At 46.2% G+C, this 72089-nt stretch overlaps 1 protein-coding gene and 1 pseudogene across 1 annotated transcript; both read left to right on the forward strand.

The window, feature by feature from the left end:
* The first annotated feature begins 648 nt into the window (after nucleotides 1-648).
* On the forward strand, nucleotides 649-43067 carry LOC8038546 (stAR-related lipid transfer protein 7, mitochondrial). The gene is made up of 6 exons (XM_040205973.2): nucleotides 649-1305; nucleotides 2431-2744; nucleotides 3790-3839; nucleotides 19401-19511; nucleotides 22732-22914; nucleotides 38625-43067. The coding sequence occupies exons 1-6, from the start codon at nucleotides 842-844 to the stop codon at nucleotides 38826-38828; spliced, it is 1326 nt and encodes a 441-aa protein (XP_040061907.1). The 5' UTR covers nucleotides 649-841; the 3' UTR covers nucleotides 38829-43067.
* Nucleotides 43068-52978: 9911 nt separating this feature from the next.
* On the forward strand, nucleotides 52979-53717 carry LOC115316505 (annotated as a pseudogene).
* The last annotated feature ends 18372 nt before the right edge of the window (nucleotides 53718-72089 follow it).

A 72089-nucleotide genomic window follows, 5' to 3' on the forward strand; every position in this document is an offset into this window, starting at 1 on the left:
GGGGCTCATTTAATACATGTAAACAGAAACGCGAATATAGAAGACGCACTTGCACAGCGGTGGATCCGGCAGTTGACTCTCACCAAAATATTAAGTGTAATGGAAAGTGCTACTTCAGAGAACAAATCTCAACGGTAAGGTGATCGCCAGTAATCTCCTCTGTGTAAAATGCGAAAAAACGAGCAACGTCTTGTTATCGCGTCTCGCAGTGATTTATTTAGCGCTGCCCAATAATAATAAAAAAAAAACACCCATACACTTCTTGACGTGTTTAATTAACCTTATGTGCGCACAAATCGCACGATCAGTGTCACAAATATCCACGTGTGCCAGCGTAGGCGCGCGACAGGCACCGAAGGACGGAGCGCGACAAAACGAAACAAACGTTCTCTGCTGTTCCAGCTTTTGCTCCAAACACGCAGCCTCTCGAGCCCCTGCACTTCCGCTCACTTCCGGAAAAGCACGGGCTTTTTTTTTCTTTTTTTTTTTTAACTGATAATAAGCAGCATTTTATAATATATTTTACAAGAGTAATGAATATACTCAGAAGTTAGTAGACTGATATACTATTTTGAAATAAATAAAACAAAAACGTGTGTTTTTCACAGCGTTGGTTTTTTTCATTAGCTGCTCAAACGCTTCCTTTTCGTAACTTCCGGTCTCCTTCGGACTTGGAGCAGTGTGTTCGCAGTGTGCGCGGTGTGCGACTCTTGTGTGCGACGTTGCGGGTACAAAACGGCGTGGAAAGACTGGAGTTCGTCCGAATATGTGACGAGTTGCATGCACATTTCCAGCTTTCGCTTCGGTCCGATTCAACCGTCGACACCGCTTCTTCAGAGTCATGTTCCTGGGCCAGGTCATATCGGTTCTACGCCGGCCCCTGAGGCCGAACACGCACACGCGCTCCGACGCGATCACGGCGAGATCGGTCGCCGCAAACATCGTCACTCGCGAACTCTTTAAGCATAGCAACCTCTGCGCTCGCGATTTCGCGGCCAGTCGATTTGAGTGCAGACTGTCAAAGGAGCTGTGGCAGCGCATAACGGCCGAGGTGAACGAGCGACTCGTGATCCTAGGCGAGATCCTGGCGAAGCAGTGCAACTTCTATCTGGCCCATCGCATGCGGAGAGCCAACCAGATATGGAACCTCTACAGTCGTCTGTACACGGAGAAGACGCTCAAGACACTGGCTTTCAGGTTCCTCGACAGGCTCAGGAATCGGCCTCAGAAGCCTCTCGCGTTCCTCCTGGGCGCCGCGCTCTTCAAGTGGGAGCAAGAACGGATCACGGACAGCGAGATGAAGCGGTGAGGAGCCTCATGGCGCCGGCTATCTGCAGCGAAGCACCCCTCCTCTTTGCCCTCCACTTGCGGCTGTTTACGGGGCACCGTGCCCTCGGTTTGTCGCCTGTAGAGAAGCGTCGTGAAAGCTGCTCATGTCTCTTGTCAGTTACGGACGACTTCGCAACGTATTTGGTGCTTTCTCTCGAGAAAGGAAAAAAAAAAACAATACAAAGTGGAGCGAGCAGAAGTTTAAGTTAGGCTGTAACTTGAGCTCACCGGGCGAAACGCAATGCGATGTAATACATATGTTGAGTCACAGAAAACGGGAACGTTTGTAACAGGTATGTGCACGCTTGAGCTAGTCGAGAGGCCGCGGCTCGCGCAGTGCCCTACAAGCCGCCTCTGCGCGCACTGCGTTCATGGCGGTGCATGTCTAGGCGTTAAAACATTTCTCGACGAATGCTGGGTGGCGCTAAAAGCTCCGAAAAGCGGTTGACCAGAGAAATTACGTGGTATCGCAAAAATGAAGCTGCGATCTCGCACCCAACACCAACGTGTATGCTGCGTTTGTAGGTGCGCGTACCCGCCCTGTCTGTATGAAAGATTTGAAGTGAATGACTAAAAGGGGGGAGGAGGAGGAGGTGATGACGAGGGCATGTGTAAAGTGCCTTCTGTTTGAAACTCCAGCCTCCAGCATGTGCTGGTTGCCTTCCTCTGTGTTTCGGCTGTGTGTGTACCTACAAACTGAGCATTCCCTTTGGTGTTTCAACCATTTAGTGAAATGTGTGTTCATCTGAACCTGTATTCCCTATTCCACGCGTTTGTGAGAGAAAAAATAGCATTGTGAGTTTGTACTTTTTCATGCATTCATATGCATGCACACTGAGACAGCAGCGGTCAAAGGCCTCCCCTTGTTTTCGAAACGGGTATTTTGGCTTTTGGCCATCTCGAGTGTCATGGTGCCTGGCATTCAACTTGCTTACTTGCGCCAAGAGTTGCAACTTAGACTTGACAATTTGGAAACGTCTGTTGGAATTGTCCGTTGTCGACTTCCAGTCAAAGCAGTTCTCCCGACATTATTCAAACAGTGTGGCACCTATGGGTAATGCTTCAGAGTAATTTCCACTTCCTCACTTTTTGGTCCTGTAGGTGCATAGCCGAATTCGAAATTCTTTCCCAGAAGTGTGGCAATGCAAATGGTGTTGCCGCAAATGGGAACATGAATGGAAACGGCAGCGGCTGCATGAGCGACAATGCTAATGGCAGTGACAGCGCCAATGGAAGCAAACATGGCAATGGAAGCACATGCACCAACATGGCTGGCAACTGCAGTGAGCCTACCCTGCACCCCGAGGCATTCAAAGCGCACCTGCGTGAGGAGGGTTGGGAGCCCGTGGTGGAAAACAGCAAGATGTTCCTCTGGAGGCGCTGGATGCCAGAGACCTCGGGCTACGAATACAAGGGTGACAACTTCCTTCTCGTGTCCTCTTTTGTGTCTCAAAAAATCTGAAAGGGTTTGCTGCTTTGCCGATGCAATGTGGGAATAGTGTAAGCAAAACAAAAAAGAGAGGCTAATTGCACATTTCTATAGGTTGAGTATAATGGAAAATGTTTAGGTTTGTAATTCTGTAGTTTCCTCGTTTTTTTTTTTTTTTTTTTTTTTTTTTATATAGAATCTTGCTTTCAGAGGTCAAAGCAGCTGCATTTGTCGCTTGGCAGTAGTGCCTTGGTATACTCTGGTGTATCTTGATTTCACTGATTGTCTGTTAAAATTTGATGGAACTTGCTTTACTCGCAGCACAAGAGTTTTTCGAGAATATTTTTTGTGAATGCTGCGGTTATGGAAATGGTTCTTTGCTTTATCGCTTGTGTTTGTTTCTATTTACCTTATCATTGGGAGGCATTTTGGATGCACTTCAAGTATAACAGGTTATGGATTTGAGCAAGCGAGGTATTAAAAGATGGGCCTGTACACAGCTGTGACAATTGGTCAAGTTGCCATATTCAGAGAAAGCTTTCATTGTTGGTGCAATGAAGTTCGAGCCTAAGATCCCACAGTGAGATCTATGATAATTTTTTGACATCATGCCCTGTGAATTAGCCTTTATTTATGCAGCTGCTGTGTCACGTCATGTCTGATAGCTGAACTCTAATGTTCATTTTATATTTATGTTATTAATTGCAGTTAAATCTGCTCTTTGGTGTTGCTTTAAAGGTCATATTGTCAATTGAAAATGCTACATGGTATTGCATGCAAACTCAGCTTGTTTTTTTTATATGGTTGCTGCATCAACCTACGTAGTGAACCAGCACAACCAGTTTACTTTTGCCTAAACCCAGGTACGAGAAAATACAGGAAAGGGCGATGCATGCAGGTCCTTGTACGCTCTGCTCTTTTACTGTGCTACTTCGATCTCAGGTTTTTGCAGTGTTGACAGTTCACCAGCTTGCCTATGCCTTCAGTGTTCTCTTATGAGGCGTATGTGGTGGTTATTTCTGTTTGTGCAGTGTTTGGAACCTTCTATGACATCCCTGCGAGGGCTTTTTTCAGCGTCCAGGTATGTGCTCTCGGCATTCTTACTTTAATTATTTACTGCAGTCGACATATTCATTTGATAAATTTTTCACAATTATTTCTAATGCATGAAAACTAAGGGATTAGGAAATATTGATTGTTTTACAGGTGTATAAAGGTATTGTGAGAAAATGTTTGTGCTCCTAAAAAGTGTTGTAGTTTCTAATGAATTTTTAAGTCGGGTAATTTTTTTCAATGAAAGTTTCCCGGCTTGTATGGTTTTAGAAGTTTCTTGGTCTTGCCGTGTTGTCATTTCTTGTAGTGAAATGTGCAGGCATGAGCCTAGTGCCGTGTTGCTGCTCATAGTTGCAGGAAGGGTCTGGTTAGGTGCCATGCTTTGTAAATTCAAATATACTTGGGAGTTGCTGCTGAGCTGCTATTTTTACCTCTTGGAGTGTGTAGCCTTCATGTGTGATTTTGGTTTATGAAGTACCTACATGCACTGGCGTCATGAGGGTCAGCGGCACCCGGGGCAATAACCCGACCGTGGACGATCGTGCAGTTCTGTCTCTCCACTTTTCGAGGCCTTAATTCTTTGATCCCAGCATCCAGTCATACTCTCATCGATTGCCCAACTCCCATTGATAGCGCACGATAGGTTGAGAATTTTTTCTCAGTTTCTTTCTGTATCACCAGGAACTCAATTACAGCTAGTTGTTTGGGATGCGTGTCAGATGCAATGATAATAAAATTATAAACATGAATAAAGGAAACATCAATGTTGCAACCTGTAAATTTTCATAAAATTATCTTTACTTTTGGATGAAAAAAAAAAGAAAGAAAATGTAGGGCATTACTTTTTGAGTAACCCTCATATTTCTTTTTGAGGAGAAGCTCCGTGTGTTTATTTGTGTTTTCTTCTCTTAATTTTTTCACACCTAAGCCATTGTAATCCCACCAATGAACACCCCTTGATAGCGAGGCCGTAGTGCCGAAGCTTCTACGTCACCTAGCAGGGGCCCCCACAGATTGAACATGAGTGCTTCATCAGCATTCAGCTGGGACTCCGTTCTCACTGATCAAACATGCTGAACGCTGACACAGCGCTCGTGTTCGATTTGTGCTGGCCTCCAGTGGGCGATGTAGAAAGTCTAGCACTGCAGCCACCTAGGAGGTGTTGCATGAATCCAGGCTACACTCTCTCATGTCTCTCTTTGTCTTGACTTTTCTGCTTTCCTCATAGTTTCTCTCCCTGTCCCTGCCTTCTCCATCTCCAGATCTTTGTTCCCCCTTCTCTTCAAAGTGTGCTCACTCATTTGTTTTCCCAACTATGACCGAGCCATCCCGACTTCCCTTGTTAGTTCTTTCTTCTTTCACCACACGTCTACCTGGTCATCAGCTAACCTGTTGGGTTGACCGCCTGTGGGCTGTCCGTGGCGTTTCTTGCACCCCACGACCTTTATTTGACCTCTCTCCAGTGTATCAGGCACAATGATGAGATTACTGCACCTTTTGTGGCAAACTGCACACCGTGCTACTTCCTGCTACATTTCACCGAAATGGGAAGAAATAGTGCCAGCATAGTGCCAGCAATACTGAAAGGCACTATTTCACTTCTAGATCGTTGCAGTGGGCTTGTTGCTCATCTTAATATTTTAGATTATTAATTCGAGTAACATGCCATTAGATTTGATCTTCATATCTTGCACTGAGACTATTCGGGAGTTCCGCAATATTTGTCATTGTTTGTGGTCCGTTTGGGTGTGTTAGCTCCATTGATTGAACTTCTCACTGTGCACTAATGTACTGCAAGAATGGGACTTCTGCAACTACAGGGGAGGTGACACCACTCAAATGTGAATGAGAAGCGGGAAGCTGCCACCTATCCAAGTGTGCAGCGAAAACTGCCGCAGCCTGGCAGCCTAAATGTGAAAACTGGGAATTAAGTGCATGAGGTTGGAGTGGCAAATACATTGCAAACCTGCATATTTCGCTACACCGCAGTGTGGCCGCATGATAAGGAAAAAAAAAAGCTTTTCTTCAGACCCGGAGGGTGCATGTGCATAAATGCTGGTGTGGGGATTTTGCAGTAGAAGTCAAAATAAATTGGCGACTAATATATATGACATCCTGACAAGTTGTGTGCATCATTGTTCGTGATTTTGTTTGCAAATTCAAGAAAGATTTAGGAAAGGATACTTAGCTATGGTGAGATGATCTTTAAAAAAAAGTATGCTAGATACATACATACACACAAGATAATTTATTCAAGACTACAACATTGTCTTGGGGACATGGCTAAAGGCAGTAGGTGTCTGACGAAGCCATGTCACCCCTTCGACTACAGCGGCATAACATTGCATGTCTGGCGTAGCTAGGTGGAACTATGGGTTTAATTTATATGCAAAATTCCTAGCTTAGTTATTACCCCTGTATAGAACTCCAACTGTTCAAGTGCACAGTCTGTATAAATAAAATTAAAACAAAATGACCTTAATTTTAAGTAATGTGCAAATGGATGCTCATGAGTAGTCTTCACGAGTTGATGTGAATTTTTAAGAAAGCATATTTATTGATTGCATTCTGATTTTGCATAATCATTAGGGCTGGGAAATTGATCGATTAACCTATTGATTAATGTTTTAATCGCAATTAAATATTTTAACCCGTTAATCGGTAAAATTGTGTCGAACCAAAAGAAAGTAAAAATTAAATGCTTTCACCACTAAGACTATGACGAGTACACCTGTATGAAGGTCAAGCTTTGAGTGAAATTTTAGCCTAAAATAAACAGTAGGGGTGAGATTTGTAACTCCAGACAGGGGGGGGGGGGGGGGGGGGTGTAGAAGGTTACATGCATCCTGGCCACTTCAACGCTGTTCGAGTATTTGTGTAGGGTAGCAGCGACAATTGTGAACAATAAAAGGAGGTCGCTCTTGCCCGAGAATATCAACGAACCTCTTTGCCTCATGCAGCTCTGTGAGCGTGGGTGTCTGAACTGTTCTTAACTACTCATCGAGATTTATTTATTTATTTATTTATTTCATAATACCTTGAAGGCCCCGTTACAGTGCATTACACAAGGGATGGGACACTAAAAGTTTCAGTGTGAAGCGTACTGAGCTTCAACTAATTTATTTACACTATTTACATTATGTTAAATCTGAGACGTGACGAGCCGATCTTGCGGGTGCCGTTGTTCCTCGATGTCTGTCTTGTCTCGAGTGCCGAGAGAGGCCGTGATCGCGCGGGCACTTCTTTCGCGCTTCGCTGGGGGCCGCTACAAATGTAAAAAACAGTAATACAAGCTCGTGAGCAGGAACACAATGAATGACAAACTGAACATTTCAATATAGAACATAGTAATACAAACCCGTGAGCAGCAATAAAAATACAAATAAACACAAAAAAAAAGTAAATGAAGGGCACGATATTAACATGTTAAGACTCAGCATTATTTGCACAGGGATCTAAATGTTCACCTAGTAACTTTTTAAATACGTCCACATTGTTAGTTGTAACCATACCTTGGCAAACCTCACTCATGAGGGCCCTCACTCACCCTCACTCACCCTCATCTTCACAGGTGAGGTGAGGGTGAGTGAGTTTCTGAACCAGGAAAATTCATGAGTGTGAGGGTGAGTGAGGGCTGTGAGGGCGGTGAGGGCCGTGAGGGCGGTGAGGGCCGTGAGGGCCGTGAGGGCGGTAAGGGGTATGAGGACCATGCGTGCGTGAGGGGCGTGAGGGCCGTGAGTGCGTGAGTGGTGTGAGGGCGGTGAGTGCGTGAGGGGTGTGAGGGCCATGAGTGCGGTGAGGGCAGTGAGTGGCATGAGAGGCGTGAGGGCCGTGAGGGCGGTCAGTGCATGAGGTGTGTGAGGGCCATGAGTGCGGTGATTGCGTGAGGCCCCCTTCAGATCGAGCATCTTTCTCAGCAATTTTGGTGTTAATGGCGGGTTGTTCTCTAGTTTTCCCTAGATCGACACGAATTGCTGAGATCGGGTGCGGCTCGGAATAAGCAAGCAACTCGGAGCAATTCGAATGCGTTTGAAGCGGCTGCATCCAATCAGGGACGCAAAATTTTCATGTGATACCTCGTGCCGGTGGTGATGACACCGAAAGACTTAATTCTGGTTTGAAATCGATCGTTTTTTTGGAAATAAACTGTTTCAGAAAGGTGCATTAGTATTCCTAACGAGATTTAAATGCATAAAAACACGTTTATAACGCGTAATTGTGTCTAAATAGTGCAAGAAAAATAAAATTTTATTATGACAATGGCAAATTGCAGCAATTGGTTGCTGCGTGTGATCGCGGGCGGCCCGTGTTGCTGGTGTTGTGACGTAAGGTTTCTGGGCGAATTTGCCCTATCTGAAGCTGGCCTGAGTGGCGTAAGGGCCATCAGTGCATGAGGGGCGTGAGGGGTGTGAGGGCCGCAAGGGCGGTGAGGCGCGTGAGGGCGGTGAGTGGCGTGAGGGCGGTGAGTGGGCGTGAGGGCGGTGAGTGGCGTGAGGGCGGTGAGTGGCGTGAAGGCGGTGAGTGGCGTGAGGGCTATGAGTGCGTGAGGGCCGTGAGGGCGGTGAGGGCCGTGAGGGCGGTGAGGGCCGTGAGGGCGGTGAGTGGCGTGAGGGCGGTGAGTGGCGTGAGGGCCGTGAGTGGCGTGAGGGCGGTGAGTGAGTGAGGGGCGTGAGGGCAGTGAGGGGCGTGAGTGCGTGAGGGCCGTGAGGTTCAGTGAGGGTGAGTGAAGGGCTGAAGGTGAGTGTGACTGTGAGGGTGAGGGTGAGTGAGGGGCTGAATGTGAGTGTAGCTGTGAGGGTGTGTGAGGGGCTTAGGTGAGTGTGGCTGTGAGGGTGAGGGTGAGTGAGGGCGACCTAAAATGCCGACCTCTGGTTGTAACTATGTTATCAGGTAAAGCATTCCATTCTACTAATATTGTCAAAGGAAGAAAAGAATTGGCGTAGGAGGTGGTGGAGGCAAATATAGGCTCTATTTTACAGCTGTTGTCTAGTCTTGGGAAAAACGAAATGGGACGTGGGAGTAAAATTTTTCTAAGCGTAGGGTTGTGGTGGTAGATCTTGAAAAACTGCGTCAATCGAGATATCTTCCTCCTTAAAGCGAGCTCAGGAAGATTCGCTCGCTCTAGCAAACCAGAAACACTAGTGTAAAAAGAATAATCAGAATAAATAAATCTCAAACCTCTGTTTTGCACACTTTCAAGTTATCGTTTAAGATAGTTCTGCCACGGGGACCATACGGATGCAGCGTACTCTAGCTTGGGGCGGACTAAATTTAGGTATGCGATCTGTTTCACTTTAGGGGGGGCGAGTCTTAAGTTCCTTCGTAGAAAACCCAGTGTGCCATTTGCCTTAGCGATTATGTGATTAATATAAGTGGTCCATGTTAAATTGCTTGTTATATGAAGACCAAGATATTTGTAGGATGAAGCACTACTCAGTACAGTGTCGTTAATATTGTAGGTTTAAGAAGATAGTGACAAAATACGAGAAAAGGTTAGCACTTTGCATTTATCTAAGTTCAACGACATCTGCCACGTGTCACACCAATGAGCAATGGATGATAAGTCGGTTTGCAGGGATGAATGATCGTCAGTATTCGTGATTGTGCGATAAATTACGCAGTCATCTGCAAAAAGGCGGATGGTGGAAGAGACACGGAGAGGGAGATCATTAATGTAGATTAGAAAAAGAAGTGGTCCGAGTACGCTTCCTTGAGGGACGCTTGATGTTACGTCAGTTCGAGATGACTCGGAGTTATTTGCGACGGTGTATTGAGAGCGACCAAAAAGAAATTGTGATATCCTGGCGATGATGAGGGGATCAATTTTAAAATAATGAAGTTTGGTCAAAAGACGATTATGAGGTACCCTATCGAAGGCTTTTGCAAAGTCAAGAAAGATGGCATCAACTTGTTTTTTATGTTCAAGGTTAGAGTGAATGTTATGTACGAATTCTAGGAGTTTCGTTTCACATGATAGTCCTTTCCTAAATCCATGTTGATTAACATTGAGAAGGTTATTGGACTCAATGTATTTTATGACATTTGAAAATATGATGTGTTCAATAATTTTGGATGGGATACTAATGAGCGATATGGGGCGATAATTGAGAGGTGAATTTCGGTCTCCGGACTTGTGAATAGGGATGACACGGGAGATTTTCCAATCAAGGGGAATGTAACCAGAAGCAAGGGATTCACGGAAAATGTCAGACAGGAAGAGAGATGATATGTGTTTGGTGTTGAATAGAATCTTGGAATTGATGAGGTCATCCCCTGTACTTGAGGTAAGTTTCTGATTTTCGATAGTTTTTAGGACACCGAACTTGTTAATAGTAATCGCTTCCATTTTTGGATGATATGGAATATGAAGCTTCGGAACAGTGTTAAGGTTTTCGTTGGTAAATACAGAACAAAAATATATATTTAGGCAATCAGCACACTGCTTGTCAGTTAAAGCCAGTCCTTCGATGTTAGTGAAAGCGAGAGGGGTGAGAGGCCTAGGATTGATCATATTCCAGAACTGTTTAGGATTATCAGACAATACTTTTAATAGGTCGTTTTCATAAAATTTCGATTTAGCTTTTGTAATTTCTTGCCTGTATAATTTTTCACATTCTTCATATTTATTCCGTGCTTCCTTATTGGCGGGTGATAGCTTAACTCTTTTAAATAACCTCTTCTTTTTGTTGCCTATTCTCCTAATTGCTTTAGTAAACCATGGATTGTGTCCGTCGGTTTTAATATTAACCAGGGGTACGTATTTCCGGGCTAAAAAGGATAACTTATTTTTAAATTGGATCCAATTTTGTTCAACTGTGCACAAGCGAAATGTTTCACAAAATTGTTCATAAAAGATTTCCAATTCTGCGTTAATTGAAGTGTAGTCAGCTTTATTATAATTTCTAATTTGTTTCTGGTGAGGGCATTTGCGTTTAATAGGGAAGGAAAAATTAAAATGTGCTATGAGGTGATCACTGAGCCCAGGAAGTAATGAAAGGTTATTAATAATACTAGGATCTGTAGAAAGACAAAGGTCCAGTACGTTGCTGCTCTGAGCAGCGATTCTTGTTCGTTGATTAATAAGCTGTTGGACGTTGAAATCTAAACACATATCCATAAATTGTTTTGATTCATTATTGCTGGTAGACAAGGTGTCCCAATTAAAGGAGCGATGCAACAATTTTTGTACTTTGCGCAAATACCGCTTAAAATGGATCCCTAATGTTAATGACCTATGAAACACGCGTTCGTTTTTCACCCCACGCAATAGAAGTCCCAGAAAAAAATTAAAGAAAAACGAGCAGCGTTCACCCCCTCAACTCGCAGCCAGAACAAGCGGCCACGTGATCTGGAGCCGATTATAAGCCGCCAGTGTTGATCATAGCCACGCGCTGGGGTTGGCAAAGCGCAGGACACGCGCTGAGTTCCAGACATTGTTATGGCTCGGCTGTTGTCGTCGTTGCAGCGATTGGACAGGGGTCACTACCCGAATGCTTCTTGAGCTAGCAATTATCACGAGTCCAAGTCGAGTGCCCACGCAATGCTCGGGTCCAATCTATGAACCGCATTCAAATATCGTCACTTGGGTGTACTGCGATCCCCACGTTACGTCTTCAAATTTTGCAAAGGAGAGATTGAATGAAAATGATCGCTTTTGTGCTTGAAATTACACCGCAACAAAGAAGTTTCTTGGCCAGTGGCGTTGCGTGTGAGTATCCTTGAGTCCCAGGTGTACCAGTAAGCTCGTGTCAAGCGAAAAACATTCCAATTGAATATCGTTGCACCGCTCCTTTAATGGCGGGATACTTAAAATCTCCGAGAAGTATAGGAGTTGCTTTGGGAAATTTTGAGCATAAGTTGCTAAGACACTCGTGTAATAAAGGAACAAAATCTCTACTCATATCAGGTGGTCTGTAGCAAAGGCCAAGCAGTATCTGTGTTGAAGGTGATGAAATATGAATTCAAACCATCTCCAAGCCAGTCGCCGTAACCACTAACGATGATGACAAGCGGTTGTTTATCGCTATCACTACTCCCCCACCCCTTCTGTTAATCCTATCGCATCTGTATATTGCATAATTCATATTGGAAGGAAATATTTCAAAGTCATGAACCTCGGGGGTCAGCCACGTTTCGGTTAGAAGAACGAAATCGGCTTCCAATGAATCGATAAGAGAATACAGATTGTCACGTTTAGGAAGCAAGCTCCTTATGTTAGTTAACAAAACCGAGTAACAGCAGAATGTTTCGTCAGCTCGCTTTATTGTCGAAGAAGAAGGAGCAGAAGAGACATGCTTTTTTTCCTTGGGTTGCTATTCGCTCCGTGGAATGACCCATTGGTTAGTAAAATCATAAACAAAACAATTTTCATCCGTGTATAGCTTATCAAATCGATTCATAATCCAAGTTGTATATTGCGCCGTTTATCACATATTCAGCAAAGCCAAATAAAAGAAAAATAATTTCAATTTTTTAAATATCGTATCATGTATAGAAATAGATGAGACCAATTAATCAATTAATTGGTCGATTAAATGGTGGAAATTAATCGGGTTAAAACTTTTAATCGACGCCCAGCCCTAATAATCATAAACTTCAAATATAAAATGCTGCTGGTGTGTTGAATTAAATGACAAGCTTGGTTTCTTCTAACTCAGTTAAAAATTCACAGTTTTATCGCAACATTCAGAACTTGAACAAAACGTCTACTTTAAAGTTCCGAAAGAACGCCCGCCCAAAATGAAGAGATGAATGAATGAATTTATTTGGTTAAGGATGACTCCTTGGCCTAGCAGGGCATGGGGTAGGGAGTTGTTCGCCTCACTATGATGACCTCGCAAGCAAACCGCCATAATGTGAAAAGAGTCTCTTGTGCGTCTTAGGAGAAATCTAAACTTCATTGGACGTCGCTTCTGGTTGTAGGCGTTGCACATGTACGCATTGGAGCCCCGCACACTCCGAAATGAAGTGTTTCACCGTGGGTCTACATTTACTGTTGCATGAAGCACAGCGAAAAGGCTCCGCAGTTTCTGTGCACTGTGGATCTGGTAGAAGTTGCTGTTTTCTTTTTGTATGGTGTTGCTGCCACTTGTCCCTCATGTTATCCGTGATGGCGAAACCTGTGCGGACCTTTGTGACTAGCGTTTGGGCTCCTCATGGGAGGCCTGCTGGTAAGGGATTTTCCAAGGCAGGAATGTGGGATTTTAGTTCCTGTCGTCGAATTCGTTCAGTCGTTTACATTCTTCTTCCGGACTGTGTTTGAGGGCATGTAGTTGCACTACAGGCTCCGGGTGGTGGGAAGTGTGTGTCATATTCGCAAGTTTGTGAGCTGCTTTTGTTACCTCTACTGCCGAAGTGGCCCAGGACCCAGCGGACCCAAACCGCTGTGTCTCTGTCCATGAGAAGTTAGTTGCAGATTATTGCCAACTCGGACAGGGCCCTGTAGAGAATATATGGCTTTGTTGCAATCCATGTACACCAAGATCCGTTCCGTATCTGCCCTGAAATCCGAGTTCCTTGCCCACTGTAGACGAAGCATGATGGCTCAGAGCTCTAGCTCGGATGTAGCTTCTTCGAGTTGATATTTCTTGCTCGATTGTTGACCATCCTCTGCATACATCGCAACCGTTGCGGTTTGGGTCGCTGGGTTCCACGAGCCGTCTGTGAAGGTGCGGATTTCGTGTGGGTCTGGCTCAAGCTCTTCTGTTGCCGTGGCCGCCGTAGTACATTGATCAGCGTACTTGGCTGCTGCTGTCTTTCTTGATCTCTGTTTGCAGTTTGTTACCTGTACGTCTCTCTACGGTACTTTGTGAGAAGTGATCGCCACCAGGAAGTCCACGTGTGTGGTGTCTTCCATATGTAGGAGTTGTTGCCCTTGTATGGACAAGAGTCGACACTCCTCAGCTCCCTGAGTTCGGTCCCGCAAAATTTCCCCAAGGGGAGGGAGTCTTGCATATCGGTACAACTTCTCCACCCAAGTATTTCGCGGCAGTCTGGTGATCACCTGAGGTGCTGTTTGGTACAGAGCCTCAAGCTTCACCTGCTGGGCTCTTGTCAGACAGAAACACATTGCTCTGAAACTGGCCTTTGTCATTAACACGGCCTGTACGACAGTGCGCGCTATCTGGTTCGAGTCTCCTGCGAACTTCATGGCAATCCTCCTTAAAGGGGCCCTGCAATCATATTTAAGAGTCTACCTTTTTTGCGGTTTCCAGGTCTCTTGGGGTTCGGGCAAGGCAGCGGGCACGGAGAGAGTAACTAAATATCAGTGAGTCATATTTTAACCGGACGACGCGGAAACCTCCTCCACCTACGAGGGCGACCCGCGTTGGCGAAAGCGTGCGATATGTGACGTCTTTGGTCCTGGGCTTACTACTGGTCAGAACCGCTAAAATTTTTTTTTTTTGTCGAGATACAAAATATAAGTGTCGCGAACCGTTTCAATTATGCATGAAAGTAGTTTTTGTTCAGTATTTTAGATCAGAAAAGAAACAAATGCAGTTTATAAAATACGGAAACAAGAAATGACCCGTCGACATACCCACCACCAAGCGGCGGAAAAAACGGCGCATACTAGAAAGGGCTAGCGGGATGAGGCACCGACGAACGGCGTGCGTAGAAAGGGCCCGGATGTACGCGGCGGCGCTGCAGTCGTATACTGGCTCGAGGATCCGAACGGTTCCGAGCGTTCCGAAGGCTTTCGGCGCAGGCTTGGCTGGCGATTTTGCCATTTGGCGGTATGGCAGCGCGAAGTGGCTCCTGTTCTGAACTGATATTTACCGCGTGTTTGCTGTTGTTTGCGGCCAATGAAGTGTTATGCCGAATTAGTCTTTAATCGTGCAGCAAATGCAATGCGAGACACCCTGACCGGCCGCTTCATACAGCCTATCTAACACATGCTTGAGTGGCGCCCTCTCGAGCCGTCGACACGGAGTGCGGCAGCCGTATGCGCTCGATGAGCTCACTGTCCCTCCTCTAGTTCATGGCCACCCAAGCCAGGACCTACGACGTCATGAAGGAGGTTATTTTTTGCTTGTTTTTGTAATTCTAATTTGCCTATAACTTTTAAAATAAAGCGGAATTTGAGAAAAGAAAAGTTTCATTAAGGTACTACGTTCAGTGCGCTCAGGATCGGTGCAAATTAAAAATCAGTCAAAAAGTTGTTACAGGGCCCCTTTAATTAGTTGCACTTTTCTCTTCCATGTTTGCGTCAACTGGCGGATCTATTCTGCCGCGCTGCCCTTCCCGCTGATGGGGATGCCAGGGATACGCATCCAATGTCGCTCGGGTCTTGTGAGCAGCGTATTGCCTATGTTACGATTAACTTTCACTCTTACTTCATTCGTGCCTCCAATGAGGAGATATTGGGTCTTCTCTTTCGAGTTTCGAGATGCTCATTCCTGTGTGGTGGAGGTATGCTTCCATTATGTCTAGTGCCTCTTGCATGACTTCGACTATGGAGTCCATGTCTGGGAAGTCCGTAGCTTCCGTCCATAAGGAGATATCATCTATGTATATCGTCAGACAAACTTCAGTTTTCTCTTGGATTTCCTTGACCAAACCACGCATTACCACGTTGAAGAGGAATGGGGAGATTATGGTACCTTGTGGGACTCTGGTGATGCTGAGGAAGAGACGGGGGGTTTTGCTTTCCGATCGGATTTCAAACATCCTGTGTTCAAGGAAGCTTTTCACAAAGTTCCTGAGCTTCCGTCTTCTTGGGTAGGCCTCTTGTAGTCCGTCGATAATCGCTTCATAGGTCACCGTATCATATGCCTTCTTAAGATTGACCGCAACCAGAACGTAATTAGGATGCGCTTTGCGTTTGCCCCGCCGAGGGTTGATCAGTCTTCTCAGAGGAAAGGGACTGTCATGCATGCTCAGGTTCCGCTTGAAGCCCATCTGCCCGGGAGGGAAGTAGACACTCCTTCCAGGTAGTGGGTCAGTCTATTGACACATAATTTTCATTAGTTTGCACAAAATGGGCATCAGCGATACAAGGCGGAGGCTGGATAGCTCTGGTGGGTTGCTAATCAGTATGACCACCGCATCTGTTAGTTCATTGGAGAGATGGCCCTTGGTCCACCAGCCGTTGATGGCTTTGAGAACGCTGAGCCTCTCTGCTTTCGGAAGGTTGCGAATCATCGCCCAGGTGATATCGTCCTTGACGGGGGCGCTGTTGACACGACCTTGCTCCAGTGCCGCCAGGAATTCCGCTGTCGTGAATGGAGATTCCATTTCATTCGTCTCTTCCACCGCCGCCTGGGCATAAGTGTCAGCGGGGGGTTGGGAAAGTGATGAAAAATGTGGAGTGGGCGATGCAACAGTAAAATTTTATTAAATATTGGTGATAAGCACGGAGGGGTAGGGGGTGAGCCGCCATTACAAACTATGTGAAGCGGTAACTGATACCACAGATCGCGTGCACTCCGAGTCTCGCGGTGTGATAAGTATGTAGGAATTGGTCACAAACTCCCCTGTCACGACAGCAGATATCGCAGAACGTGGATGGAGCACATTTGCGCTTCACAGTGCGATAAACGCGTGAGAACCCGCTGTAAACTAGGGTGTCGCGAGAAGTGATACCTCGTGCGCACATTCTGGACAAAAGCTCTGGAACCCGCTACAAACACACACGTCATGGGAACAGATATTGCAGATTGCGGACGCAGCAGATTCACGTGTCGCAGTGTCATAAACATGAGAGAACCCACGGTGAACACGTTTGTCACATGTACTGATACCGCAGATCGCAGGGTTGATGTGATTCCCTTCGGGCATCGCGTGATCGATATTCAGCGGGAATCGTGGGGTGGGCGATTTTTCGGAATTTTTATGTTTGGATATGCAGCCCAAAAAATGGGATGGGCGATCTCTTGGGGGCGGGCATTCTCTCGGAACTTTACGGTAGTTTGATGTTCAGAATTTTTAGTTTTTTGTTTTAACATTGTGTCAGAATACAATTCATGGGTGTTTACACGTCAGATTGTATAGTGATGGTTCAAGTAAATTTTTTATTTTTATTTAAAAAATATTTGTGAAAGCTATGTTCGAAAGCCATTCAGCTATATTAGAACTTTGTAGCTAATTTTCTTCCAGAGATATGAAATTTTAAAGCTCGAGGCGTGGAGGTTGCCAAGGTTTGACTATGGTACTTTGCCCACACATCAATTTCACACAGAAGCATGCATGTAACAATAATTTCTCCTTCTCATTTAATAAAAAGTTTACCTAGGTATACACATATTATTAAAAGTTACAATAAAACATTCCTGTGCAAAAAAAGCTATGAAACACGTCAAGTAAACATGTTTTAGAAGGACATTCACAAATTATTTACCAACAAACTACTTTATATAAAGCAGCACAAAATTTATCAAAATTAGCATCTTTAAATAAGTTTTCTGGATATATAAAAAAGATATGCTTCGCCATTATTGTAGTTGTTTTATTAGTGTAGAAATGCAGCTAATTTCCATAAATGTGGCAAAATTGCACAACAATATTTAAAAAAACAAAAAAAACTTCATCTTTTATTTTTTTTTAAGCTCTCCTTAACCGTTTGCAGTGTCTTGAACTTGTGGTGACAAAACATTGAGAGAACAATGACAACAAACCTTCACTCAAATTGAGCTAGCTTGTCTTCGTTATAGGGGCTTTGCCGTACGACGTTGGCTCCAAAGAGACATTTTCTTGAACGAACCAAGGCTGAAAAGCGGTGCTGCTCTGTCGCAGGGTGTAGAAAGTCATGGTGTCCCTAGTTTAGCTTTGTATTTGTGTTGCATCGTGTTGCTCCCTCCCTTTCAAAACTCGTCCAAATCTAGGGTTTTTTCGGAGCGCCGTAAAATGCTGTTCATGCCTTATATCTTTACAGTGTGGGTGGATTTAATAGTTTTCAATAATTTGCACCCTGTTTCTAATTGAAATGATGCATTAAAATTTATTAGTTACAAAGTTAATGACTAGAAGTAATTATTGACCTAATTTTGTCAAACACTGTTCTCTTTTCCTAAATTTGCCTTTTGGCAGGGACCAATACTACATCAATCTTTTTTTCTGTGCAATGCAAACTTTTCACTGGCATGATTTGGCCCACGTTTCGTGAAACACACTGTATACATATAGGTATTTAGCTGAGCGCTTCTCCCAAGGCTACTCCTTTCATATAGTATATATTTTACAGAAGTATACAAAGTATGACCCAGACTATCATTGATTGAACTGACATGAAAACACCCAACGACAAAACCCTTGTGGTTATCAAATTCTATCTGTATTCCATTTTATGGTATGCATCAACACTTAAAGGACACATGCAAAGGAAAAAAACATTTTTTTTAAACGGCTTAGATGGAAAAAGGACGCCAAAAAACGATTTTACAACGAAGAAAAAAAAATTTTAGAGCTATATTTACGGCGCAAAACGAATTTGTAGTTGGCGCCCGCGGGCACCGCGGAAAAGTGGTCCGTATTTATCACGTGACTGGTCTTTATTTATCACGTGGTGCTTGCGTTCTTTCGGAAGCTTCCTATGGCCTCTAAAAGTAACTTATTCATCTTTGTTTGAAGTATAACAAAAAAACTAAGATGAATAAGTAACTTTTAGAGCCCAAAGGAAACTCCTGAAAAAGCGCAAGCAGACGTGATAGAACTGTGCGCCGGTCAGACGACGGCGGCGGCGCCCCGAAGCAGACGAACTTGTGCGGCGGCGGCGACGGCGGCGTGGAGAAAGCATGACTTTCTACACCCTACAATAGAGCAGCACCGCTGTACAGCTTTTGTCTGTTCTAGAAAATGTCTCTGTGGAGCCGACTTCGTGCGGCAAAGCCCCTATACGTCGAGCAAGTGTTCCAAAATACGTCTTTTGTGCCTCGGAACGCAAGGGGGAGCATTCCAATCAGAGGGCGACATAACGACGCGTAGGAATCGCACGATGACGAGACAGCCAAGCAAGCGCAGTCATTGATTAAGGTCGGGGGCAGAGCCGTATATGTAGAGTTTGGCCATTCGTTGGTAAGTATAGGAGACAAATGAGGAGGCGCCATTGGCCGAAAGCGGGCTGGGCGTGTTCCAGGGCGTCTTCAGAAATTCGAATGTGACCAACCAGAAGTCGGAAATAATACTCTGGCGGTGGTCGCGAGAAACAAACCTGATAACTGCATTGGAGTAACTCTCGATGGCTGAAAAATATGGTACACGTGATGTTTCAATCACGCTTATCCAAAATGACGGTGGAAGAGTGCGACTAGCGGAACGATCGACATAATCCGTACGCCAAGCGCCGAGGGCTGGGAATCTGCCGTCCGAGCGGTCACACACTGTCCGCGCAAAACAGAGTTCAGCGGCGCATTCGTTTCTTAAATCTTTCTGCATGATCATGATCAAAACAACACGTGCACCCTATTTTCAACCACAAAGAGTTACTACACCTCACTCTTACGCGCGGATGGGCCCTGACAAACCAAAGAATGTGTCGCATTAAAAAGGGTGTTTTTGCAACTGTGTGAGGAGTGCTTTTTGCTATGGAAGTCTACTGCAAGTTCTTGTGTTTCCGTTCCACCGATGACAATGTGAGAGTTTCTCGATGCAGACAGACACCGAGTATCGCAAGCGGTGGGACAAGCTTGTCATCAAGTTGGACATCATCGACCGTGAGGCAAAGGGTGGCTGTGAGGTGGTGCACTGGGTTATGCAATATCCCGTGAGTAGCGGCTCAATTCCTTTCTGGAGCACGGCTGTTGTTTTAGAGGCTTCGGCAGGAATGTCTGCTTTTGCTTGTTATTGCAGCTTATAACTTGTCTGCCATACGGTAAACACATGTGCTCTGGTTGATTAGAAAAAGAATATAAAAAAAAGAAAATAGAATCTTAATGATTTTGGTACATTTTGCTATGGCTTTGCTTGGTTCACCTCCTTGAGCACTCGCAAATACGGCTTCTTTGTTTTATAGTAATGCCCGTTTGTTTGTACCACGAGTAAGAATAGAATTTTAAAAGTGACTGGGATGTCCATGACTTGGGGTGCGAAGGGGGTAGGGGGAGTCGAAAAGCACGTGTATATTATTCGTGTCTCCAGCTCATTGTTCGCCCTCCCGCGGCGGAAACGGGAAGCGCTCTAGCGAGGGTCCCACGATTCACCCGCTCATCCGGCACGGCGGAACTGCTCGCGATCTTGGCTCGTGAAATGTCATTTCCAAACGCAAAAAGCACTCTTCACTGTCCCAACATACTAGTGCTGCAGCCGGTATGGGATTGTACCTTACTGGAGAGTTTTAGTATTGTATATAGAAGCAAACGCAAGTGCTGTGCGTTTGTGTTAGAGTTGCGTGCCCCATGTTGTGCACGTGCATCATCGCCATGCACCAATGCATGCCGCAATTTTGGGCTACGCGCACGCACGCGCAATGTGGAACACGCAAAGCAAACGCAAACACACAGCGTTTGCATTCGCTCGTATATGCAATACGAAAACTCACTACTGTTTTGCCGGCTTTCAACGCCAATGAAACGTGCTGCAGTGAGCAGATGTGGGTGCAAGCAGGTAGGCGTTCCTTTGAACTGGAAAGGCTGAGATTAGCAAAACGACGCTGCATAAAAACGAAAGAAACTATATGTTATAAAAAATTTAGCAATTAAAAAAATATATATATATTTTTATTTTTTATTTTGGGGCTCCTGGTCTTGAAGGATATTAGCGGTGACTTTGGAAGTTTTGCCGATTGTCAAAAGTTGCAACTTTGATAGCAAAATATGCTTTACCCACAATTAATGTAATTTTACATGGATTTCTCACATTAGCTAGAATGTTTTCATTGATTTTAGACTATTTTTATTTTATAACTTGGTTTCTAAAAATGCTGCAATTGGCACCAGTGATGATAATTAGCACACTTTTGATTGTCATACTTGTTTGTGCATTTGAAATTAGGTCATAAGCAACAAATTATATTAGAGCTTGAAAAATTATCTATTAAAATATCTGAATTTTAATATTATTATTATTAATACAAATCACCACAATGTATGCCCCCAATTAATGCCACAATCACAAAAATACACCATTTAACCATAATAGTCTTTCCAGAAAGGTATTTTGTTTTCTTTTTAGCATATGAAAAACTCTGACATCATTATCAAGATAGACAAACAGTCAAACAATAGATTAATATAAAGTCCTATGCATCACGCATTGCTTTAAAAAACGCACACACTTCAGCTGTCTGACTCGGATTCCGTCTTTGGGTTGTTGTAGTGAGAGCAGCGTTTATTAATTTATACGTTTTCTGAAAATATTGGAAAAATTAGATTTATTCTGTTATTCTTGTATTGGGAATAATGTTAAAGCAATTAATCATCTGAATTGCCAAAAAACCATTAAAAGGCCCGCAGTTCATTATTTCCTGTAACAATTATCTGAGCGAGAAAAAGGCTGCGAGAACGCACAAATATCGGCTCTGATTTTTTCCACAACTACAATATTCTATGTTACCACTAAGGTGTATAAAAAACCCTATCTTTAATGGGAAACTGAACTCTCCAAAATATTTTGAAGTGCCTGGATCGAACATGGATGTCACAAAATAAAGTTTCTGCGAACAACCTATTCAACTAAATAATTACGTTGTGAGACACATGTTGAGTTATGAAAGAATCTGAAATTAAGACCTATATTGAGAAATTAAAACCAAAATAGAGGTTAGTTTCAGTTTCACTCCAGAATTAAAATGTGCCTCCTGGCGTAAATATTACGCTAAACGCCGTTTTTGTTTTCAGGATAAAGAGGTGAGCTGCACTCATAACACTCTATCTTCCTCATATTACCAGAAATAATTTGTGTTGCTCAGTGAAGCCAGCACACTAGGCAGGCTCAGCAGCGGCACACATCTCCAACCCTCACTATAACCGCCATTTTAGAAAACGAGTGGCGCCCCAATCGTGAGTTAGAGTCGCAATAGGGTCATCTGGATTTCGGGGAAGGAGGGGGGCGGGGGAGGTGCGAAGGCTCTCCCCCTGCTTGCAACACATTCTTTGAAGGTGATTTTTTAAATGTGGCTAAATAACATGAAAATTTATAAATTAATATCTAACAAGCTATTACATCATGAAAACATGATTGAAATTCTCCCTTTCCTGCCATTGAAAACAGATTCACTTCATGCTATATTTCCCAAGTAACTGATTGTCACTTCAATAGTTCTTTCGAGTTACTCCAAGTAGATACGCTTAGAAATGTGCTATTGTATTTATTGCTTACATACATTCCAGCTCAAGCAGCTGCAACTATAACTTGCCGTAAAATCCCGAGAGACCTAAAATCTATAGAAAACTGGATGAAAATAAAAAAGAGGGCTATCTTTCGGTGTGCGATCAAGAAAAGTTGAAAAAATGCTATTTTTAGGTTGTTCGTGTCTGTCAAATTTGTTATCGTGGCGAGGGGCAATGAAACAGAGATGACTGTACTTCCCAGTCAGCAATATTCGCTTATATCCCGCCAAAGCTAATAAGACGCATTTGTGCCAAGGTCATCATTGATCCAATTAACTACGATTACTTTGAATGGGCTATCTTTTGAGGTTTAAAAAAAATAGCAAATCAAGCCAAAAATAGGGGTGGGTTACCTTTCGGGGTGGGGCATCTCTCTGTATTTTACGTTGTTTACTTTGGTAGCTTCTACAACTCTGTTTGAGGTATGCTCATATAATAAAAATCATAGTTGTCATAGCACCCTTGTTGTCTCGTACTAAATTTGGCAGTTGCCGCGGTTCAAGGCGTGCCAAATAGACATCTTCATTTGCATAGCCTCCCTCCCACGCCGAGAAAAGTAGGAAGCTTGTGCAAATTACTTAAGACCGGAACTGAAAAGTGTGCTTGCTTTAGTATACGCAAGGGGGATGGTCGTGGAATGTGGTTTGGCGGTTGCAGTTCCCCATGTACAAGCGGGACTACGTCTACATTCGGCGGGCCTTTGTGGACAGCCGGCGCAACGTCATGGTGCTCATGTCTCGCTCGACGGATCACCCTGCCTGCCCTCCCATCAACGAGTGCGTCCGAGTCACCAAGTACACATCGCACATGGTGATCCGACCCCACAGGGGCATTGACGAGGTAAGCATCGCATCAGGGGCGTGACAGTCGGGGAGCATTTGAGCGGTCACTCGCTTGGGTGGAATGTGAATGGCTTCTCGAGAATGATGGCTATTTGTGTAGACCAAATAGCTCCGAGTCTTCTAATTTAGCATAGAGCGATTACAGAGGGTTTAAGCATGATAAGGGTCCCACACTTATCCAGCACAATGTAGATTAGGAAACCAGGGCAGCGTAACACCTGGTTCTGATATCTGGACCCTCGGCTGTTGCTGGTGTGCGACGCTCACTACTTGGGGAAAAGGCAGGACTTTAAATCTCAGGATGGATGGCCACTAGCCCACCCATCCACACGAAGCTCGAGCTTTCACACAATTTCTGTTTGCTTAAACTTGTGTTCAGCATTTATGCGATTTTACCACCCTCAAGACCTTGGAGAATAATTTACTGGGAACACACAGTATGTTTCACTAAGGCTGTCGATGTCATCGCTTTCAAAAGTATGTCACTCATCTGCTTGGCCATGCTTTTTTTAGGTGTGGCACTGGGCATCATGTTGGAAGGATGTTTCTCATAGTTGCGAACAATCATCAAGGAAGTGTGCAATCAGTTAAGCAAGGAAAATATGCAAACATACATGTGCCTCTGTCACGGCAAGGTGGAATGAAGTGAGCAGTTGTCAGATGTGTTGTGCTTTATGGTGTTACAAACGTCTGGGGCTGCAAATCAATTGTTTAACAATGATTGTGTTTGGGCTAGTTGGTGCATGATGCTGAAGAGACTTGTATGTGCAAATTGAGATGAACTCGAAGAAAGGAACACGGACAAACGCTTGACCATGTCCCCTCCTTTGTGTGCATCCCAGTTCGTGCTTTCTTCAAAATAAATTATGACTGTCTACTATAGTGCCAAGCTGCTTAATTTTGCCTTTTTATTATTTAGCAGAATAGCTTTCTTCATAGGTTCCGAAAGATTGGCAAATTATCTCTTCAGCAAGCTATGTAGACTAAAGAGTGTGTAATAAGTTAATTAAAATAAATGCCCGAAGCCACACACTGATTTCGATTAAAAATCTTCATTAATATTAAACTGTCCCCATTATTCTCTGGGAAAAAAAAAAATGGTGCAGTCCGACACCATATAATTCAGATGACTTAATTTATTTTTACATGTCAGATCATTGTGGAATGGTTTGCCTCATGTCAGCTTGTGCAGAATATAAAAAAGAAAAAAAAAACATTCTATGAGGTGTATGTCCAGATGGCAACTGATTAGAGCAAATCAGAACTGTGGTTGATCTATCAGACCCCTCCAGAAAGGTAGCATCAGCCATGCCAGCATGTGTTTATAGAGCCACATTACACCTTTAATTTTTTTATGACCTTATAATTTTCATGAATTCCATGATTAGTGAACTTCAAAGGCTTTCCAAACCATAATTGGCAAGATCAAAATGTTGCCCTGATCTGGAACCTTATTTTTTGCCTTTAGTTCATGGCCAGAGTCGGTGCATGCTGAAATTGTAATGAAATGCGTGCATGTGAATGTTTACTTTTATCAGACAGAAATATTATCAGGGTAGGCCCATGAGGGTAGAGGAACATGGATATCCAAACAAGCCGACTTCCTAAACGTGCACTGTGCCTTTCTGTTCCCAGCAGTAATTTTGTATTCCCTGGTTTTTGTTATATGTGATGTTAAAGGGACACTGACAGGGTATTATGCTCGCCAAGGTTTTTATTTCTACTTGACATATGAGAGCCCAGCTCCCCGAAACAGAATTTGCGGCTCAAAATTTTTTTTTTTTTTTCCCTCCCGAAAGTTGCCGATCAAGAACTGGCTAATTTGAGTCACGCTCACTTTCTTCTACGTGGTCACGTGCCATTAAGGCACTTGTATAAATAAAGTCAAAGTCGTGGGTCATCAAAGTCACACACTCAATATTAAAAATAGAAAAAAAAAAAAAGAAACCCAGTTTTTTTTTGTGGCTTGTAAGAAGCTGGAAATACATTGATTGAAAAACTTTCAGCCTTTCCACTCTGGTGAAGAAGGAAGACCAGCGAAGCTGTACTATGGTGGGAATTAAGTAATGGCCGGCCGCAAGTCGGCAAGCCAGAGGGAAAGGAACTAGAGCCTCTCTATGGAAAGGCTGGAAAGGTTGCGCCATCTTTGAGCAATGACGGCAACCAGACAACCAGTAAGCCGGTTGTCTGGTTGATGCCGTCGCTCATAGATGGCAGTAACTGTCCAGAGTTTCGTGTCATCATTTGTTTGCTGATGGACACAATACTGGGAAACTAGCCCTTAAATTAACACCACAGACAGTACATATCATTACCGTCTGCAGAATACAAAATAATGTATTTATTGTGTTTTCACGTTGAGGAATAAATTAACTCATGGGGGAATATTTCTAATACTATTAAAGTTCAGCACATCACACATTTTGGTAGGAGAAACTTGTTTCGAAGTTCTGAGCCTCTGAATATGCAAAAATACAACACTTTTGGCATGTTCTTGATAGTTTTTTTTTTTCTCCAGCTTTTCATCCCCGCATTTATTATTATATTTAATTTTTTTTTTTTTTTTTTTTTACCAATGGCACAGTTATTTAGATAGAAAATACATAGCTTTGAACGTCCGAACCATTAAGCATGTGACAAGTAGTGCCCTCTGGCAACGAGTTTCCGACAATGACCATCTACGCGATCTTTTATGCAGTGAAGAGCGACAGTAGCTATACATATGCATAAATAATTTCAGATTAAAATAAGCACTACCACGCCCTCTTTCCCCATATTGTTTTCTTTAACAGTCCGATATATCTGGTGAAGGAAAAGGAGGGGAAGGGGGGGGGGGGGGGGGCTGGAGCCCCTTCCCCCTTTCCCTTTACCTTTTTCTTCCCATTTTTCCTCTTCTAACGCCACTGGTATGGTAGAACGCTCCTAGACCTCGAGTTGTGTCAGCTCCTGTGCTTTTTGCTCGGCGTTTCCTCCGTCCTGGAAATTAAACCTCTAGAACAATTACAGACTAAACTTGCTATATGCCAGCGTCACTCGGGCGGCGTTTGGTCGGATTACTACCAGCGTGCAAGGGGGTGGGGAGGTAGTTTGCCAGATCGCTTCAATAATTTTCTGAGCTTCAACCTCCTGCATGCCCCTGGTCGTTGCGAACTGGATGAGTATCGTAAAACAGCGCATTCGTGTGATCACTACTGCGTGATGCACGTTAAAGACCCCCCGGGCTGGCGGTCACAATCTATGGTCACACTTCACTCTGCACTGGCAAATATTCCAGCACATCCGGGACACTCGTCGTCTCATTTAAAGGGGAACTCCGCTTCATTTTTGATATTTAGAAAAGTATGTAGCCCTCTTCAGTATCATATAGGAAGACCCTATGTCAAATATTACGACCTAATTCTGTCTAAATATTTAATTAACTGGCCAGCAAACCTTCAAGTGAGCCAAGTTGCCGAAATCTGCCAACTCTAGCGTGTGACGTGAAGCGCAATCGTCAGCGCAGTCAATGCGACGGAGTTGGAGCGGCCAACGTTGAGCCACTACATCAGAGGCATGACTACGTCATTCTCACGTTTTGTTTGTTTTTACTTCTCAGAGTGAAATTGAACGATGACGTCATGAGTTTCTCCTCCCCGTGTTGGCTGAACGGCGTCCAAGTGATCACTGTAATGCGGATGCGCTAGTTTGCGCTGCCCTGCGCGCTTATCGATCTGTTTCTCCGCTCCCCTCTCCTCTTTCGTCTTCTCCGCTTCTCCCCTTCCCCCTCTCTCCCGGGTCATCACTGTCCACGCCATGCGAAGCAGCCTGCCCGCGTCGCGTGTCCTGTCCCTCGACCCCCCCAAACGTCACAAGACCACGTGGTTCGACGTGACGTGGCCATGACTCTGACGGCACGAGACCAATGTAGCCTGATGCAACCGAAGTTTCGGTTTCGGTGTCAGCTGATGTTTAAATTAAGGTTACACAAAACTCATTCCACATTTCGCGAATCTGAAGACGTAAAGCTGTTAAGTAGTGCTTTGTGAAATGGAATCACATGTAAGCCTAAATTTTTCGGAATTGAGCGGAGTTGCCCTTTAATTGCCTGACCAACTTCGCGCTGGCAAAATATCACACCCGAACTTTTCTAAATCTGATTTCGTGGAAACCAGTGAGGCGTGAAAACATTATTTGAGACTGAAACTGTGGAGGAACATGAAAACCGGACTTCGAACTTTGCAAACCTTGACTTAAAAAAAATTCGAAATCTTCGAAGTTTTTTTTTCAAATTTAGCCCTAAAAAGATTGAAACCTTCGAACTTTTCTAACTTTGTCGATAAAATTTCGAAACGTTCAAATTTTCCTAATTTTAGATTCAAAGAAATTTTAAATCTTCGAATTTTTCGAACTTCAGATTTAACGAAATTCAATATCTTAGAAATTTTCGAACTTCAGATCCCAAGAAACCGAAAATTTTTTAATCTCTCGAATTTCAAGCTAGGAAAATTCGAAATCTTTGAATTTCTCGAACCTCAAGTAAAAATATATTCGAAATATTCGAACCCGAACTTCTACAAACTGTGAAAGCTTCAAACTTTTGAAATTCGAAACTCCACGGTGTTCGAAAGTTGCAAACTTTTCGATTTCGAACCTCAGTTCAGTTCGAAAATATCGAAACCTTTCAAATTCGAAGCTAGGGTGGTTTGCGACATCCCTAATTGCTGAGGCTGACGTAGAGCTCAGCGTGACAACCTCAGAGAACCGCGAATAATAGTCTACCGCAAGAAATTATTCATGGCTTTTCAGCTGGAACAAGTCGATGCCAAGGTGTTTCCACGGTCGATCCGGCGTTGGCGTTGAGATCAGGGGCCCCGAGTGTATCACCCTTGTTTGCGTTCACTTATCGCAGCCTGCGACCAGATTCTCGATGTTGCTGTTGCAGTTGGGCTACCAGACGCTTTCTCTGGCTCTCTCCTTACAGCGGCGAAGATCTTGATGACAGTTGTGCAGTAATGCCAGGACATTGAGGCGTAGAGCTGCAGGAATCGTCAAGCGACTGTTTAGCAGAAAGTGACCATCAACGACAATGAGCCTGTCTCTCTCCTACCAATAAGACACCAAATTAGGAGGCAGCTTTTGCTTGTCCGGCCACCTTTCTTGGCAGAAGGCAATGATCCTGGAATACTCTCCGTCGGAGGCCTGGTGCTGGCGCACCTTGTTAACCCAGCTTGCGATGGGTGAGGGCAAAGCCTCGAAGAACTCAGTGACAAAGTGTTCAATGAACTGCGCTGTCGGAGAAGATTGTTCGAAGCAAGGAGCTTGTGAAAGTGTGTCGGCACTAGCTAGAAGCTTGCCTGGCACGTGCTGGATGCAGAACTGATAACGCATCAGCTTGATACGCATCCAGTGCACCCTCGGTGGCAGCAATAAGTCCTTTCCTCCAAGCAGGGCAACCAGAGGCAGGTGGTCCGTTTCCATCGTGAAGCTAAGCCCTCGTAGGTACTGGTAGAACCTGAGCACAGACCGAGTCACGGCGAGAGCCTCTTTTTCGGTCTGGCTATAGCGTTATAGCTTGCTTCTGTCGGAGAGAAGGATCTGGAAGCGAAGGCTACAGCGCGGCAATGTCCGAATGGCTGGTCTTGCAAGAGGACTGTTCCCAGGCAAAATCAACTGGCATCTGCAGACACCATTGTAGGGTTGAGCGGATTGTATTTGGCCATGCAGGTCTTGAAGCTGAGCATGGTCTTGAGACGGGCAAATGCGTCCTCTTGGCTTTTCCGCAGGTCCAGACGCTTCTCTTGTTCAGGATGGAATGGATGGGAGCAGTGACGTCTGAAAGGTGCGGCAGAAAGTGCCCTACGTGGTTGACCATCCCCAGAAGCTAGATGCGTCGGTCAGTGGAGGTAGTTTCCGAATGGTGTGAAGCTTGTCGGGGATCCGGTGAGATACCCTTGCCGTTGACGATGACCTTGCCGTCGACGATGACCCCGAGGAACTTGACCGAGGTAACCCAGAATGCACACTTCTGGTCGCTCAGCTTGACCCCTGCAAGCTCCAGGCATCGGATAACTTGGACGAGGCGCTGGTCGTGCTGTGCAAGGTCTCTTCCATAAATCAAGATATCATTGATCATGTTCACGACACCAGGCGATCCCTCCAAGACCCGGGCCATTTGGCGCCGACCAACTCTGGCACTGATGCGAGGCCGAAGGGCAGACGACGATAGCTGTAGAGACCGAGTGGAGTGATGAACGTGGTTAGTTCTTCACTCATGTCAGAGAGCTTGACTTTGTGAAAACCTGATGTTGCGTTGAGTTTCGAGAAGACCTTCGCTTCGCCCAGCTGTCCCAGGGTCTCGTCCACCGTCAGTAGGACGTATCGCTCCCGCTCGATCATCTGATTCAACTCGGTCAGGTCGACGCACGGTCGGTATCCACCCGACGACTCGGGGACGATGACAAGGCTGGTGTTATATTCCTGGCCAGCACGTAGCGCCACAAGGTCCCCTGGTGGCCTAGTATGTAGTATGATTTCTGGATATTAACCATTATTAGGGCAGTTGTATAAAAATAGGACTAAAATTATAAAATGGTCTGTTCTTACTTATAAGAACCATTTGAACTCTAAAACAATATTGTTTTCGGAGTTTTTATTTTTGATCCAAGAATTTTTAAAAGTATCCTTCAGTGCACACTGCCCATCATGGGAGAACAAAATGCCGAAATCCAGCTACACAGTCAGAACTACTACTTATGGAACAGGCTAAATCAGTTTCTTGGGGAATTTCCTGTCATTATGCAAAGCCTCACTTTGCACTTATTGCAGGCTATTGATGTCTGCCCGCTGCGGCAGTATCTGCAGTGACCTTTGACTTCTAGTGCAGGCAGGTGATCCACACCGTCGTAGCGGACAGCGCTGACCGGAGCTGTGGTGGGCTTCTTTCTTGGGCATTGCTCTGCAGTTTCCTCGTTGAAGCTGGAAGAAGCTCTGCCTCTTTTTGAAGGTCTTGCACGCATGAGGCCCTCTGAAACAGCTGGTCAAAACTGTTTCAGTCGCATTGCTTTCATGTTGGTGAGTTGTGACTGTTGTCTGTAGAGTAGCCAAGCATTGTTCACGGAAATATCATGAAGCTGGCCGAAGATGTCTAAGTACCAGCGCCTTGTTCGTAATGGAGTATGATAAGGCGCTGCAAACATGTCTGCAAGGTCTACCCTATCCATGTGAATGTTGTATTGCTTCACAATATGTGAGCAAGGTACAGGACCTTGGATGCTCCTTGTCAAACCTGCTTGTAGTTTTGACTGGGTCATGCAAAACACTAGAGCTTGCAAGTGTTACAGTCTCGTTGTCGGCCCATTTCACTACAGTAAGTCCTGCCACATTGTCCACCTTGTAGGCATAGCTGCCTCTTCCGTCCTTTAGCAGGGACTTGTCATCCTTTAGGAAGCAACCTCGAAGCCCGTTGCTGCGAATTGTACCAAGAGATACCTTTACTTCAGTCGCGAGATAAGTTCCAGCGATGTGAAGAAATTGTCGAAATACATGATGCTTTCATCTGTCTGAGGAATACTGCTACACAAGTGCAATACAACCTTTGTGCCGAGTCCAAGCATCTTATCTCTTTCTTCAAAGATAATGCCTTTGAACGTTGATGCACCAGAAGTCATGCGCCATACCAGAAACACCAGCTCATACAAACAGCTTGAAACCCCACTTTTTCGGATTTTTTGGGAGATACTGTCTTGGGTTCCCTGCCTTTTCGCCCTTGTACGGGATCATCATTTCATCACTCGAGAATAGATTCTTTCTTTCGGTCGCTTTGCACTTGCTCCTAATGTGCTCAAGCACAGGTCTTATCTTATAGGCCCTGTCTGTTTCAACTGGCTGCAGGTTATCAACAAAATGGATAAACCTTCGGAGCTTCTTGACGCGCTTCCCTGGCATCACATTGACTATCTTGTCAAATCTTGTCGGATTGGCCCAGTAGTCTTCAAATGATGGCATCCCGACCACTCCCATCATGGGAAGAATTCCAAGAAAGGACCTAATCTCTGCAGCATTAGTGTTGATTGAGGAGCCAGATTGTTGAGTGGAATACAAATTTGTCACGTAAACCACACTCTCAATTAACTCATCATCAAAGTACATAGAAAAATACTGCAGTGGTGTGAAATCCTCCTGTCGAAGAGCAAACATCGGTTCTGGAGCTCAGAAGTCGTGGTTGAAGCTCATCTTTTTCCACTTGTATTTCTCATTTTATTTAGACGAGGCAATCTTTCTGGGCAAATCGTCTTCGTCTTCTGACAAGGATTCTTCCACTTCCAAGATTATACCTCTTGGCTTGAAGCTGGTGTCATCATCACTTTCATGTGTCAATGTCAGATATTCCTACTTCAAGAGGGATAACTGTTGCCCTGTTTCTCAATCGTGAACCATTAAATGTCCTCGCAGCGACTTCCTGCATTAAAAAAAAAAAATTCAAAATCAAAATTAAAAGGAAGTTGACAAATCCCAGTGATAGCTGCTGGGTTGTAAAGGGAAAGAATTCAGGGTAGCAAATATAGTCATTAAATTTTTAGGCTGGACAGGCGACGCAAGCTAGCGACCGTTCTAAAGGGTATAGCCACTATACATTCATTCATCCATGTGTAAACAGATACCTTGAGCGGGCACTGTACCTCATGAGATACAGACACACAATCACTTTTTTTTTAGATATTTGTACAGCGGTTTGCCTTTAAAAATGCATCACAGAAGTCTTTGCATACTCTATTTTGAAATCGCAGCATTAGATTTTGGTTATCAGGTACAATTCCAGAATAATAAGTGGAACCTACCTTGGCCATGCCGTCACCAGCACTGGACGCTGCCATCATCTTTCTTCAACAAGAGAACAATTTCTGGGGGCTCCAACAGATGGTGCAAGGTGTCTCAGCGGCCGCGGAGCAAGTGTCCTATGGGATACATTGCCCATTTGATATTGCGTGTGTGGCTTTTAATAGCGCATTTGAAGTCTGTATCCCGTGAGATACAAAAGCCGTAAGAGGGTTAAACAGGGGCCCACACGGCTCCCTCACTTAGTGTTTTGTTGGAACTGAACTACGCGAGTCATGCTTCCGCTTTTTGCCGCCGACGAACGTTGGCCGGTTGGAAGCAAGTTCGGGTAACACTTGTAACAGTGGCGACGAAGGAAAAGTTTTGTTCTTTGGACAAAGTTTGTCACGGTTCCTTGCGAATGATAAGTTTGCGAATCATTCTGCTCGGGCAAGTTCTGCTTGTCATGCTGACCTTTGGCAGAATTGAACCTTTTGAAGGGGGAGGAAAGGACTGGTCGTCCTACTTCGAGTGTCTGGAAGCTTTTTTTTCGGCGAACAATGTCGTCGCGGCCAAGAAACAGGCAATCTTCTTCAGTTGCTGCGGCCCGAGGACCAACGCTCTTCTTCGGGACCTGGAAGACTCTGGATGAGGTTCTGTCCGTCTTCAACAGCCATTACTGCCCAAAGCCTTTCGCAGTTGTCCAGCGCTTCCGGTTCAACTCGCGGGCCCGCACCGACGGGGAGTCTGTGAGCAGCTACGTCGCAGTATTGAAAAACCTGTCCAAGCACTGCATCGGAGCCGAGCTTGAAAACATGCTGAGGGACCATGTCGTTTGCAGGATAAACAGCACTGTCATCCAGACCAGACTTCTGGAACGGCCAGACTTGATGTTCGAGGACGCTGTGCAGACTGCTGTGGCCATGGAAGCAGCAGCGGAGAGGGATGCCGGAGAAATTTGCCAGACCAGCTCCGGCAGCACCGCGTTTGCAACTCATAGAGTCACGGCACCTACCTGCTATTGCTGCGGAGACGGACACCTTGTGTGTGGCTGCAAGCATGTTAAGACCACATGCAACTACTGCCGAAAGCGAGGACATCTATCGAAGGTGTGCAATTCGAAGCAGAGGGGAGTCCAGTCATCCAGGAAAAGTTCTACCAGACAACGCTTTCTGGGGGGGGCAAGCATGCCCATCTCTAGCAACGGAGATGCATCCCGTGAATGTCGTCCATGACAACGCTGAGGACGACAGTGCATTGTCCGAGGTTTTCGACATGTGGCAAGTTGACAGCGTCGCGCCGTCACCATCGTTCACTGTCACCGTCTTAGTGTATGGCAAGCCACTCTGCATGGAGGTGGACACAGGCACAAATGTCTCTGTCATCGCCAAGAAACGTCTGCAGGCGCTAGTGCCTGCGATACGAGTCCTGCCATCCGGCGTGCTGCTGTGAAGCTATTCTGGTGAACTGACCCAAGTCCAAGGCAAAGTGGACGTCGGCGTGCAGTTCCACGACAAAAGGGCCGTGCTGCCATTGTTCGTCACTGGAGATGAGTCGCCTACTCTACTTGGACGCAACTGGATTCGGGAGCTGGGCCCAAACTTCTCTGATGTGGAGGTAACTGTTCATTCTCTTTCTGACGCCAGAACTTTAGTTCAAGAGTTTTTTTGCTGTGTTTGAGGATCGGCTGGGTACTTTCAAGAGGGGCTCAAAGTCCCTTGAAAGTCCGGAAAATGCTCCACAGAAGTTTTTTAAGCCACGTCCACCACCTTTCGCACTGAAAGATAGAGTTGCACAGGAGCTTCAACGTCTAGAAAGGGAGGGCATTATTGTACCAGTCAAGCCATCAGCCTGGGTTGCACCCATTGTTCCTTTTGCCAAGAAGAATGGACGCTTGAGGGTTTGTGGTGACTTCAAGGTAACCATGAATCCGGTGACCACCTTGGAAAAGTACCCGGTCCCTAGAATTGAAGACCTGTGGGCCATGCTGTCGGGGAGTAAGAAGTTCACCAAGTTAGATCTGAGGGATGCTTACCAGCAAGTGATTCTTGAGCAGGACTCCAGGAAGTACTGTATTTACTCGAGTAATAGCCACACTTTTTATGATGAAGAACCTTGCGTCTACTTTCCCTCAGAGCACATATACCCCCAGACCATTGCGTTGTGCATAAATAACATAGCAAACACCAGATCGAGAACACCATACACCATACAAATGCAATCTTCACAGATGCTATCTTCGCACAAAGACGTTATCTCTCTCCTGTAAACAGCTGGAATCATGCTGTTGATCGCGGTGATTGGCAATCTGCGTGCTCCGCGGAAAAGCGAACCCTCAGATTTTCTTCATAAGCAGTGAGGCTATTACTCGAGTAAATATGGTATGTCACCATTTCAACACATATGGGGTTGTTCCAGTACACCCGCCTTCCTTTTGGAGTGTCATCCGCTCCAGCTATCTTCCAACGGGAGATGAGAAACTTGTTCTGAGGGCTGCCACACATCGCCGTGTATTTTGATGAAATCCCGGTCACCGGCACGACTGACTTGGATCATCTGCACAACCTTCGTTCTGTTCTCCCTCGCCTTTGTGATGTCGGACTGAAGTTGAGGTTCGACAAGCATCAATTTTTTTGTGTTGCAGGTTGAATACCTTGGGCACATTATCAACCAGGGAGAGTTGTGTCTCCAGGCCTGGGCAAAGTAGCGGCCATCCTTCATGCTCCTGCTCCTCGCGACGTCAAACAGCTTCAGAGCTTCCTAGGATTGATTAATTTCTACAGACGTTTCCTTCCTAACCTGTCTGCACTGCACTTGCTTACCGACGGGAAGAAGTGGGAGTGGGGAAAGGACCAAGAAGAGGCTTTTACCACAAGCAAGCACTTGATGATGTCTGCTCCGGTTCTAGCTCATCTCAATCCAGAGAAGCCGGTGTGTCTAACTTTGGATGCATCACCATATGGGATTGTTGCAGTTCTGGCGCACCGTGAAGCCGATGTCCAAGAGTGACCCATTGCTTTTGCATCAAGGAGTCAGTCAACTTGACAAAGAGGCATTAGGCTTGGTCTACGGGGTGGAACAGTTCCACCAGTACTTTGGAGGGACCCCTTTTCAAGCTTTCACAGACCACAATCGGATTGCTGAGTACCAACAAGCCAGTTCCTGTCCACGCTTCACCTCGGCTTGTCATCTGGGCTCTTAAGCTTTCAGCGTACAAGTATGAGCTGACCTACAAATCAGGAAGGAAACTAGGTCATGCTGGCACACTCAGTAGACTTCCATTACCTGGGAGCAACGTTGAAGAGAACATGCTGGCTGACATCTTCATGCTACAGCACGCCTATCCGAATCTTCTTTTACCCTCCGTTGTGGCTCAAGCCACAAAGGATGACACTCTTCTGGTACATGTCGTTCTTGCTGTCCTCATAGGAGAGAACCTTTCACTAGCATCAGAAACAAGCCCTTTTTGTGCAAGGAGTTGAGAACTTAGCCTGTATGAGGGTTGTTTGCTCTGGGTAGCACATGTGGCGATCCCAAAAGTGCTGCAGGCTCGAGTCCTGGACCTGCTTCATTCCAGCCACCCAGGCATCGAGAAGAGCAAAAGGATCGCCAGAAGTCACGTCTGGTGGCCGGGTATCGATAACGACATAACCCACCATGTGAAGAGCTGCTCGGTTTGCTAAGCTCATCAATGGGCTCCACAACCAGTTCAGCAGACGCCCTGGCCATTCCCCCAGAAACTTGGTCCAGGCTTCACATTGATTTTGGAGGGCCATTTATCGGGCATACTTTTTTTGGTCATTGCGGATGATTTTTCAAAATGGGTTGAAGTGTTTCCTGTCTCATCAACTCCTGCAGATTCTACCATAACAGCTCTGCGAGTGGCTTTCACTCAGCACGGTCTACCAGATCTGATTGTGTCAGACAGTGGGCCTGCATTCGCAAGTGAGCAGTACTTGGACTTCCTAACATGCAGCGGGATACGCCGCATCCTTGTTCCACCATATCATCCAGCTTTAAACGGGGCAGCGGAGCATGTTGTACGAACCGTTAAAAACAAACTCTAGAAAAGTGGCTCTGGGGATTTTCGGACTTGGAGTTCCAGATTCCTGTTTCATTACCGGACTACTCCACATGAGGTCACGGGCAGAGCACCATGCGAGTTGTTGGTGGGTAGGATGTTCAAGACACCGTTGGATGTCCTGCGTCCCCCCAGCCTGCAGTCATCAATGCTGTTCAAGCAGCTAAAACAGAAGCTGTATACTGATAAAGGGTGCCGACAGGGACCACCGCTCTCCCCCTTGGAGAATGTGTTCACCAGGAACTTCCACCAGGGTATACCCTGGGTGCCTGCTCAAGTCGTCGGCGCCACAAGTCGCTCTTCGGCACAAGTCTGCCTTGAAGATGGCACACTGTGGCATCGGCCCGGTAATCACCTGTGTTTAAGACCGACCGATGCCCCTACAACAGCTACAGCCAAGGCAGAGACATGTAAACCTGCTGGTGCTGCAGTTCAGTTGGAACCACAAGTATTAAATAAGAGTCCATCTGCTGGTGCTCTCAGCACTCTGTTTGAGCCAGGCGAAACAAGCGTAGGTGCAAGCGATAGTGTCACAAGCACTGGGGTAACTCCTCATCCTACAAGCATCAGTCCACTCCAGCTGCGACGTAGCACAAAGACTAAGAGGCCTTTGCAGCGGTACTCCCCTTAGTTGTTACTTACCTTTGTACCTTAGAGGGGAGGACTGTTATATTCCTGGCCAGCTCGTAGCACCCCAAGGTCGCCTGGTGGCCTAGTATGTAGTTTGACGATGTCTAGATATTAAACAATAAAAAATTACAGGAGGACACTTACGACTGCCTACGGTGTAGGAATGCGAAAACATTCATATATTTAGCGTATTTTTACAAGCTGCGCACCCCGCTATCCTCTGCAGAGGCCGGCCGGGCAGCCTCTACGGACGCCGTCCGGTTGGGCTTTGCGTAGCTGCTGGTGTGCGCTGCTCTGGTGGCACACGGGAGCAGTTCCAGGAGTGTGGGGTGATGTTCCTTGGAACCATTCAGCGCGCAGGCTGCGTTGCAACCATTTTAAGAGCCATTATGGCGCAGAGGGAATTTCTCTGCTATTCTTCGTGGTTACGAACAACGCCGGCTTTGCTCCATAAGATACGTAATGCTCTCTCATTAAAAAAAAAACTGTTTCCCCTGGCGCATGTCGATTCTGAAGTCTATTCTGAGTTCGTCGTTTTGTGGTGACAACTTTATCTAGACGCTCTAAGCATCCCAACAAACCCTAAGTTGCGATCGTGCGTAGCTTATTTGCTCGTTAAAAGTGCGTTAAAAAATCGCGACACGCCGTTTTTGGGAAGAATCTTCTTCCGAGTGAAGTGGTCGACGAAGGGCGGTTGTCGGCAAGTTGCAAGGGATGGCTTTGCCCGCGGTGAAAAAGATGAGTCTTATCCGAATGTGTACCTATCAGACTCTTCAAAACGAGTTATAATAAAACGGGTGGAACGGCTGCACCATTTTGTGCCAGACGCATTTTCCTGCGCCATGTTGCGGAAACTGCGCCACAGTCAATACCTCGCGCCATTATGCACCAAATTGCTGAATGTGCGCCAAAAAAAATTGTATTTTGTCTTGGTTTCGCTTTTTATCGACTCGATTGGCAACTATGAGCGCGTTTAGCTTGGTCGGCCTTGCAATCTTTTGTTCTGTTTATTCTCCCTGTGTATCACGAGTCGGAAGTGCGCGTGAAAAAACTCGGGGGTCGGATTCCAAGCGCTAGACCACCTGTGACTGGATTGTTATTCGATCGTAAGCTGCTAAGCAAGTCGGCCGAGGTGAGGTCGAGTTGTTAAGCGTCAGATTGCCCGAGGCTCTGTGGCCCGGGATCTGGACGTCGGCCAGTTGAAAACAAATGAGCAAAAGATTTCTTTTAGTACTTTATTGTTAAAAGTTGGAAGAGCATTCCTGCAAGATAAATCGTGATTTGATAGAACCGAAACGCGTCCGATCCGAAACCTTGCCGGCCAGCAGCTCTCACGCGAGTGCTAGATCTGCTCGGGATACTTCAACCTTGCTCCTGCTTATCGTTTTGAATACGATAACTCAGTTAATCGTAGTCTGCTGCTTCGATATTGAGTTGCACAATAGGATAAACTCAAAATTTGTTGCGATGTTGAGTTGCACAATAGGATAAACTCGAAATTTGTTGCCCTGTTCCTCCGCGTAACTACCTGTGCATTGCTTACGCACGTCACATTGTTCGCACATATAATTACTATGTCGAGCACATGTGGGTTGTGTGACAAGCAGTGCTGGTTTGCATTTTTAGCACCTAAAAGCCACTCAGAAAATATCAAGGACACTATCTTCAGAAACATGTGAAACTTGATATTCGGATCTCATTAAGGCTTAAAAAGTTTAGAGTTTTCGCATCTGTTACACTGTTATCCCATCTGCCTAGGCCCCTAACCACTCATGTTCATATGTGCTGCTAAGCACAACTGAAATCGCTCCCGTGCTTGTCCAAAACACAAGCTGAAGTGCAATGAAAACTGATCTGAGCTGCTCCTAGCCTGCTCCAGAATGCAGTTTTAGCTGCTCCCTACCTGCTCCAAAACAGCTGTTTCAGCTGCTCCCATGGCTGCTCCCAAGCACATTTCATGAGTTCCACCCCTGTAAAATCATTCGGAATCTGCGCGTATTGTAGGGCTTTGATTGGTCCACACAATGTCGTCCGCGAGAAACAAGAATCCACATGTTTTTCTCTTGCCCTGAGATGAATAGGCGGTTTTGTAATATAGGGCTTGGTATATGCGGGAATTAACACCTTTTAAACAATATAAGATCAAAAATGACCTTTTTCAAAAATGACTTCAGTGCCCCTTCAATGTAACCGTTTTGTTTCAGGATGGTTTCGACTTCCTGCTGTCATACTACGACGATCCGCGCTCTTCGTTCCCGGGCCCCATCTACAGTTGGATGGCTGCGTCCGGAGTACCAGACTTCCTTGAAAAGTTGCACGGTGCTGCCAAGGACTTGCACGTGAAAAACACCAAGGCTCCAGTGTCCAATCTTCCCCAGGGATCTGGAGTCCAGTGTGCTTACGCTTGAGTTAGTGTTGGCCTATCTCACTCATTTGCTCCCTCTCTGTCCACTAACTTTCACCTTTTGGGCACTCTCTTGGGCAAGGTGCCCTGGTTAGTTTCATGGACGCCCATTGCAAAGCATCTGAAGATGACCCCCTGGTGAAAACACATCTGTAGTGTTTTTTTTGGTGGGTGATTACCAAAATACTTGTGGCCAATTGATTGCCATGGCATGAAACTCTCGTTTGATGATCTGCGTGCATGTTTACAGAGTTTATAGAATGTGGAATTAAAGTTTCTAAGGTTTATGTTTGGCAGCAGCAGTGTGAAGGCTTTGCTGAATACTCTAGGAATGTCTGCAGTACTGAATGGTAAATGTAGGTTCAAGGAAATAGGAATTGTATGGCACAATGCTATCGGGGGTCAGTTTTTTTGTGTGTGATGGCTAGGTGGGACAGATAGTTTTGTATGTTTGCACTGTGCTTTATCACGACAATTGCTGCCGGGTATTTTGTCGCTTCTGTCCAGTTTGCAGTAATTGTTTGCTAACGGAGCTTTCTGGTAGTCCTGTTCTGGTCACTTCGAATGTAGTCCGGGAGCCAGATCTCTTGCCAAAATGATTCAAATTCCACATTCTATTGAGAGTGGTGAGATGCTGTGGCAGTCTAATAACCCTTCCTTTATTTTTTTCTTCCACTGGGCATGCCTGATGGTTTTGTGGTTATTGCTGCATTCATAGCAAGTTGAGACAAACACTGGAGTTTTGGAACTTACCTGACAAGGTGACACGGTATCCTGGAGAAACTGGAGCAGTTGCTAGTCAAAGGAAAGAGGGGAAGCCTCATTTTGCTTTTGAGGTTCTGAACAGTTGCTATGTTGATGGATTTTATGGCTTCGCAATTGTTCTCAAAACTGCGTGTTTTGCTCGTTACATTGCTGTGGCATTGTTTTTCACGCATGGTAAGAGTTCATTGATGCGACACCGGGAGTAGACAAGGAGCAGCCTTTGGTAATACCGTAGGCTATGAGTTGAAGAGGATTGAGAGACAAGTCTAAAGCACAGTGTACGACATTTTGTCTCTGACATAGTAGTACCTCATTGTCATCCACGTCCTTTCTTCATCAGAGCCAAATAATGTTTTCTGTTTGTGAGTTAGATAGGCTTTAAGGGACAGTATAGTTAGTGTAGTTTTCGGATGTAAGCGGCCAGGTTATGATACAGGCTCTTGCTGATTATTTAAAAGTGTCTTTATTTTGCCAATCTTGTTTAGTCATTTATTCTGATTCCAGTTGTGGTCGAGGGGCCGCCCATACTTCTGCTCGGACCGAAAGGACCTGAGCAATTACTATACGAAGTACATAGTTCTCGGCCATTTTTTATTAATTCTGCTCACCACCAGCCAAGCAATAAGCTTGTCTTAGTGGGCACAAATCTTCTCCGATAGTTGTGGTTGTCAACTAGCAGTATTGGCTAGTTCTTGGAGCTGTGCTTGTCATTTGCTTTCTCATTCAGCTGAAAGATAACGCGGGGTCTGCTGTTTGGCAAGTGAGGCGGTGCCGTGCATCACGGCTGTCAAAATCTATTGCCTTTCCTAAAACTGTCCTAGTTCCCTTGAGCACTGTGTGTCAGATCAGCATTTTAAAAAAAGATGTGACTGAGAAACAAAGCTTACCTGAAGGACTATTAGCGCCATTTGATGTCTGCATCCCACCATATCTTTTTGCCGGCAAAATTTTAACAAATTTGAGTTTTGTTCTAAATCTGTGCAAGGTCGCAAAGAGCACAAGCAGTGAAGCCAACAATCTCTAATCACTTTGAAAAAAAGCAGCCTCACCCTTAGATCTTTATTGGAATTTATACACATGTATTCTAAGATACCAGTGAACTCTCACCCCAAATTGAAAGAGAAAGGTGTCACAATCGAGCATGGGCCTGTGCCAGTGCCTGTGCCAGATTTCTGCATACTTCATATGCTGTAGCCAACAGTTAAATTTAGGGTTCTTGTGCTGATATGGGCACATGCTTTCATTTACGACATGTAAGCATGGGCCAACAGATAGTTGCCATGTGGAAGTGCGATTGGAATGTTGGGAGTCACAGCTTTAAAGGAGGCTGTATCAGACTTGCTGTAACTTGGAACTGTGGAGTCCTTTCTTGGGAGGGTGTTTTATTTTGTTGCTGTTTAAATGGCAGTTTGTTGCCTGAGATGGTTCATTAATGCCTTAGTGTATTGTTCCATTTAACTTTGAAGCATGTGGGGACAGTGGAATGTTTTCTTTCTTGTGCATTCTACTATTGCTCAAATCCTTGGAGTTGGATTACAGTGTGAAAGTTTCAAGGGTGGAGTCTAACCATGACATCAAGTTTGTGATGCAGTATGTGTTCCACTGACATGTCACAAAGACTCTCCGTAAAAAAAAAGAAAAAAAAAATTAACACTGACCTGTTTTTCCTTTGAATCTGTGCTATTCTGTGACAATTGATTTGCTATGCTGGCTTAAAGCTCATTCTTCCAGCCAGTACCATGTTAGTAGCATTTACCCGCATGTAAAATTTCTGTCGTAAGGCTCGAACAAAAAAACGGATATGGTCTTGTTTTTGCAAATTCTCATTACACTTTAAGATGTCTTTTTTATATACCGTATTTAGTTGAGTAATAGCCGCACTGTTTATGAAGAAAGCCCGAGTGTTCACTTTCCCGCGGAGCACGCAGATTGCCAATCACCGCGTTCGACAGCATGATTCCAGCTGTTTACAGGACAGAGATAACATCTTCGTGCCAAGATACCATCTTTAAAGATCGAATTTGTATGGAGAATTGTGTTCTCGATCTGGTTATTCGCTATGTTATTTATGCGCAACGCAATGATTGGTTGTATATGTGTTCTGTGGGAAAGTAAACGCAAGGACCTCGTTCATAAATAGTGCGGCTATTACTCGAGTAAATACGGTGTATAAATCTATATACAGTATATATATATATACGGGCATTTTTTATCGTCTTACGGCGGTCTCCGAAGAGGAAATAATCAAAAATATGATGATGATTGAACCATACTTGATTGAATGAATCAGTGTCTTACGAAACCCCATGAAGCCAAAATATACGGCGGAGCCAGGATCCTGGCTCCACCGTATATTTTGGCTTTCGGGAGTTTCGTAAGACATTGATTCATTCGATCAAGTACAGTTCAATCAACATCATATTTTCGATTATATTTACAGGGTGTTTCACGAAAGGTGGACTAATTCCATATTGCGAAAACTGCGTCGCAACAAAAAAAAGACATTTGTCGTTTTGGTCCTGGGCCAGGGGCCTATTTAGGAAAGTTATTAAAGTCCGAGATAATTAGGTTGTTAATTATTTTTGCGTAATTAACTTTTTAATATTGTGTTTAAGGGCATGGTTTCAATTAGAAAATTGCTCAGCATCTTCAAAAAACACAAAATCAACAAATGGCAGAACGATAGAAGGCACGCGAAGCATTTTACGGCTTTTTGAAAAACTGCACAAATTCGACAGGTTTTTGAGTTTCGGTTTGCTATCAGAGCGCATCTTGGCCCCGGCGGCACCGCACCCCATGGGGAAATAGTGCAACCAACCTCTGCTGCGCTGTCATCACGCGACGCAGCAGAGGCTGGTTAATAAGCTATCGCCAGTTTATTTTATTTTTTTTTTAACCACCTTTGTCATAGAAGGTGCTCATTTAGAGCATACATTTTGGCATTTTCGGTAGTCAAAACTGGCGTTTCTTAGTATACCCTGTCAGCGAATTGTGAAAGAGCATCGACTTGATAAAGTTTTCTAAATAAATTATTTCACTTTTCTTTTTGGGCAGTTCAGTGTAGTAAAAATATATTTTGTTCCCTGAACTTGGCATACATGATGTGTATGGTTAAAAAGTATATACAGCTAATTATTCCCATTTTATTTTTAGAAATGTTTACTCTTTAGTTAGCAAGAAAATTATGTGGCTTTTTGCAGGGCAAAAAATTGTTTTGTGATATGTTGAGTATGGTCTCACCTTGGGGTTGCAGCTTGCTACTCTTTTCACGCTTTTAAAACTGCATGACCATATCCATGATGTCCTTATTTACTGTATGGCTCCTGGAAGGTATATATGTCGGTTGAAGTCAATTTTGAGTATTTGTCATAAAAGCATTGAGCAACTAGTATAAGGTTATCAAATTTTCCCACTGACGTGTATTGAAATTATAAAACACTTCAACAAGAAATAAACAATGGGTTTGTTTTCTGCAAAAGAGGGTCTGTCTGCTTCCAATCCTGCTACAAGTTGATCAGCATCAAACTATAGTGCTCAAGCCACAAACAAAATTTGGAATACACCCGTCGTGTTCAGAAATAGGCTGAATATGATCCACACTATCCGTAAATAACAATCGCACGTTTGTATTTTCAGCCTGATGGCTGTGTTTTTCGTTATAGACGGCCCACTCTGACAATCGTAACGTAGATTGTCTCGGGACGAACAAAGCTGCGGCGAGGCTGATGTCGAGAGGATGTCGGCGTTCCAGCCACCGAAGCGGCCGAAGCACGCCAGCGATCGGGCCACGAATTTTGAGTGACGGGTTGATCTTATAAAATCTTGTAAAGGGACAATAGCGACCTCTGGGACACACAAACGAGAGTACGGGTGAGAGGGGAGTTTCACCTTCCCCTGTTCTCTCGTGACTGGAGAGCTGGCAGAATAACGTCAGGTTCAAAACATGTATAGTTCTAGGCGAGACAGCATCGTCACAACCTGCCAAGGTTCCTAGACTGGCATTACAAAGGAGGCTTTAGCGACGTCCACTAGGTGCCCTTTATTAATCGCTTAATTTGTTTTAAAATTCCTTTTCATGCCTTTTTCAACAAGATATTGGTGTGTCCGATGTGATGCTGCTCCCTTGAACATGTATAGGCCAAGAAATAAGCGCAGAAATTTCGTTGTAGTATCTCTTTAAAGGGATGCTTCAACGAAATTTGAAATATTTCCGTCGTGTTCAAAAATAGGTTGAATATGATCCACAATATCCGTAAATGACCATCACACGCTTGTATTTTGAGCCTGGTGGCTGTATTTTTCGTTATAAATGGCCCACTCTGGCAAGCGCTCGGAGAAGGCTCAGCGAAGATCACGTGACATCCAAAGTAATCGTGACGTGGGTCGTCTCAGGACGAGCAAAGCTAGGGCGAGGCTGACGTCGAGAGGATGGCCTAGTCGTTCCAGCCACCGAAGCGGCTGCTTTTGTACGAATTTTGAGTGACGGGTTAATCTTCTATAATCTTTAGGGGGACAGTAGCGACTTCTGCGACACACAAAAGGGATTCTCGGGAAGAGGGGAGTTTCTCCTTCCCCCCTTCTCTCGTCGTGGCCGGAGACGAGACAACCTCCGTCACTAGCTGTCATGGTTCCTAGACGAGCATTACAAACGAGGCGTTAGCGACATCCACCAGGTGCTCTTTGCTAATCGTTTAACTCGTTTTAAAATTCCTTTTCGAGACTTTTTTTAACAAGATATTGGTATGTTCGATGTGATACAGCTCCTTTGAACAGATATAGACCTTTAAACGGGTTATGACACGAAAATTAAATAGATTATTTTTGAAATGGGATGCTCATGGGCTACTCAGTATATACACCAGGTTATGCGATTTTTAGAGCTCTGGTAACTGCAATATTTAGTTTACGAATATTTATCATTTTCGTCTGGCGACCTGGCAACACCGCCCAAGTTTGTCACACCATGGTGTCCAGAAACCCCGTGACCATGAACGCTCTCTCTCATTCTAGGCGCCCCTATGATCGCCCAAGCACTCCTCGCCGCAGTACGATCAAAACCGCTCACGCAACTCGGCAACCCAAACGCTATTCTCGGTCTCGCCCCCGGCCCGTTGACCTTCCATCCTGCATGCGCCTGCAAGATATTCCCGGACGACGGTCACCACGGCGAGTTCGTCCGTAACTCGCCGTCGCTGGTGTTGGTCGCCAGCTGGTCGCAGTCAAAATGAACAGCTTCCCACATCTGTTGATAGTAATCACTCTCATCGCTGCTGCGATCAATGTAGAACACTTTAACAAGGCGAGCGATGCCGTAGACGTAATCGTCACGGACCGCATGCTCGAAACGCGGAAGGTAAACGAGGAAGCTGAAGCTCCGGACGCCAAGAGAGCCAAGTCTGTGAGTGCGTGCAAGGAGACACCGCGCTGGAGGCTGGCTACGTAGCCAGCCTCCAGCTCCGCCCGGATCCGCCCCTCCAAAGGACATTTTCAAAACAAATGTAGCAGGATTATAGGAACATACAATGGGTCCTAGCAGTATTGTTATCGCAAATTTTATTTTTGGCGTGTCATAACCCCTTTAAAGCTCAATTCACATTATTGTTACTCTTGATTTCTTCGAGTTACTTTAGAGCCAATACACTTTAATTCTGCCTAAATGACAATGTGATACGACTATTAATTTCTTTAAGCTAATATTCAACCAATTATTCTAATTGACACGATTACTTTGAGTTACTATTGATTTATTGGACCTTAATTAGGCCTAATTGACACTTGAGTGACTTGAATATTTCGTCTTATACCACCAATTGATCGATTATGAGCTCAATTCACATTATTATTACTCTTGATTACTTCGAGAAACTTTTGACACAACGTACTTTCGTAATGCGATTTGAGCCCATAACGCAGGACTCTCAAACAGGCGGCCCGCGACTCCCACGGACGCGGCCCGCAAATATCCCGCGGCTGCGAGCCCCCGTTCCCATGCCTCGAGCATAAAGTTGTATATCGTCGATTCATTTACGCTCAGAAGGAGCTCTGCTCGTATAACCTGTTCATGCATTTTGCACTATTACTTTCTCTCTTTTTTTTTTTTTTTCAGTGCGAGGAGGGGTTGAGTATTTCTTCGTCTAAATACTTGCTTCTCAGTTTTTTATTTTTTTATTTTTTATGAAAATCAATTGTAACAGCAATACCGCTACTAGGCTACCAGTGCGAGCTCTTTGTTCAGAAAGGCACCTCGGCTGCACGAATTCTCGCTCAGCAGGAACAACTGTTAAGGATAAAACTATGAGATTGGGCTTCTGGCCGTAAGAAAATACCTTTAAAATACAGGCGTTTTTTTTTTTCTTTTATAATAAGTCGTCCGGAAGCAAAATGCCTGTTGAGCCAGTGTGCGGCAGGGCAAGGGATGTGTGCTTGCTTCGTTCTATTGAAAACTGCCAGTGCGTTGGTGTTTTAAATTTTATAACATCAGGGTCGGTTCAAAGTAATCCTATATCCAAAATAAATAAATAAACTAATATGGCAAAACGGTGAGCTTACAAAAAGCAGAAAGCACAAGGCCCCTACACAATTACTAGGGTGTCGCAGGAATAGTCAGCTGCTTTGCAACGCTCAGACACACAACTGCTGCTTGTTTGTTTATTCCTTTCTACCAAAATAACAAAATACCCCCCCCCCCCCCCCCCCCCCTAGTTGGCCCTCGAATTTTTGGGCGTCGGCTATCTGGCCCTTCCACCCGAATGAGTTTCAGACCATAGCAGATCAATTGGTGGCATAAAACTCGAAATAACCAAGATGCCAATTATGCCGAATGTCCGTTGGGTCAATAGTAACTCAGAGTAATCAAAAGTGTAATCATCGTGTCTGTTGGGCTCATAATAAATCAGTTGGATTAAAATTAGCTCAAAGTAATCAATAGTCAATAATGACAGTAGACCCTGATCCTGGGAAAGTATAGCGCCAAGCTCCCCGTATGCTCGCCATTTTGGTCCGTGAAATTAGCAATTTCTCTTTGACCCCTCCGGTCTTGGTGAGCCGATCTAAATTCACTGGTGACGGGTAGCTTTATGGAGACGTTTCTTGTATACCCAGATTTTGCTATCAACACATCGGCGAAACAACCGTATACTGAGCGCGACACTGTTAGCGCGAACAAGCGATCGCCGGTTTTTCCTGTTTTTCTCTTTGAAACCAAGGGATGCCATCCAAGTTATTATTGCTACGGAAAGAGCTAATTTAGTTCTATAATGTCAGCGAAAATATTTCGTGCTCGCTAATACTATTTACAAGTAAAATGCGAAAATGCGCCGATGTCGCGTTCGCGCGAGCAGTGTCGCTATGCGTACATCTTTGTATCACCACCACATGCTCATCCAGATCGAAACGGGCGAGTCCCACCCTTGCCCGTTTCGATCTGGATGAGCATCGTACCGGCGTGCGGTCGTGTATCACTACTGCGTGGTGCACGTTAAAGACCCCAGGTTAGCAGTTGTACTGCACTGGCAAAATTGCTCATCTACAGTGTAAACCAGTGTCGCCCCTACTGGCAGACCAACCTTACGCTGTATAAATCACTAAAACGTCCAATTTGACTTTTGACCACCACATGCTGTGTCGGTGCTTGGAGGCACTGAAAAATAAGTTTACTGTTTTGAAATACGCAAGAAGAACAATGTAATTGTAAAAGATCCGTGGAGATGGCCATGACTGATAAGTTGATTGCATAAAGAGTGCCAAAGACGCTTATATTGGCGAGGAACGTTTGCAGTACTGGAAGCTTCGAAGATTTGAATGGACCGAGTTGGCGATTTTCATGGCAACGTAGACAGATTAGCCAATCGCCTTGCGAAATTTTGGTCGTCTGTATGTTAGTACCTGTTTGTGTCCGGCTAGGAGGTAGGGAAGGCAATGGCGCTGCTTTCCTATAGACCGTTCCATTAGGGTCATATCAAAGAGGGTAAAAGAGAAAAAAATGCACTCCCCCTCTCACCCCGTAGGTCGTCCGCTCCGCCGAGTGGGCTGTAGCTAGCGTCCGGCTGGCGTGCAAACTCTGTTTAAAATCGCGTCATTTTTGGAACTTTCATGCGCAGATGCGCAGATTTTGGTATGCCAGTTGTCGTGCAATATTATGCTAGATAAAAAGGCTCACAGGGTCCAATTTCGCTGTTACCTGCGTGCAAATAAAAAACAAAAATAGGGAAAACTGTGTCAGATTGGCCGGTCTCTTTGGCGAAAAGAAAATCCGGTTGTTGTACCTTTTTTACTATACAAAAGTTCGTACTGGTGTAGGCTTTTAGCGACCATGAGTAGAAGTCTGAAATAATAAATAAAACGTGCTCTCCTGCCGCAATACGCGCAGTAGTTGAGGGTAGTACTCCCGGCTGACTCAACTGCTATTTAAAGGAGCTGTGCAACGATATTCAATTGGAATGTTTTTCTCTCTACACTAGCTTACTGGCACACCTCGGACTCAAGGATACTCACACGCAACACCATTGACCAAGAAACTCCTCTGTTGTGGTGTAATTTCAAGGACAAAAGCGATCATTTTCATTCAATCTCTCCTTTGCAAAATTTGATGACGTAACTCGGGGATCGCAGTACACCCAAGTGACGATATTTGAGTGCGGTTCATAGATTGGACCCGAGCATTGCGTGGGCACTCGACTTGGGCTCGTGACAATTGCTAGCTCGAGAAGCATTCGGGTTGTGACCCGTGTCCAATCGCTGCAACGACGACAACAGCCGAGCCATAACAATGTCTGGAACTCAGCGCGTGTCCTGCGCTTTGCCAACCCCTGCGCGTGGCTATGATCAACAGTGGCGGCATATAATCGGCTCCAGATCACGTGGCCGCTTGTTCTGGCTGCGAGTTGAGGGGGTGAACGCCGCTCGTTTTTCTTAAATTTTTTTCTGGGACTTCTATTGCGTGGGGTGAAAAACGAACGCGTGTTTCATAGGTCATTAACGTTAGGGATCCGATTTAAGCGGTATTTGTGCACAGTACAAAAATTGTTGCATCGCTCCTTTAAGTAACGGAAAAAATATATGCTAGTTGATCATTTAGCAAAATAGAACAACAGAGAGCTATAGGCTGATTTTCGGAGTTGCCACAACTATTCTAAAAACGAAAACCGCTTCACAACGGCAGCCACGAGCGAAAGTTCGATGTTCGGTAGAACCCGCCGATACAGCCCAAAGATGGAGAACGGCAACCTCCCGGTTTGTCGTCTGCTAGCGGAGTCGGGCGCGTGCCCTCTCTCTCGTTTTACCTCGCCGAACCCGCTGAATTTCCCGGATGTATGGAGAGGGCGCTGCTGTCGAACAAAATGGTGCCGCCCAGAGAGCGCTAAATGGAATGGTCATAGACCATTCCATTTAGCGCTCTCCATTTTGTTCGACAGCAGCGCCCTCTCCATACATCCGGGAAATTCAGCGGGTTCGGCGGGGTAAAACGAGAGAGAGGGCACGCGCCCGACTCCGCTAGCAGACGACAAACCGGGAGGTTGCCGTTCTCCATCTTTGGGCTGTATCGGCGGGCTGTACGGAACATCGAACTCTCGCTCGTGGCTGCCGTTGTGAAGTGGTTCACGTTCTTAGAATAGTTATGGCTACTCCAAGATCAGCCTAGAGCTCTCTGTTGTTCTACTTCGGTAAATGATCAACTGACATATCTTTTTTTCCGTTACTTAAATAGCAGTTGAGTCAGCCGGCAGTACTACCCTCAACTACTACGTGTATTGCGGCAGGAGAGCACATTTTTATTCATTATTTCAGACATCCACTCATGGTCGCTAAAGGCCTACACCAGTACGACTACGAACTTTGTATAGTAAAAAAGGTACAGCCACCGGATTCACTTTTCGCCGGAGAGACCGGCCAGTCTGACACAGTTTTCCCTATTTGTTTTTTTTGCACGCAGATAACAGCGCAATTAGACTCTGTTAGTCTTTTTTATCTAGCATAGTAATACACGATAATTGGCATACCAAAATCTGCGCATCTGCGCTTGAAATTCCCAAAATGACGCGATTTTAAACAGAGTTCGTACGCCAGCCGGATGCTAAGTACTGCCCACTCGGCGGAGCAGACGATATGCGGGCGACAGGGGGAGGGCATTTTTTTCTCTTTTTACCCTCTCTGCTATGACCCTAATGGAACAGTCCATAGGGTCCAGTGACTTTAAAGTCTACCCACCCTGTGCAGAGCCAAACCCGACGCTCTAATGCGTCGGGTTTGGCTACACACAGCGCTTCTCCACACCAGAAAAGGATAACGTCTTCGAAAGCTTAGAGCAGAAAGGGGAAAATATGTTGATCCTTTTACGTCACCTTCCATTCACGAAATCGAGTGTGCTTGATTTAGTCGACCATGGTCTGCTATCACCGCCATTAGAGCGGCAATATTGGAGCTTTTGGAACTGCCACAAGGTGACTCTGACCTTTGAGAAGGGTCTATTAGGCTGAATTAATGTCCATGGAGTCAGAAGTAACTCGAAAGTCAGAAGAGTACTAATAATGTGAATTAAGCTAAGAATAGATAAACTGGTTTCATACTACTACTACTACTACTACTACTACTACTACTACTACTACTATTACTATTACTACTACTACTACTACTACTACTACTACTACTACTACTAATAATAATAATTTTTTATTTCACGTATCTCATAACAACGTACAAGATATAATAATAATAATAATAATAATATTTTATTGACCAATCAAAAAACAGGTGTTAGCGGGTCCGTCAAAGCGTATACAACCCCAAAACACAAAACGGTCCTTTTAAAGACCACTCAAATGCTGTAAAATCGGATACTTGTCCTTGTACATTCCTCACCTCCCGTGTCTCATTTTGTTGGCGTGGTTTTGTGCTTTGTTACTTCAAAGCATTGTTAAAGGCTTTTCGAGGTATTTAAAGTATGTTGCTTGTATTCCACTGTGCCACGAATCACCCGTATAGAGTTTTTCCTCACTCCAAAAAAGTTTCCATTCGCCCTGCAGTGGTTAAATTGCCCATCTATACAGCGGAGACATCAGATACCATTTTAGCTTCTCTCTGTCTAAACATCTATGTAATAAATCGGACTGAGGGCAAATGAAGTACTCTCATATTCGAGTAAGAAGACATGCCGTTGGGGCCATATGCCAAAGGGGGAGTAGTGTTCCCCGTTGTGGATGTTCACTTTAAGTGTTGAAGTTTTGTTATAAGCACAAAAAAAAAAAGAAAAAAACAACTTAATCTAGAATAATAAAAAAAAAAAAACAAGAAAAACAAAGACTGTTTCGTCTTCGGGCGTCAACGGCTCCTGGCAGGGGATTTCAACGTGCACCACCTGAACGGGGGTACTCCACGGCGAACGGCTCCAAGAGGCAGCAGAGATGGCGCACCCGACTTTGACAAACGACCTCACCTACCCGACGCGCCACGGGCTACACGAGAGTCAGGGGCTGTGTTCCAAATCTTACCCAAATGGATCCGAGTTATTCCGGCGGGTCGTGTCACGTGACAACACAGATTGAAAAGCGCTGGACGCGGGTAGGTTTCGGAACGCCAGGGTACAAAACCCTTACCCTGGAGTAAGATCGAGTAAATTTAGGAACATGGCCAGAGGGGCACTATCCTGGACCAGACCTGGGTGGACTCGAGCCTGGTGATCGACTTGCGGTGCGAACCGGACCTTATGGGATCCGACCATTACCCATCTGGTTGCCGCTCGCGACAGGCAGCAGAGCCGGGCAGATAAGCTCAACTCGGGTCATCGAGTGGGACGCCTTCCGGAAGGCAGTGCAGTGTGAAAAGATGCGGTTCCCGTGACCGCGTGCGCGTGTGCGTGCGTGCGTGCGTGTGCGTGCGTGGGTGTGCGTGCGTGCGTGCGTGCGTGTGCGTGCGTGCGTGCGTGCGTGCGTGCGTGCGTGCGTGCGTGCGTGCGTGCGTGCGTGCGTGCGTGCGTGTGTGTGTGTGTGTGGGGGGGGGGGGGGGGGGAGGGCTCGGGCTTGGGCTCAGGCTCGGGCTGAGAGCGGCAAAAGAAACGAGGAAACGTCCGAAGGTTTTCCGAGTTTTTTTTTTTTTTCTTTTTCTTATCCTGCCGAGACCCTTTTTCGAACCGAGTGGCAGCCGCCGGCATTGCCATGCATCTCAGCATGACAAGAGAAGAAGCCATGGAGAAGGATGCATCGTCTTCAAACGCGCCAACGCTTTTGGCCACCGATGACGGAGCCGCGCTTGTCCAACAGACAGGGGATGCCATTTCTGCCTTCTTTGCCTCACCTTTGGGAGCTGCCCTAGTTCCAATCGTCGATGCAAAGGCCGGTCTCGCCCCACACGGCCAGCAGTCTCAGCAGTCCCTGTCGCAGAACTCTGAACGCAATCTTTTCGAACGTCAGCAGTGTCTCGAACATCCAAAGACGCGCCAAGAGGTCGCATCCAGCACCGCCGGAGACCTCGCCCTGCTTCCGCCGGAGGTATGGCGTCTACGGGAATTATTTCTACCAGAGCCACCGACGCGATCCGACTACCCCTGGCGGAGCCCCCACCGCCCACTCCCGGAGCGAGGGTCCGTCAGGCCTACGACTTTCTGCGCGACCTCGCCCAGAACACCAGAAGTTTGTCCACGAGATATGTCCACGAGATCCAGCATTTCCACCCTTATCGATTTTACTGCGGTATGCCATGCTCCCCGAACACCAGTACCTCATTTTCGATAAACTGGAACTCTTCCACGTCGTCGCGAGAGGGAACTGGAGGGCAACTATCCTATCCCAGACATCCAGGCTCGAGTCCGAGGTTTTAGGAAAGCTCCCCGACCAGTTACCCAACCAGCCTCGACGCGGACGCCGCACGTCTCGTGCTCCCGCGAACACCAGCTACCATCCAGGCACCAAGTCCAAGAGGCCCTCTAATGCTGAGTAAGTCCAGCAGCTACCCTGGGTCTTCGAGAACGTGCCGTTATCGACGGCACGGTCGTCTCCTCGACGCTTTTGGACGTTTTCTCGGTCTAGGACGTTCTCGCCCATGCATTTGGTAGGCTAGCGTCTCGGCCAACCTTGCCCGTGCTTGATCTTGGACCGAAGAAAACGACCCATTGGATCCGGACTCGACGGCCACCGGAGCCGAGCGAATCCTGGATTGGCTCAGCAGGAGCGACATTGTCATCGAGCCCCACGCCGATGACGACTCCTTCGACTTCACAATGGCGAGGAGTAAAACCACACCAACACAAAGGAACACTTCAGACAAACAAAGCGGCGTCGAAGACTCCGAGTCGGACCAGGGTAGCACTGCTTACAAATGGAAAGCGACGGGACCTCCGCCGCCAGTCCTCCCGACCCACCAGGCACCACAAGCCGACTAAGCACTGTTTAGTGAGGCATGTCGTTTTCACGGGCAGCCCGTGAAGCACGAAGGCTTCTTGCTGGTGGTATTATCAAACGCTCCTGACGTGGTCCGTACCTCCACCACGTCTTCCACGTATCCAAGTCAGCCACCGAGTCCCGCTTTGTTTTAGACTGCGCAGCACTTACTCCTTACCTCCAGGCACCTCAGTTCTGCCTTACTGCGCTACTCCAGGTCATCAAAGTAAACCCACTCCCGCCCCAAGCGTATATGGTGAAGGTCGACCTTGCCGAGGCCTTTTACCATATCACGCTTCATCCCTCCTCCCGTAACCTGACCACATTTAGAGTAGGCCGCCGTTACTTTTTTTTTTTTGCCGTATGCCCTTCGTGATACGCCCGGCTCCGTTTTACATGCAGCTCTTGGCAACAGCCATTGCCAGGAAAATGCGCTCGCGTGGACTCTGGGCTTGGTCTCACTTAGACAACTTCTTGTGCGCCCATCCCGACCCAGACAAGTTGGCGTCTACGGTGCGCCTTTTCGTGGAGGACTTGCTGCGGTCGGGATTTCGCTTCAACCTAAGCGACACGAACAGAGACCACGTGACGCACGGGTTTTTATTGGGTTCAGGTTCGACACAGTCGATGACGCCATTTCACCAGAACGGCTCCGAACCATTCCTCGTGACCTTCGCTTGCTGGAGCGCCCGCTTCCCCTCAAGGCGCTCCAGGAGGCGGCGGGCTACTTGGTATTTTACTTTTCTCTCTATGGCTCTGGGTTTTTTTCTTCTTCGTCCCCTGTTTGACAAAGTTTCAGACTTAATTCCTCTTTCATTTAACTGGCTTCCCTTTCTTCTGCGTGTTTGGCCGACTAAGCCGCACTGCCAACCGCTCCCCTTCCCATCGCTACCCAACAGCGCATGAGCACATGGCACCGGAGTCGGTTACGTCGTAGATGTTGGGAACTGTCCGCAGGCAATCATCGCCCCTCTGCCGAGGCTAATATACGTCCGGGAAGGACTCGCCGTGCTGTAATGCGCGTGTATTGTCCGAGAAAGGGACTCATCTACACACAGACAACAGAGCTTTGGCTCTCGCGCTGCGCCGCGGCCATGGACGAGCTTTGCCTTGGGCTATTGTCAATGTAATTTTTCTTCATTTATTAATTTATTCAGACTTATTGAAAAACTTCGGGAAACCCCTTGGACGTTTCTTTCGCCCAGCACGAGAAGGCAAAGATGTCTCGCGCCGAGAGTGCGTGGACTCGATGCATGGCCCGCCGGCTTGCCATCGCGTGTCAAGCGCGCAACGGCAGGTCGGCGGGGCTTGTAACCGACGGTACCCATTTTATTGACATATCTTTATTAAGAAAAAGAAGAGAGACGGCACTGGCAATAGCCCAAGGCAAAGCTCGTCCATGGCCGCGATACAGCGCTAGAACCAAAGCTGTGTTGTCCGTGTGTAGAAGAATCCCCTTCACGTCAATGCACGCTCACCAGAACACGGCGAGCCCTTCCCAGAGATATATTGGCCTCGGCAGAGGGGCTATGACTACCTGCGCACAGTCCCCTACAAGTACTCCAAAACCGAGGCATCTGCCCATGTGCTGTCGGGTAGCGGTTGAAGGTGGAGCGATGGGCACTGCGCAAAGTCGACCAAACACGCAGAAGAAGGGGAAGTCAATTGGGTAAAAGAGGAATTTGGTCTGAAACTCTGTCAAACGGGTGGGCGAAGAAGAAAAAATCCAGAGCCATAAAGAGAAGTGTAAAATGCCAAGTAGCCCGCGGCTCGTATAACAAATATAATATAATATATTATAATATGATATAATATAAGCACACCCGACCGGACATTGGGAGGCCCAGTCCGTCGTTTATTTTGGCTATCAGCGATTTCGTACAACATTGATTCATTCGATGAAGTACTGTTTATTCATCTGAATATTTTTCATATATATATATCAGTGTGTCGAACCGAAAAAAATACGGGTTCGGTTACGGTTCAGGTTCAGGTAAATTTATTTTGTTCCGGTTCAGTTCCGGTTCGATTAATTCGATCCGCGAACCGGTTCGGAAATTATAAACGACAAATTGCAACATCAAAATAAATTACAAATAAAACATCTGAAATCAGCACATACGAAACGGGATACATCGTAGTTTAAGGCTCAGGGATTTCTACTAGGAATGGTTTCTTTATGTTCACTCAAAGGTTACCTCACAGACGTTTACGCATTCGGACTTCATCTAATTGGGTCCGACGCAGTAGCTGTAAAATCCGCGACCTCCTTACAAACCCACTTACAAGTAGAACTCGCTAACTATCCCGCCACCTCGGCGTGTAAGCAATTGAAGGAACAGTGGGGAGAAAATACAGCTTTCTTTATTTCAACTAGCCTTCGGTAACTCAAATTAGACCCTTAAAGAAGTTTTCATTAAACACGGAATATGAAAAACACTTCACCGAACGCAACGCCAGAAGGACGTAATAGGATAAATATTAAAATAGAAGAGTTCGCTGTCTCACAAATGTGTTAGCTTCTAAGTGCCTATACGAAACTGGATGCATTATTATCAAACTCCACAGCCTTTTCTTTTCTCATTCCGATGGAAGCAAGCTTCAAGAACTTGCGCGTTCTAGAAACGTGTTATGAAATGAGCACACAGCAGCATTTAGGATTTACGAGATTGTAGGAAAATGAAATCCCGTGACGCGATTTTTTTTTTTTTTTTGCACAGCCTTCCAATTTTCTTTCTTCCGTGCAAGCCGCGACCAGCGCAATACTGGTTCCTATGTCAAGATTCATGGATGCAGCGTTTGTCAAGATTCATGGATGCAGCGTTTATATTCCTAAGACTGAGTGGAGAAGAACAATATGTAAGCGAGGTGTGTGTCACTTGACGGCACTTAAAAAAGAAATGGCATTGATAGCACATTCATTGTCAACAGCGCGTGGCCGAACCGTTTTGACATGAGCCGGTAACCGTTATTTTTTTTCCGGTTCAGTTCCGGTTCGGGTTCATCGCGATAACAATATAACGGTTCGGGTTCAGTTCCGGAAAAAATTCCGGTTCGGTTCCGGTTCGGTTCGGTTCCGGTTCGACACCCTGATATATATATATATATATATATATATATATATATATATATAACGGTACGTCCGCACTTTATTTGCAGTTTTTGCGTCCGCACCTTTTTTTTTCTTTTTTCTTTTATGTAAATTCAGCATATTTTTACAGCTTTCTGTGTTGTTATCGTGTTGTTCGTTCCTCTCCTTAGTCTTCCTTGTTTTGGGCTATTGCATTTACATTATGTTTGACTTTCACCAACTAGCCCAGCTCCCCATTATATTCCTTTACTCTAATTAGCAGTGTTTTACTTCAGGATGGCTTTAGTTCTGCTCCTTCATTCAGTGTGGGCGAAAACTCGTCTGCATGTAAGTGAAGGTCGGTTCTTTTCTTACGATTGCGTCAGGGACCCGATGACTGAGAACGTCGATGGTCTGCGGGTGTTGGTGGTCATAAAAATGACTGACAGGACTCCATCAAGTAAAAAAAAATAAAAAGAAACGTCTATTTACAGTACAGATCGAATCGTTGGCCGACCGACGTTCTTCACCGGCCCTCGCGCGTCCCCCTCTTTCCTCCTTTTTTTTTTTTTTTTTTTTTCATGTCTCGCTCGAGCCACAGCCGCGTCGCTTACTTTAAAGTCATCCTTAGCGAAAAGAAAGACGAAAGCGAAACTACAGCCACTGTACCGAAACCTGCGCATGTTTGCGCCCTGTAGTCGAACAGACGGCCCCAAATTTTATGAAGGGCTTGATAGCCGTGTGGAACAAGTTATTAAAATAGCTAATGCACGTTTTACTGACTACAAGAAAAAAAAATAATCGGGGTTTTCTTGGCTCTACTGTAAAAACTCGGTGTTTTCTTAATGTGGTCTTTGATACGTACTTTAGCTATTTAAAAAGGTTATATCGCACCGTTATTATCAAGCCCCTCGTGAAATTTCGGGCCGTCTGTTCGACTGTAGGGCGCTGTACGTCGAAATGAAGTTTTGGGGTGTATTATATGGGACAAAACGTGTAACAATACACCCTTCTACACCTCTTTTTTTTTTTTTTTTTTTTTAGAGTGAGGGAGGAACCCTCTTGTAACCCATGTTTCTTTAGAAACGGAGAAACTTTCGTCCGGAGAGTAGGGTAGCAAAGTTCCTCCGTGGCCTTCATCTAATTATGGCCACCCTGAATCGAACAAATCGAGTTCAATAAGGTTAAACGAGGACGATATGTGTATTGTGCGGGGCGAGAGGAGCAGAAAATAAAAGCGTAACACGAGCTTTCCACGAATTGTATTTATTTCCGAAAAGTGGACCAAGGACGTCATGAAAGAGGTTATTTTTTCTTTGATTTTGTAATTAAAGTAGTTTCAGGGCCCCTTTAGTGCTAAAACTCTGAAATGTAAGTATACGTACTTTCCGTCATATTTCCAAACTGGTCAGTCCTTTCCACAGAGCGCAATCGCTCTCGGGGTCGATACAACAGGACCAGACATGTACACGTTAGCTCCAAAAGTAACTAAATACCGTTACTCGTTACTCGCTCAAAATATAACTAAGTACGTTACTCGTTACCGATTCTCAAAAGGAACGCTCACATTACCTCTAAAGTAAGGAGTTACTTTTCACGTTACTTTGATGAAAAAATACAACTGTCTTTGTTTCATGGTTTATTTTTTTTTTTTTTTTTAGTAGTCGTTGCACTTAAGCAGTAGCTGCCTCTCGAAGTTGTCATCAGTTGTTTCCCCGCTTCCTCGAAAATACATCTCCGGCGATGCTGAAGAGTCGTTTTACCGACGCACGAAGGAACGGCAGGGTTGTGCTTCAGCAAGAGCTGGTGAATCTTTGGGGACTACGCCTTCATTGAGGACAGCGGGTAGTGGGTTATGTGCATTCCCGCGTTGGCAACCTCCGGGTTTACATTCGGTCCGTACCCGGTTCTAGAAGGTTCAACCAACGAACCTTATTGTGTTCGCTGGGTGAAGGACATTCCCAGCTGTAGAGTTCAGTGCAGCACCGTTTATCGCTGGACACGTCAGTCGAACTGCTCGACTGATGTGTTCAGCGATATACGTTGCTGTATACTGTCAACTGTTTAGTTGTTTTTCGGGTTGCCCTTCTGCCTTTATCGCAATAGACGCATACTAAAGGTAGAATTAATACGAGGCTGTGAAAGGTGTTGTACATGTTAATCCTCAAAAGTAACGAGATACCGTTACTCGGTACTTGGCCTTACAAGTAACTAAGTACGTTACCCGTTCCTTTTCTAGAAAAGTAACTAAATGCGTTACTCGTTACCGAAAAAAGTAACTAGGTAGAAGTAACTCATTACTTGTAACGCGTTCCCTAGCGAAAAAAAAAAAGTTTAAACTGGATTATAGAACAGGAAAATCTAACTGGATTTCTTGCTGGAAACTTGAAATCCAGTTTGCAGACAATGGTCTGCACACTGGATTTCAGGTTACCAGCAAGAAATCCAGTTAGATTTTCCTGTTCCATAATCCAGTTTGCAGACAATGGTCTGCACACTGGATTTCAGGTTTCCAGCAAAAAATCCAGTTAGATTTTCCTGTTCCATGATACAGTTTAAACTGTTTTTTTTTTTGCTAGGGTACGTATAGTACATGTCTGAACAGGACATCGCAGAGCACGGTCACAATGGCTACTGTACGATAGGAGCTACGGTTCACACCAGCGTTCCAACATGACTATCCGCAGGTCGATAGACTGCACCGTAATCCCTCAAGCGGTCTTTAACTCTTTTATGTAAATCGGAATGTCAACTTGCGACACCCCGCCCCCACTGATCACGGCCCGACCGGCGGTATCAATGCCCGACAGTTTACTTAATCTCATCTTGTTGTTACACCACTGATACGCGAACATATGGTCACATCGGCGATAATTCCGGTCTTCTACATAGCTGTTCACAACGCACAACACTGCCATCGCGATGTTGCTGCTATGTTGCTGACACGCAGAAATACAGAACCACATTGATTGCCGGTTGGCACTCGGCGTCAGAAAACAACCAAATTCAGTACAGAAGGCACCCAGGCACCCACTGCAGCAAAACCTGCCTGTCTTGGACGCAGTTTCCACGATTATCATAACGTCGCCAACGACGACACACCGTTCCGGGCGGTCCTTGTGGTTCCGCGTAGGGATGTTGCGAACCGGACGAGGTTCGAGTTCAACCAGGTTCGACTTTTTTTAACTTCTTGTGCAAAGTTCGACAAAGATTCGGCTCTGGTTCGACTGCTATGTGCATGCGCAACAGACTGGCCTCGGATTGAATGGGGATGGCTAAGGGCAGCACTGATTCGTGATTTCAGTTAACAGTACAAAAAAATTTAAGTTATTAACTTCATTAGTGATTAGAATTTGTTTCTGTTAACCGGAACTGTTCATAAAATTAAAATAACCCTTTGCGTACAAATTTTTGTTTCCAAACCTAGACATGCCTGAATCAAGGTCTGGCCACACTGTCCACAAAGTCGAACGGTCGAACCTGGTTAAAATTCCGAAGGTTCGTCGAACCCCGAAGTTCGACCTAAAAGTCCCGTTCGACAAAGTTCGTGACATCCCTAGCTCCGCGTGGGTTCCGCAAACCGGAGACGGTCATCTTAGCCCAGTGTACGTAGCACTGCCGCTGCTGTCACTGCTCCAGAACTTCGCTGGTTCTAGCGGCTTCGTTTGTTCGTTTGATGAAATTAGTGGTAAAAACGTCAATGCAACCGAAATGTTCTGCACGTTTGAACTGGGAGACGGAATCACAGGAGGCCTTCGCTGCCGCTGAAGCTCAATCAACTCAACAACACTTAGTAAACAACGTGTGCGATGTGCTCGGAAACGAAACCGAAAGAAGATGAAGCGCGAGGGCGGGAGCTTTCTCCCGTTTGCCGTCCGCTTGGGGGCGCGTCAGTAGAAGGGAGGAAAACGCACCGTTGCTACCTTTTTCTTCAATTTTTTTCTTAGAGTGTAGGTCAGAGCGGGTGCTACCGTCACTGGCATGGTAAAAGCTTTGCTGAACGTTGGAATGGCAATCCAGCAGGTTCCTTCTCCAATGGCCTCTGTCAATGGAGCCTATGTCGCAGTGTGAGCCGCTGTTACCGTCCATTTAATCCTCGGAAGAGCCATCTTCAAAAGACTCGGCAGGATCAGGGGGGAGACATCTAGCGTCTAAAACATGTTCAGTGCCACCACCGTCACTTAAATCCTCAAAGTCCCTCTCGTCGCCTGATGTCGTGGAGCTGAGAATGTCTCGTGATGACTGGGTTGCAAAAAAAAAAAAAAAAAAAGTCACAGTTTATATAGTGGCGCCAAAATATGATTCGTAGCATATCTGATACGAACGTCGGAGACTTTATGGAATTCCCAGAGTAGCACTTGTGATATGCAATAAATATTATTTTCCCCTCGCTACCTGGATACTAACGCTGATAAAAGTGGTACAAAGGATGCAGGAACCGCCCTAGTTTACAAAGCACACACACACACACACACACACACACACACACACACACACACACACACACACACACACACACACACACACACACACACACAAAAAAGAAACATACGATGTTTCTACTTTTGTTGTTTGAAGAACGGCCGTAGAAAGTCCGCGTTCTAATCGCCATCCCGCTGCCGCTGTGCTCCGCCATTTGAAATACGCCGTGGATTCGCTCGTGGGCAATACTCGAACTACAAAGACGCGAAAACTTGGGAGATATGCATCACCAGCGATACACTGGGTGCAACGAGGTAGAGGGGCTTAAAGCGATAAACTGGTACCCCGGTCACCAGGAAAAGTGACCCCCACTTGGCTGCCGCCATGTTGTACAATTTTGATCCCTAGACACGTGACCGTTATCCTGAGGCTTTAAAGGGATACTGAACCAAGGAATTTAGTGTCCATAATAAGTGGCGCACGTTCTCTCCACGAGCCAGCAGCCGCCGGTGTGCGCGAGCACACGCAACAAAAATGACGTCACAGACCTCCATTCGTGGTTGAGATGACAGTGAAATGTATGGGCTTCGGACCAAAGCAGAATAAAGACAAGTTTTTCATCTACACAGTGGTGCCTGGTGTAAAAAGTAAGCGATGAATTGTTCTAACAAGCACGTAGCTTTCACTTGTAGAAATGAAAAGCCTATCTTTATTCTCCTTTAGTCCGAAGCCCATGCATTTCACTGTCATCTCAACCGCGAATGGAGGTCTGTGACGTCATTTTTGTTGCGTGTGCTCGCGCACACCGGCGGCTGCTGGCTGGTGGAAAGAACGTGCGCCACTTATTATGGGCACTAAATTCTTTGGTTCAGTATCCCTTTAAGTAAATCTGAGCCGAGATTTGTATTGCGATCGCTGTAAAAAACATGAGAAACTATTTTTTTAATACTGTTAGCCCCAGAGATCAGTGTTTAGCTAAGAGAAAAACCCAAAATACATCACCGCGGCTGACGGCATCTAGCGGAGGCATTGCGAAGCTGCCCGAGTTTTTATCGTAAAAACACATTTTGGACATAAAAAAAAAAAAAAAACGAGACACAACTTATCTCGTCGGTACTGCTATTAAAGATCAATAGGCAATTATTAGTGCGCTGCACTTCATTAAAATCTAGGCGTAAAACAATAAGATCACGTGTCTAGTGGTAAAAAATATGCAACATGGCGGCGGCCAATTGGGGGTCACTTTCAGCTGCCAGGTTATCGCTCTAAGGCCCTCTACCTCGTTGACTGGGTGTTGGTTTGTTAGGAATGCAAACCGAAACTTATTTTCATTTGAGAAGTTATCGTAGCGCGCACGATACGGTGGGCATTATTATTCATCTCTCAGGGAACGTGGGATCGAGAACTAAGATAGGTTAGATGCACACGAAAACCGATTTCGTAAAGTCCCTGATGTATCGCTTTGCGAAGGTACCCAAGTAGGCAGCGCGCTTGGCTCCCACCCACGTAGGTGGCCGGGGTTCGAATCCCTCCACGGCTTGTCGTTTTTTAAAATTTTCTTTCTCTATATAAGTAGAATATTCTAAAACGTTGGAGGAAAACCGTGTAGCGTCCATGCTCAGAATGTATAGACCTTTGCACCGCTTATCATTCGGGCGGAAAATGCTGAGTCACTGAGCTGTGGACGCATGCGCAGGGTCTGATATACCGCACGGCAGAGCACAAGCGTATGTTCAGAAGGCGTTCCACAGCCCAGCAGACAAAACTGGCAGCGCGCAGAGGGTGATTTTTGCAAAGGTCCATATTCCAGAACGAAGGAGGTAGAATGTTCTAGGCTTCCAGGGCAGGCTCAAACGGAGCCGAGCCGCGCCGTACGGAGTCAATCTTTCGCCAGCGCTCGACTCTGCGTTCACACCGACATTCGACGCCCGCGACACTGTCATGTTACGTTCCGTTATTCACTTCTGCTCTCGTTTTGGCACGAATTTGTAACATTAAACGTTTAGTATCCTTTTTTTATTTACCGCCCCATCAATTGTCATTCCTGAGAATATATACTTCCGGGAACTTCGTAGAATACCGAACGGTTCTTTTATAAATTTCATAGATCTTAAGAGACAACGGAGATTTCTATGGGAGTCGATGTGAGAAATCTTTTTTTTTTTTTTTCCTCTGGGAATTTACGAAAAGTCTGAAAGGGTACTAAACGTTTTCTGGGATAATAGGTCAGAAATATCCTAATATTCAGGGGAGAAGTTTGCGTTTATTATTTTGATCGGGTAGATTATATTCCTTTTTGACCGATGCGCTCAGCTGCCGAGAGATGGCACTAGCAGTTCATGCCCAGCAGAGATGCCCAGGAATCTCGGGGATGTTCTGGCTCTATAGCAAAAAGATAACTAAAAATGGACAGTGAACAATTAATGCAATATATAAATCTCTTCTTTTATAGAAGAGCAAGTTTTGTTGGCTTGTCGCCACGAGAAGAAACAATAAAGGCTCACCTTCGACTTCCATAGCGTTTGGGTAGAGGTGTCTAGTCTGGCTGTGGTTTTCAGGCTGCGCTTGCCCCTCGTCGGTGATGAATGGGGAGATACTTTTGCTTGAATAAGCATGCGAAGAAAAAAGTGCCATTCGTCTCGTCAAGAAGAAAACGCGAGACAAGCTGTTTTAGGAACAGGTATGAAAGCTCTACACCACCGTGACGAACTCGGTGCCAGACGGGACGTCCCACCTCGAGGATTTCCATTTTTAGTTCCGGATAAACGTGGCATGTGCCGTGAAACTTCTGCACGCGTGTTCGCACATAATGAATCACTCGAAGAACCTATGAGAGCCCAGTAATTTGTTGCGTGGAAGCTGTAATCGTTATTCTATATCCTCCCCTTTTTAGCGGCGCTTTTTGTTTCTTCAGCTTTTCTATTAAGGAGTCCTTGAACCAAGTTTCTGCCAGGAGGGTTTACCGAAATTGGTGGATTAAGAAGTGGTTCAGAACTCGGTGATTCTAATCCAATATTGGACAGCACGAAATACACCTTTTTTCAAACCGGCGAGAAAATCTGTCGTTTTAAAAATTTAAAGTGTCTGAAAAATAACGGTTACCTTTTTTTAAAGGGGCCATGAGACGATTCTGAAATCGAATTTCATCCACCGATCGTTGTAAAAGGTGTGAAAAGAAACACAAAAACACAAAAATAGGAAGCAAAAAAGATTTCTTCGCTATAGAACTTTTAAAAGAAAACTGGACTCTTTTGCGCCTTCTTTTCTTCGAAAGCTCTCTGCCTTTTCACTGCGATGCATCCGCGGAACCGCAGCACGTCAGCCGAATCCACGTCGCCTATTGGGTAAGAGCCTACCTCACCAGCACCACGATCATAAACAATAAATAGCCGGCGAATGTTTCCTGAAAGATTTGTTAAATAATATTCAGATCCACATTTTATAGCATAATTAGAGATGTGACGAAAATTGCCAAATTTGATAACGCTGAGAGCCAAGCGCCATCTATCGTGTGGTAAACGAAGCAAGAGAAAGACCCTATACACTCCGTGCGACGCGACTGGCGCGCCGCCGCGCGGCCGGTTCCGAAGGCAGGCAGTGAGAACCCCAGAGAAAACGAAACCGAAACCACGCCGCGTACGTTGGTACCCATTGAAGTCGGAACGGTGCGGTTGCGCTGGGTTCAAAGCATGAAGTGCTGCCTGTGCTGCGTCATTAAGTGCTTCAACAGTTATGCGTCGTATCTCGTGGGGACAAAGTTTCACAGTTTTTCACCTCGCCGATGTTTTGTGTGACAGCGACAACAATGGACCCATGCCGTACAACGTGAGAAATTTGGTCTCCCGATCATGTGTGCCACTGTGTCGGCATGGCTGATATATTCTACACTTCCGCTTTGAGCTCTGCATTTGTTTTCGTACCAGTAACGCCCACATGTGTTAGCGCCGATGGGACGAACTGAAATGCCATCCCCACACTCGCGGGTATGCAGTGCAAATTTCGTTGGAGGAATGCCCTCCAAAGAAGTTTCGTCCCCATCGTACGTGTCGATATTTCCGGACAAGTATGGCACGCAATCTGTACTTCATGTAAAAAGATTCGAACGGTTAAAAAAAAGAGTGACAAATATCAGTCTAAAGAAAACAACAATGAAACTCGGAATCACTGGAGAATCGACGTTTGGGTATGGAAGTTTATGTGGTGTGCTTTCTTTCTTGATCAGCCTCCTTTTGGATGTTGAAACGCTGACACCCCGAGTTCTGTAGACAACAATTTTTTTTTTTCTCGGCTTTAGAGCCACCTATCGCAAAGTGGTTCGAACGGGAAGTACCGTCCACTGGTCCCTTCCTACCTGTAAAGTGTGCACCTCCCACGATGAGTGGTGTTATCTTGACAGCCTTTGACGGTCAAAACCAGTTTCCATTTAGTTACGCCGCCCAAACTAAATTTCCACCTGGTTTCGCTATGCCAACTCTTTTTGGTATAATGAGTGTTGTGTCAAGTTACGGTCATGTCAAAGTACCTGTGCGCCGAAAATCAGCACCTCGCACAACAGGTTATTACACAACAGCTGACCACAGAAGTACTTGACGGCCAAACCGTGTGTTCGCCGACATAACTTTGTTTTCTCGGCTTTGGAACCACCTTTCGTAAAGTTGTTTCAATTGTGAGTACAGTCCACTAGTCCCTTCCTTCATGTAAAATCTCCACCTCCCACGACCAGTGGTATTCTCTTGACAGCTCTTTCGTGGTCAAAACCGGTTCCCATTGAGTTACGCCGCCCAAACCTAATTTCCGCCTGGTTTCTCTATGCCACCTCTTTTTGGTATAATAAGTGCTGTGTCATGTTACTGTCAAGTCCAAGCACCTGTGTGCCCAAATCTGCACTTTCCACAGCCCGCTATAACACAACATTTTGGGTGCAGTATTGGATATCCAGTACAGCATTATTTCTTTATTCGTTAGAAGCATAACTTTCACACCTGCTGTCTTAATGAAACTTGGCACACTTCGTGCGCAAACTTGGTGAACATCTCACTCGCCTTCAAATGTCATCGTTCCAGCAGTCCTACGTTTACAGCGACGAGCGAAATAAATTTCCCACTAAGAGCAATTATGGCGGCGGCCGTCTTGCTTTTCGGGAAATGGCTCCAACTCCTTTTTCGGCCGCAACTAGAGGAATTACCCCTAATAACGACTCAAACTCAATATATAAGTAGAGAACAGCTAAATGCCCTTCTGCCCCAGCCCTCATGCAACGTCACCCTCAACGTATCGGCTCAAAAAGCAAAAGTTCCGTCCGTGCGCGCTTCCGCCGCCACAGCTTCGCATGCGAAAAGGCGCCGCAGGCTGCTGAACGCGCCTCGCTGTCGAACGCCAGCTCCTCCGCTAGCGGCGCTGCGCGCGTTTTTCAAAGCGCCCCCTATAGTTCCCGCACGGAGCGTATACTGCGCTTGCGCAGTCAACCGACGGGCGTCGTCTGCTGAACGGGTTTGCTCCTCGTCGCGTTTTCTTCGCAGCAGGCTTTCGTTTTCTGCCTGTTCGAGTAGTGTTTACATTGTTTGTGATTAATCGCTCGTTGGCTATTGCGTAAGGCTGCAGTGTACCCAAGTGCCCGAATTACAGTTTCTGCAGTCCGGTGGTTAAAAAGAAACAGTTGCAGTTTCACCGGTTGCCACTCGCTTCGAGGGACCCCGAGTCTACGGTCATTCGTGTATGCTCGGAACATTTTAACACCGAGCGTGATTACAGCCACATTCACAGCGTTCTCCGCGAATGCGGCCGATGTTTTGAATTGAGACGGCGGCGGCGCACTCGTGGCAGCAGAAGCACTCTCGAGCGGTAGGCGCTACTATGCATCACTTGCAAGTGCACCTTCAAAGAAACAAAACATTTGATATCTCTGTTCCTTCCGTACATCTGAATATACGGCCGAAACGTAACCTACCATTCCGTACTTTGAAGCCGCCCCACTCCTCATCGTCCGATTTCGATGAAGAACTGGAGTCTTCGCCGGAAGACTCGCCGCACTTCCCAACAGGCATACCGGCGTATGGGACTAGTTCCATGCTGTCGTTGTAGCGCAACATATCTAATTAAATTTCGCTCAGCTGCGATGTGTCCATGGCTATCGCGGCGATGAGAGGCGCCGATTCAGAAAACACGTCGGTGACATCAGCGCCATTAGCGCAGTAAAACCTACCGGCGCACCCCCAACTCGCCGCCGCTAACGCCCCCTTCCCCTACTGCCGAGAGACCTTCCGGTTCCTGTGCCAGAGTACGTCACGACCGTCAAAATTACGCCGCAACTTGTTTGGCGGTCATTGAGAAAGAAAAAAACAAATCGACATTTCATTTTTTTTTTTGTAGAAGTTAATAAATTGAGACGAAAACGGATGCCTGCTCGGCATTCAGTGAACATTAAAGGTTTAATGTAAAAGTTATCTGGCAAAAGTAAAAAGGTCATTTCATGGTCCCTTTAAGTAACGGCCACTTTTTAGTTAATCGAGTAATCATAGGAAACACTTTTTAGCCGCGAGTAACAGTAATTGTAATAATCGATTACTTTTTTCGAGTAACGTGGACTGGTTGGCGGCTCTTGCCGGTTCCCAACTCCTCATCACTTGGGGACTGAATTTCCAGCTGCAAATCAGGTCTCGGCCCAATCGGGTTTCGGTGAGATTTGACCATTTCGCTCACGATCCATATCGACCGCAGAATACGTCGCGTGTCATTGGCGCGTGGCAGCCGTGGCAGCGGCGCGCATGCACTCTGGCGGCGTCTTTTTCGTTCCGGAGAGCGTAGCAGAATGGGAGAAATTAGGGAATTGTAGTAGACCGTTTTTCTCCTTCGCTACGGTATCCGTGAAAAAAACGCCGCACCTGCGCATGCCTGCCGCCAGCTTTGTCTGCATAGTTCAAGGTCTTGTGGGGGATTACGGAGCGCTATCCGGGTGCTTAGCGGGCTGCGGAAACGGTCTACTACAATTCCCCATTATCTCCGAACACTCCCTATTGCGGGGAAAGAAGAGACCGCACAACTGACAGTGACGGAGCTTGGTTGTTTTGACACGTAAACCCCCGAATTTACTCATCTCTTTTTAGATATGGCAGTGTGACAGTGTGATATTTGATCGCTGTTTTCACTGGGGTCACATGGCGGTCGGTGGCTCTTTTCTGCCGTCAGAGACCCAGAAAATCGTCCGAGACCAGCGTGCCCGACCACGGAACAAGCGATACGCGATCGATAGCACACGATGACGTTCACGACTGTTGATGAGGTGTCCCGGCGGCCAGATATTTCAGCGAGATTCCGATCGTATTGCAAGCAGAAGACGTGCGTGCGAAGACGCCGCTCTACCAGATACGGGACAATCTTTGGTGGAGAATGCGGGGCTTCACGAGACCGACAATTTTCGAAACTGCCGCACGGAGCGCCACCTGAGGCCGCGCTCAACCGGAGCCCCTCGCCGCGTCGCGCCCCCCGCGGGGGTTCGGGCGCGCACGGGCCCGACCTGGGCCCCCCCGGCCCCCCGGCGGGCCACCGTCCCCGCCGGCCGGGCTCCATTAGGCGCCGCAATCAGCCTCCGCCGCACAAGAGTGCCGGCCATCGATAAGCGCGCGGCCAGGTGCGACAGCCGGACAATTTGTCAGGCGCAAAGCCGTCCGGCCTGTCCGGAGATTCCTGTCCGCAAATCCGCTCCATTTGTCAGCCGGCCGCGATGGCCGGGGCCCCCCCGGCTAATGCGGGGGCCCTTAATAGAGCGGTCTCCAGGGGCGAGCTCCGCGGCCAGCGGTGGCCAGGGGCCCCCAGCGCGCGCACCCCATAGATCATCATTACTAATTCAATTACAAAAGGCGCGCCGGCGCCTTTAATAAAGTGCGTTTTATGAGGCGGCCCGGCCCCCGCCGCGTGACGGATGGCGGCCGGAGGCCGGTTCCCCGCGCACCTGATCCGGCCCCATGCAAATGCGGGCCCGGGGCTCAAGCGCCGCCGATATCCCTCCCGCGCATCGCCTATGCATGCGAATTATGCAGATGCCGTCGTCGGCGTGCGGCGGCGCTCGGAGCCCGCGCTGAGCTCGCTGGGTGGCATCTTTCATCTTCGACGCCATCGCGACGGCCGGATTTGCGTGGCCGAGGATCAAGCGGCGCCGAGTATGCTAAAGAGCGGCCGCGGTCGATCGCGGAGCCCGCCGGGGACGCGAGCCTGGGCGCCGGGGCCCAGAGCCCTCTTTGTGCCCGGCCTTTGTCCCAGGCGGCGCTAATTAGCCAGGCTGTTGATTGCATTAATGGGCGCGTCCGGTTCGGCTCGGCGCAGCCATCGATCGCGGGCGAGGGGGGTCCTTATCGCGCCGATTAACCGCGACGCTGCCTTATCGCGCCGGCATTAATTAAATTGGGAAAAGGCTAATGGGCTCGTTAAACGGGCGCCTTTGTGCCCCTCCATTGATCGCCGGCCTTCTGTTGGCCACACAAACGGCTCCGAATACGGCGCCCCTTATCGCTGCGCGCGAGGCTCCGCGCCGAGGGGACCGCCGGGCTCTCCGATACTCGACGGTCGCGCGCGCCCATGTGCCGGCGCTCATGGGCAGGCTCCTGATTACGAACCGCTCGGGACAATCGGGCCGCCGCGGGCTGCATCGCACTCGCCGAATCAATTTCGAACCGCGAGCGACCGAGGTGAGCGTTGGGTGAGCCCGTCCGCCATATTGGCTCCAAGTCATGGTCGCAGGAATCGAGGCTATTTGGTGTGCACACAACACCGCCTTCAGGTTTTATGATTGTTAATTTGGGATGAGGACACCGCTTCTTGGTCCCGGCTGTCACATGTGGCAGAAACTGTCCTTCGATTGCGAACCACATTTTGCCTCGACAGTATGTTGGTTTTCGTACTCTCAGATATTATAATTTTAGCATATAAAAATAATTTTGCGTGGAAATAATCAGGAACATGTACATGAAGAGGTCGTAAGGACCAGCACACTTGCCACGCCTTGCAAACTTCGAATTCCAAAACGTACATACACACTAAACATTTTGACATATATATTGATGTAAAAAGGGTGCATTTTAGTAGGAACGCCCTTCCTACACCTTTCTGACACCATGTTTACACGCGTTTTGAGAATTTATAGATGCAGCAAGAGTGTAATGGTCATTTACACCCTTTCCACACCTTTTCTACACCCTGCAGGTACACCATTACACCTTTCACGCAGACTCTGTAAAAAAGGAGTAATGACGATTCTATCGAATACATCCATCCATCATTTCTTATTCCTTCCTCTTTATCGTGTTAGCCAATGTTTGTGAACGTCTCAAATTTATACGTATAGATGACATTAGCGCTATTTCACATTCAATAGTGTTCGTTGGCTGTGCTCAAGGTCCAATGATCATAGCAATTAACCCTTCAGCAGCACCTCACAAAATCTCAGCATCGGCATGGCAAATATGCGCATCAAACCGCGCTCATCAGCGCATGGCATCGTTCACACAGAGGCTCCCTGCGTCGCCACTGGAAAGACTGTGCCGATATCATTTTGATCCAGCCGATATTTGTGAAGTATCGGATGGGTCGCGCTGACACAATCTTGACAACGGCCGCCGTTTTTCGGTGAGTGTGCGAAGTGTCGTTTGTGGATCGGCTATGCTGGTCAGGTATTCGAATTTCTTAACCAACTCAAAACCAAAGTTGAAAAAAAAAAAAAAAAAAAAGAGCAAAACGAAATTTGCTTAGTTTTAGCCCGAGAAGGACAGACAAAGCAAGCAGAGGGAGCTTAGCAGCATTGTGTGTCTCCCTTTGACTTTCGCCTTTTGTTAAACCTCCCCGCCTTCTTTTGTGTCTTGTGTGGCTGTGTGAGCGAGCGCGACAACCACTTCAAGCAAATCCGAGAGGTGGAGCGAAACACGTGACCGCGCTGTCCGTAGGACAAAAACGCTTGGACGAAAATTTGTCACGTGACTCGTTCAGACGCGCTGATGGGCTCACTGGGACCGTAGTCTTCGCCGTATGCCAAGTTCTGATGGGTTGGGGCCCACCCAAATCCGTGGTTTCCGAATTGCGCTCTTCAGTGTTCTGCTTTTCGTGCTTCTGGCGTGGTTTGTCGTCGTGAACGGCCGGAATACTGTGTCCATGCCAACTTTTCGGTAATGGCCGTTTTCTTCGTTGGAGTCTATGGAAAGTGCTGTGTTTGTTAGACGCGCTTGAACAAAAAACTGCTCATCGACGACAGCTAGACTTTCGGTGAATATGGGCGACCTTCTTTCTCGACTTTGTGTTTGCGTTGCTCTGTGCCGCCCCAGTTGGATTATGCATCTATCACGCACGGATTACATGATGTCGCTGCTTTATCCGTGCACGAGAAGCATGCTTCCGATAGTGGCCCGCCTTCCGTCTCAATAGGAAGTTTTCGTAGACCGCGTTTTTCCCTCCGCTAAGCTTTCCGCAACGAACAATCCGCTAACGCGCCTGCGCGCCGATGGCCTTCACTGTAGAGTTCCGGGTAGCGTAGCGTGTTGCGGAGGGCATAGCGGGACGGCGAAAACGATCTACGAAAACTCCCTAATAGGTTTTAGTATATCGTTCCGATACCTTCGATACCCCCGATAATGCTGGTATACGCGCAAAGGCGGTGTGGCGGAGTGTCGGGTATCGTTATCAGAGACATTGCAGCGATCTACTAAAACTCTCTAATCTCCACGGTCCTTCGTGTTTGATTTATGAATTTTGCTTGGCGTGAAAACAGTGTAATTCTATTTAATAATTTGCCGTCCGTTCCACTGAAAAGTATCACTTTTGTAAATGTTTAAAGAAAAGGTTTACACCTTTTTTCATGTGTAAACTGCAGCAATATCGGCGTTAGTTATGGGGCAGGCCATTTACACGAATAAAGATGTGAAAATGTTTAGTGTGTACCTGAACCCCCCCCCCCCCCCCCCCCCCCCCCCCCCCCCCCCCCCCCTCTGAGCACGCGAACTTCATTTCGCAAAAAGTTTTGTATAATCTTTTTCGAGCTTAGCTGAGAGCTGGTAAAATGTTAAAAATAATACACAACTGCGGTCGTATGTTTTCTATGTCCTACACCAGACTGTTCGTCGTCTCCTCACCGGTTTTCGAGCTCGCTCCCGGGTGGCTTGGGAAGGCAAAAACGCTGAGAACGCTATAGATACAGGCTGGCGACGAGCAGGATGATCGCGATAAGTAACACTTTAAACGAAATATATGAACGATGGCCACCTGGGAGCAGGCTCGCAAACCAGTGCGCGGACGGCGAACATCCGGTATAAGCCGTAGAAAATGCACGGACGCCGTTTTTGCACTCTTTTTAATATTTCGCCACCTCTGAGTGGAGCTCTAAAAAAAGACATAAAGCTTTTTTGGCGAAACGGCGCTCACGTGCCCAGTTTAAGATATGTACGCTTAGAATTCAAATTATGCAAGTTGTGTCAACTGTGCTGGTCCTTACGTCTCACCCCGCGTGCTTCTCGCTCACTGATAACTGGAAACAACAATTGCGAGACTTTGAAAAATATTCTTGAAGCCCAGGGGGGCTATGTTGCACGTTTTGGACTCCCAGGCGACTAGGGAGAAGGAAGTGACTTCAACAACGCAGCAAATGCAGATTGGATGTTGA

Source organism: Ixodes scapularis, unplaced genomic scaffold (genome assembly GCF_016920785.2).
Source record: "Ixodes scapularis isolate PalLabHiFi unplaced genomic scaffold, ASM1692078v2 PGA_scaffold9__187_contigs__length_104089568, whole genome shotgun sequence".
Lineage (NCBI taxonomy): Eukaryota > Metazoa > Arthropoda > Arachnida > Ixodida > Ixodidae > Ixodes > Ixodes scapularis.

What these genes read in the sequence shown, in the direction of transcription:
- LOC8038546 (XM_040205973.2), top strand. Translation starts at nt 842, where the DNA reads ATGTTCCTGGGCCAGGTCATATCGGTTCTACGCCGGCCCCTGAGGCCG. An exon ending in GGGCTTTTTTCAGCGTCCAG is followed by an intron (nt 3,840 to 19,400) that starts GTATGTGCTCTC and finishes TTCTCGATGCAG; the next exon opens with ACAGACACCGAGTATCGCAA. An exon ending in ACTGGGTTATGCAATATCCC is followed by an intron (nt 19,512 to 22,731) that starts GTGAGTAGCGGC and finishes TGGCGGTTGCAG; the next exon opens with TTCCCCATGTACAAGCGGGA.